Raw genomic sequence first — 72,089 nt, 5'->3', positions numbered from 1 at the left:
ATTCAGGATCTGGCAATCCGGGTCGGGCACAGCGGGGGGAACCGAAGAGGTCGGCACTTTGGTAGAAGACATAGGAGGAACGACATCATCATCATCACCCTCATCATCAGGGACAATCTTGCCATCCCTGACAATATTATCCAGGCTAAAAAGGGTGAGGTCGGCCTCGAGAGCAATGACCCAAACTTGATCCTTCAAGTTCTCGTAAGCAGCAGTCACGCTGCCAACGAGATGACCCTGAAGCTCAGAATAATCTTCCCGGGCATGGTCGAGCTCCTCCCTCAGGCGCAGCACCTCTCGATAAGAGGTAACATAACTATCCTTGTGCATCAGGACTGCGTCCTCAGCCAATCTCAAAGAAGCCGCCAATGACTGGGAACTTGCCTCCTCATTCTTCAAGTCCTTCTCCAGCTTGGCTACCTTCGTCTCAAGCTCCTCCTTCAGCTCCTTCATTCGATCAAACTCCTGTTTTGCCTCCTCCATAAACGCTTTAGTAGCGTGGAGAGGGAGATTCTGAGCAGTATGATATATGGCAGCCGACATGTACGCCATCTTCACATGATTTCGGGCCATGAATTCCAAGTGATGGAGGATGGACACATCGTCCATGGAGAGAGTGCCATAAGGACCGATTTGTTGATCCACGAACTCAATAGCATTAAAATCTGGAGCATCGAGGTCAAAGGGCTCAGCAGTCTTTTGTTTTTTATTGGGAGGAGCAACAGAAGGAGCAGCAGAGGTGACGTGAGGATCTGCCAAACGAACTCGGGGTGTAGGGATCACCTTCTTCACCCCGGCGGAACTCTGCACCGATGGCTTCTCGCGCACTTGGGAGGATCCCTCCCCAGCCGCCTGGGCAGCAGCATTTCTGGCAGCAGTCGCCCTCTGCGCCCTCTTATAAGCTTTCATGGATTCATTATTCTTCATGGCTTCTGCAAACAAAACAGAAAACTCAGCTACAAGTCGGATAAGTTGGAAAAGACAGCTACAAGCAACATAAACAAAATAATAAAAGAAACACAAGATACCCAGTTCAGTTTGAAGAAGAGCAGGATTGGTTAGAAATTTCTTTGTGTCAAGATGGGGAGGTTGACCCCAGCGTTCTTCCAAGATAGTCACAAAGGCTCGCTCAGCCTCATCCAACATTTCCCACGAATACCTGGAGACCCTTACATCTTTTTTCCATTCCAAGGGAAAAGCAGGTTCGTCATTCTCATCTAGAAAAAAGGGTCGAGCTCCTTCAATAGCTCGGACCTTGAAAAAGTAGTCTTTAAAATCATGGAACGACTCGTCAAACATGGAAAAAACCTTCTTCCCTGGGTAGAACGAAAGGAGACCCAGGCCGACTTCTTTTTTACCACACTGGGCTTAGTCAAGACAAACAGATAGAAAAAGAGAGATTGGGAAGCAGGAATACCAAAACCATCGCACAGCAATTGAAAAATTTTAATAAAACCCCAGGAATTGGGGTGAAGTTGAGAAGGGGCAACATTACAAGACCATAACAGGTCGGTTTCAAATTTGGTAAAAGGAATGGTGATACCCAGCTGACCAAAGAAAAAATCATAAGCATAAAAGAAAGGGCGACCATCAACAACTTGAGTCGAAAAGCAGACTCTCTCGTCAGAAGAGGGAGGGACAAGTTCATAGTTCTTCTCATCACCAGAATTACTACAGACACTGTGAAACTGCCTAAGCTGAGTACAAAATTCAGAATCAATCAGCGAGACACACATAAGAACCATGGAGTCCACCCAATCAGCCATACCCGCGGGAACCTGGGAAGGCATTTCGACAACGTTATTTCGGGAAGACATGAGGTCAACTAAATCCTACAAAAAGAAAAGAAGAACGGATTACTCAAAAACATCTCGGACAGAGGGAAAAACATCTCGACGGGCGGATAAACAAAAAGGGAAAACCCCAAGACTCAAGACAAAGGTCTTGGGGCATCCCTTGGAGGCAGTAAACAGGCAAGGTTTTCAAGTTATTTCTACGGCCTACATTCCAGCACTCATCAAAATAAAATCCAGAAAGAAAACAAAAGAAAGCAAAAATGCAAAAGGTCCACTCTCATACAATTTATCAGAAGAAAGCACTATTTCTATAGTTTATCAGAAATGGCCAAGCGGAAAGGCGTAAACTTTTTTGAAATCAAGCAAAAAATCATCAGCAAAGAACAAACACCAACACCGAGCATACCAAACAGAAATCATCAAAGACACAACCTTTTTTCCAGAATCAAACAAATTATCATCAAAAGCACAAACAAGAAATAACATGCAGAAGCCCTAAGCACATTAAAGCAATAGGAAAGGCGAAAAGATTCATACAAAAGGATGAAAAAACTTCAGAGCACGCATTACGACAGTAACCAGGCACAGTAAAAGCAGAAAGATCCAAACTTCCCTCAAAGTAAAATCGCAACTTAATTACAAAAAGCCAAAGCAGCGAAAGAGAAAGAAAGTACGAATGGAACTCACCTGGAGAAGAGAAAAGCTTCAAAGGAAAGAAGGAGATGTAAAAATGAAAGTTGTCCCGAGAATCGACAAGCGATGCCGCAACGCAGGAAAAGAAGAAACGTAGGTGAAAAATAGAGAACGAGAAAAACGGAGGAAAATGGTAAAGAAGTTACGAAAGAGCAAAGAAGAGAAACCGTTTCTGAGTTTTCAAAAATCAAAATAAAGAGCCAAAGGAAAAACGGGGCAATTAATACTAATTAATTAGGGTATTAAACCCTCGCACGTTCCCCAGGACAAAGCGCTAATACAAAAGCGCGCGCTTTTAGAGAAAAAACGTTCTACATTCAAAAGATTCTACAAAAGGAAGAAATCGATGAAATGCTTGAGTTCGGCTTCGTCAGAGAAGGACCGAAGTCAAAGATTCGACCTCAACAAAAAGACCGAGCTCAAGTAGGGGCACTGTTCATACCCTGGGTCGAGTTACCCGACCCGGGATGATTGGCGACAAAGCGACCGACCTCTTCAGGTCAGGCTATTCGACCTCTTCTCAAAGAGGTCGGCCAAATCGACAGGAAAGCCCAATAAAGGGCCCAAATAGAGGAACACGACCCAAATCCACAGGCCGTCCAAGCCTATAGAGATAAGGGCGGTTCCCTTGAAGATAAGCTGACCTCAACTCAAAGATAAAGATAAGATAAGATAACTAACTTATCTTATCTAGAAAGGTCACTCTACAACCACTATAAATACACTGGAGCACCCAGGTATAACTCATACTCTGATTCTACAAAAAACCTGCTTAATACCCATGCTAACTTAAGCATCGGAGTCTCTTGCAGGTACCCCCCACCTTTCGGTGACGAAGGATTAGCAGTACAGCCAATCCAACAAATCAGACGCACCCGCTCTGGACGTCATCCACCGACCGGACACGTCGGCTCCGACCAGTACAGAAGATCTCGTCCGAGATCGACCTCCAGTTTCAGGTAACCCTCGGAACATTGGCGCCGTTGCCGGGGACCTGGAAGTCATCCCAACACCATGGCGGACGGCCATGACAACGACCACAATTCAGATCTGGAAAATAGAACACCGCACAAGAACGCGGACACCACGCTAAAGGATACTCCGGAATCCAACGGAGAAAAAGACTCATCAAATCCAGGGATAATAGACGCACTTCAAGACCGTTTAAAGTAACTCGAGAAAGAAACTCAACAACAACAAGAGGTCGGAAAGGATCTACAAAGAGAGATACAGTGACGTCGAGAATTGGAAGACAAGTTACAGCAATTAGAAGCCGATCTCAAATTAAAAGCCCCTCGGGTCACTCCTGAGGAGAGCTCACGCAAAGAACAGGATCCATTCACCAGGGAAATTATGAAAACCAAAATTCCAAAAGACTTCAAACTCCCGGATATGATTTTGTACGACGGCACCACCGATCCCAACCATCATCTCAGCAATTTCAGAAGCAGAATGTACCTTACCGATGCCTCAGATGCCGTTCGCTGCAAAGCCTTTCCAACAACCCTCACGAAGACGGCGATCAGATGGTTCGACAGCTTACCTCCCAAGTCCATCTCAAACTTCGACGATTTGGCCGGAAAGTTCCTCGCCAGATTCTCCATCCAGAAAGATAAAGCTAAACACGCCCCCCGTCTACTAGGGATCAAGCAAGGAGATCGGGAGAGCCTCCGCAGCTACATGGAAAGATTCAACAAAACATGCATGGACATACAAAGCTTACCCACAGAGGCCGCCAATATGGGACTTATCAATGGCCTACGAGAGGGACCTTTCAGCCAGTCTATATCAAAAAAGTACCCGACCTCCTTAGACGAAGTGCAGGAACGGGCAGAAAAATACATCAACATGGAAAAAAACGCTCGGTTAGGAGAGACCTCAAAATCGGGGGCCTCCTATCGTGACAAAGACAAAGAATCTAAACGAAAAGAAGACCGACAAGGGGAGAAAATTAAAAAAATACCATAATTATACTCCCCTCAGAGCATCCCTAGTCGAAATATACAAAGAAGTCTGCCAGACAGAAAAAATTTCCCCAGCAAGGCCCCTCAAAGGAAAAAGGGGAGGAGGAAATCGGAAGGAATATTGTGAATATCATAGGGTCAAAGGACACGCCACCAACGAATGCTTCGACTTAAAAAATATCCAAAAAAAATTGGTAAGGGAAGGAAAATTAGATCGATTCCTGGCCACCCGAGATGATGATCAAAGAAAAAGATGAAGGAATGAAGATACCGAGCGAACAGAACGATCACCTCGGACACCAGAAAGACATGTCCACATGATACATGGCGGATTCGCAGCAGGAGGGATCTCCAAATCTTCCCGCAAAAGGTATCTCAAAGAAGTATATCATGTCGAAGGAGAGGAGGAAGCACTCAACATCCCAGCGATAACATTCACTAAAGAGGACGCGTCCGGCATCATCACAGGACACGACGATCCCATGGTCATCACCATCATATTGGCAAACGCCAACCTACACCGCACATTAATAGACCAAGGGAGTTCTGCCGACATCTTATTCAAGACAGCCTTTGACAAACTCGGCTTAGAACAAAAAGAGCTTAAGGCATATCCAAACAGTCTGTTTGGGTTAGGAGATACCCCGGTTCGACCACTAGGATATATATCACTACATACAACCTTCGGAAAAGGAGACCAATCCAGGACCCTCAAAATAGACTACATCGTAGTCGATGTAAGTTCAGCTTACAATGCTCTCATAGGTCGGACAACACTCAACCAACTCGGCACAATAGTCTCGACCCCACACCTATGTATGAAGTTCCCAACTCCAAAAGGGATAGCCACGATAAAAGCTGACCAAAAGATGGCACGTCGTTGTTATAACGAAAGCCTAAACCTCAGAGGTAAAGGAAAAGAGTTCCACGCAATCGAGTTGGGCGGAGTCCAACGACGAGAAGATCTTCGCCCCCAACCAGAGGGCGAGATAGAAAAAATTCAGATCGGGGACACCTCGGAAAAAACAACTAATATCGGCACAATCCTCAAAGGAGATTTAAAAGAATTGCTAATACAATTCTTACGAGATAATGTCAACCTCTTTGCATGGAAAGCCGCGGACATGCCATGCATAGACCCTAAGCTAATGTGCCACAAGTTGGCGGTCTACCCAGGATCTCGACCGGTACAGCAGAGACGAAGAAAGCTTGGGCCAGAGCGATCCCAGGCTGTGGAAGAGCAAGTACAAGCACTACTCGAAGCCGGATTTATAAGAGAATTTAAATACCCGCTATGGCTAGCCAACATCGTCTTGGTGAAAAAATCAAATGGGAAGTGGCGAATGTGCACCGATTACACCGATCTCAACAAAGCTTGTCCAAAAGATCCATACCCACTCCCAAGTATTGACGCCCTGGTAGATGCTTCCTCTGGATATAAATATCTCTCGTTTATGGACGCATACTTGGGATACAACCAAATCCCCATGTACCAACCAGATCAGGAAAAGACCTCGTTCTTAACACCAAAGGCAAACTACTGCTACATCGTGATGACTTTCGGTCTCAAGAACGCAGGAGCTACTTATCAAAGGCTAATGAATAAAGTCTTCTCATATCACATCGGAAAAATTATGGAAATTTATGTGGACGACATGTTGATAAAAACACAAACCGAAGATACATTATTATCTGACTTGGCTCAAGTATTTGACACCATAAGGAAACACAACATGCGACTCAATCCCGCAAAATGTACCTTCGCAGTAGAAGCAGGCAAATTCTTAGGTTTCATGCTCACACAAAGGGGAATTGAAGCAAATCCAGACAAATGTCAAGCCATACTCAACATGAAGACCCCAACCTGTGTCAAAGAAGTACAACAACTCAACGGGAGATTGGAAGAAATCGATGAAATGCTTGAGTTTGGCTTCGTCAGAGAAGGACCGAAGTCAAAGATTCGACCTCAACAAAAAGACCGAGCTCAAGTAGGGGCACTGTTCATACCCCGGGTCGAGTTACCCGACCCGGGATGATTGGCGACAAAGCGACCGACCTCTTCAGGTCAGGCTATTCGACCTCTTCTCAAAGAGGTCGGCCAAATCGACAGGAAAGCCCAATAAAGGGCCCAAATAGAGGAACACGACCCAAATCCACAGGCCGTCCAAGCCTATAGAGATAAGGGCGGTTCCCTTGAAGATAAGCTGACCTCAACTCAAAGATAAAGATAAGATAAGATAACTAACTTATCTTATCTAGAAAGGTCACTCTACAACCACTATAAATACACTGGAGCACCCAGGTATAACTCATACTCTGATTCTACAAAAAACCTGCTTAATACCCATGCTAACTTAAGCATCGGAGTCTCTTGCAGGTACCCCCCACCTTCCGGTGACGAAGGATCAGCAGTACAGCCAATCCAACAAATCGGATGCACCTGCTCCGGACGTCATCCACCGACCGGACACGTCGGCTCCGACCAGTACAGAAGATCTCGTCCGAGATCGACCTCCAGTTTCAGGTAACCCTCGGAACAATCATGAACCTAATAAAACATGAAATAACAATAAAAATAAATTAAAATTAGATAAATAAAAATTGGGTTGCCTCCCAACAAGCGCTTCTTTAATGTCAATAGCTTGACAGTGGGCTCTCATGGAGCCTCACAGATGTTCAGAGCATTGTTGAGACTCCCCAACACCAAACTTAGAGTTTGGATATGGGAGTTCAACACCAAACTTAGAGTTTGGTTGTGGCCTCCCAACACCAAACTTAGAGTTTGACTGTGGGGGCTCTGGTTGACTCTGTTTTGAGAGAAGCTTACTGTGCCTCTTTTCCATGTTTACAGAAGGATGTCCTTGAGTTTTAAACTCAAGGGAGTCCTCATTCAATTGAAGGACTAGTTCACCTCTGTCAACATCAATCACAGCTCTTGCTGTGGCTAGGAAGGGTCTTCCAAGGATGATGGATTCATCCTCATCCTTCCCAGTATCTAGGATTATGAAATCAGCAGGGATGTAAAGGCCTTCAACCTTTACTAATATGTCCTCTACTTGTCCATAAGCCTATTTTCTGGAATTGTCTGCCATCTCTAATGAGATTTTAGCAGCTTGTACCTCAAAGATTCCCAGTTTCTCCATTACAGAGAGTGGCATGGGGTTTATTCTTGACCCCAGGTCACACAGAGCCTTCTCAAAGGTCATGGTACCTATGGTACAAGGTATCAGAAACTTTCCAGGATCCTGTTTCTTCTGAGGCAATCTCAGTTGATCCAATGCATTTAGTTCATTGGTGAACAGGGGAGGTTCATCTCCCCAAGTCTCATTACCAAATAAATTGGCATTCAGCTTCATGATTGCACCAAGGAACTTGGCAACTTGTTTGTCAATGACATCCTCATTCTCTTCAGAAGAAGAATACTCATCAGAACTCATGAATGGCATAAGGAGGTTCAATGGAATCTCTATGGTCTCTAGATGAGCCTCAGAGTCCTTTGGTTCCTCATAGGGAAACTCCTTGTTGATCACTGGACGTCCCAGGAGGTCTTCCTCCTTGGGATTCACGTCCTCCCCTTCCTCCTTGGATTCGGCCATGATGGTTATATCAATGGCCTTGCACTCTCCTTTTGGATTTTCTTCTGTATTGCTTGGGAGAGTACTAGGAGGAATTTCAGTGATCCTTTTACTCAACTGGACCACTTGTGCTTCCAAATTTCTAATGGAGGACCTTGTTTCATTCATGAAACTTACAGTGGCCTTAGATAGATCAGAGACTAAGTTTGCTAAATTAGAGGTACTTTGTTCAGAGTTCTCTGTCTGTTGCTGAGTAGATGATGGAAAAGGCTTGCTATTGCTAAACCTGTTTCTTCCACCATTATTAAAGCCTTATTGAGGCTTTTGTTGATCCTTCCATGAGATATTTGGGTGATTTCTCCATGAGGGATTATAGGTGTTTCCATATGGTTCACCCATGTAATTCACCTCTGCTATTGTAGGGTTTTCAGGATCATAAGCTTCTTCTTCAGCAGATGCCTCTTGAGTACTGTTGGATGCAGCTTGCATTCCATTCAGACTTTGAGAAATCATATTGACTTGCTGAGTCAATATTTTACTCTGAGCCAATATGGCATTCAGAGTATCAATTTCAAGAACTCCCTTCTTTTGAGGCATGCCATTACTCACAGGATTCCTCTCAGAAGTGTACATGAACTGGTTATTAGCAACCATGTCAATGAGTTCTTGAGCTTCTGCAGGCATTTTCTTTAGGTGAATGGATCCTCCTGCAGAAGTATCCAATGACATCTTAGCTAATTCAGACAGACCATCATAGAATATATCCAGGATGGTCCATTCTGAAAGCATGTTAGAAGGACACTTTTTGGTCAGTTCCTTGTATCTCTCCCAAGCTTCATAGAGGGATTCACCTTCTTTCTGTCTGAAGGTTTGAACATCCACTCTAAGCTTACTCAGCTTTTGAGGAGGAAAGAACTTGGCTAAGAAAGCCTTGACCAGCTTATCCCAAGAGTTCAGGCTATCCTTAGGTTGAGAGTCCAACCATATTCTAGCTCTGTCTCTCACAGCAAAAGGGAAAAGCATGAGCCTGTAGACTTCAGGATCTACTCCATTAGTCTTAACAGTGTCACAGATCTGCAAGAATTCAGATAAGAACTAAAAAGGATCTTCAGATGGAAGTCCATGAAACTTGCAGTTTTGCTGCATCAGAGAAACTAATTGAGGTTTCAGCTCAAAATTGTTTGCTCCAATGGCAGGAATTGAGATGCTTCTTCCATGTAAATTGGAAATAGGTGCAGTGAAGTCACCAAGCATTCTCCTTGCATTATTATTATTTTCGGCTGCCATCTCCTCTTCTTGTTTGAAAATTTCTGAAAGGTGCTTGCTGGATTGTTGTAATTTAGCTTCTCTTAGTTTCCTCTTCAGGGTCCTTTCAGGTTTTGGATCTGCTTCAACAAGAATATTCTTGTCCTTGCTCCTGCTCATATGAAAAAGAGGGAACAGAAAAATAATAATAATAGGGACCCTTTTTACCCAGGTATAGAGGTTCCCCTGTGTGAGTAGAAGAAGAAAAGAATGTAATGTAAAGAAGGGAAGAAGAGAAAATTCGAACACAGATGGAAGAGGGGGTTCGAATTTGGGTGTGATGAAGTGTTAGTAGATGAATAAATAAATAAAAGGAGATGAGAGAGAGAAAATTTTCAAAAATTATTTTTGAAAAATGGTTAGTGATTTTCGAAAATTAAAAGAAGAAATAAATTAAAATTGATTTTTGAAACAATTAGTTGATTAAAAAGAATTTTTGAAAAAGAGGGAGATATTTTCAAAAATTACAGAGAGAGAGAGTTAGTTAGGTAGTTTTGAAAAAGATAAGAAACAAACAAAAGTTATTTAGTTAGTTGAAACAAATTTGAAAATCAATTTTTGAAAAGATAAGAAGATAAGAAGTTAGAAAAGATATTTTAAAATCAAAAAATTTTTTTTTTTGAAAAAAGATATGTTTTAAAAAGATATGATTTTGAAAAAGATAGGATAAAAAGATATTTTTGAAAAGATATGATTAAAATTAGTTTTGAAAAAGATTTGATTTTGAAAATCACAATTAATGACTTGATTCACAAGAAATCACAAGATATGATTCTAGAACTTAAAGTTTGAATCTTTCTTAACAAGTAAGTAACAAACTTGAAATTTTTGAATCAAAACATTAATTGTTGATGATATTTTCGAAAATTATGAGATAAAATTAAGAAAAAGATTTTTGAAAAATATTTTTAAAATTTTCGAAAATAAATAAGAAAAATGAAAAAGATTTGATTTTTGAAAAAGATAAGATTTTTAAATTGAAAATTTGATTTGACTCATAAGAAACAATTGAATTTTTAAAAATTTTTGAAAAAGTCAATCCAAATTTTCGAAATTTATGAGAGAAAAAGAGAGAGATATTTTTTTATTTTTGAATTTTTAATGATGAGAGAGAAAAACATAAAAAATGACTCACAACATGAAAATTATGAATCAAAACACATGATGCATGCAAGAATACTATGAATGTCAAGATGAACACCAAGAACACTTTGAAGATCATGATGAACATCAAGAACATATTTTTGAAAAATTTTCAATGCAAAGAAAACATGCAAGACACCAAACTTAGAAATCTTTCATGTTCAGATACTATGAATGCAGAGATGCACATGAAAAACAAGAAAAGACACAAAACAAGAAAACATCAAGATCAAACAAGAAGACTTACCAAGAACAACTTGAAGATCATGAAGAACGCTATGAATGCATGAGTTTTCGAAAAAAAATGAATAAATTTTTAGAAAAAATGCAATTGACACCAAACTTGAAATTGACTCACGACTCAAACAAGAAACACAAAATATTTATTTATTTTTTTTTATTTTAGGATTTTTTTGGATTTTTTTCGAAAATTATTTGAAAAAGAAAAATAAGGATTCCAAAATTTTTAATATGAATTCCAAGAATCTTGCACTCTTAGTCTAAAGCTCCAATCTGAGGGTTAGACATGGCTTAATAGCCAGTCAAGCTTTAGCATGTAAATCAGGTGGATCAGCAGCAGGTGGGTTAGCAACAACTGGCTTGCTCTTGATAATGTTGGGGTGGAAGCCCCAGTCCAAATAAATTTAGACATGGCTTTACATCTAGCCAGGCTTCACATGCTTCATGAAACTCTAGAATTCATTCTTAAAAATTTTGAAGAACATAATAAAAATTTTTTGAAAAGAATTTTTTTTTAAATTTTTTTTCTTTTTTTTTTGGGAAAAACGAAAAAGAAGAAAATATTTTTGAAAAATTTTTGAAAATAAAATAAGAAGAAAATTACCCAATCTGAGCAACACGATGAACCGTCAGTTGTCCAAACTCGAACAATCCCCGGCAACGGCGCCAAAAACTTGGTGCACGAAATTGTGATCCCTGGGGTTGTAAAATTTGTTGTTCGTTCTCTCCCTGGCAATGGCATCAAAAACGGATGCACAGAACCATTGTCCAAACATAACTTCACAACTTCGCACAACTAACCAGCAAGTGCACTGGGTCGTCCAAGTAATAAAACCTTACGTGAGTAAGGGTCGATCCCACGGAGATTGTCGGTAAGAAGCAAGCTATGGTCACCTTGTAAATCTCAGTCAGGCGGATATCAAAAGGTTATAGAGTTTTCGAAAATATATAATAATTAAACATAAAATAAAGATAGAAATACTTATGTAAATCATTGGTGAGAATTTCATATAAGCGTATAGAGATGCTTTCGTTCCTCTGAACCTCTGCTTTCCTGCTGTCTTCATCCAATCAGTCTTACTCCTTTCCATGGCCGGCTTTATGTAAGGACATCACCGTTGTCAATGGCTACTTTTCATCCTTTCTGTGAAAATGGTCCGATGCGTTGTCACTGCATGGCTAATCATCTGGAGGCATCACCGTGGTCAATGGTTGCGTCCCATCCTCTTGTGAAAATGGTCCAAATGCTCTGTCACAGCACGGCTAATCATCTGAGATTCTCGATCATACTGGAATAGGATTCACCCTCCTTTTGCGTCTGTCACTACGCCCAACACTCGCGAGTTTGAAGTTCGTCACAGTCATTCAATCCCAGAGTCCTACTCGGAATACCACAGACAAGGTTTAGACTTTCCGGACTCTCATGAATGCCGCCATCAATCTAGCTTATACCACGAAGATTCTGACTAAGAGATCCAAGAGATATTCATTCAATCTAAGGTGGAACGGAAGTGGTTGTCAGGCACGCATTCATAAGGGAATGATGATGATTGTCACGTTCATCACATTCATATTGAAGTGCGAATGAATATCTTAGAAGCGGAATAAGTTGAATTGAATAAAGAAACATTAGTATTTGTATTAATTCATGAGGAACAGCAGAGCTCCACACCTTAATATATGGAGTGCAGAAACTCTACCGTTGAAAAATACATAAGTGAATATAGGGTAAGCATGGCCGAGTGGCCAGCCTCCCATGGAGGTCTAGAGATCTAAAAATGATCAAAAGATAATTCCAAAGATGTCTAATACAATAGTAAAAAGTCCTATTTATACTAAACTAGTTACTAGGGTTTACAGAAGTAAGTAATTGATGCATAAATCCACTTCCGGGGCCCACTTGGTGTGTGCTTGGGCTGAGCTTGAATGTTACACGTGTAGAGGCTTCTTTTGGAGTTGAACGCCAAGTTGTAACATGTTTTTGGCGTTCAACTCTGGTTCGTGACGTGTTTCTGGCATTTAACTCCAGACAGCAGCGTAGAACTGGCGTTCAACGCCCTTTTGCGTCGTCTAAACTTGGCCAAAGTATAGACTATTATATATTGTTGGAAATCCCTGGATGTCTACTTTCCAACGCAATTAGAAGTGCACGATTTTGAGTTCTGTAGCTTCAGAAAATCCACCTTGAGTGCAGGGAGGTCAGAATCCAACAGCATCAGCAGTCCTTCTTCAACCTCTGAATCTGATTTTTGCTCAAGTCCCTCAATTTCAGCCAGAAAATACCTGAAATCACAGTAAAACACACAAACTCATAGTAAAGTCCAGAAATGTAAATTTAACATAAAAACTAATGAAAACATCCCTAAAAGTAACTAGATTCTACTAAAAACATACTAAAAACAATGCCAAAAAGCGTATAAATTATCCACTCATCAGACAACACTAAATCAACTTGGCGCAATAGTCTCAACTCCACATCTATGCATGAAATTCCCAACTACAAAGGGGATAGCCACAATAAAAGCAGATCAAAAGATGGCACGCCGCTGTTATAACGAAAGTCTAAACCTCAGAGGCAGAGGAGAAGAGTTTCGTACAATTGAGCTTGGCGGAGTTCAGAGACGAGAAGAACTCTGTCCGCAGCCAGAAGGTGAGATAGAGAAGGTTCAGATCGGAGACACCTCAGACAAAACGACTAATATCGGCACGATCCTGAGAGGAAACTCAAAAGAATTACTGGTACAATTCTTACGAGATAATGTCGATCTCTTCGCATGGAAAGCCGCAGACATGCCAGGCATAGACCCCAAGCTAATGTGCCACAAGTTGGCGGTCTATCCAGGATCTCGGCTGGTACAGTAAAGACGAAGAAAACTTGGGCCAAAGTGATCCCAAGCTGTGGAAGAACAGGTACAAGCATTACTGGAGGCAGGATTCATAAGAGAAGTCAAGTACCCACTATGGCTAGCCAACGTCGTCTTGGTGAGAAAATCAAATGGGAAGTGGCGAATGTGCACCGATTACACCGATCTCAACAAAGCCTGCCCAAAAGATCCTTACCAACTCCCAAGTATCGACGCTCTGGTAGATGCTTCCTCCGGATATAGATACCTCTCGTTTATGGACGCATACTCGGGATACAACCAAATCCCCATGTATCCACCAGATCAAGAAAAGACCTCGTTTTTAATGCCGAAAGCGAACTACTGCTACATTATGATGCCTTTCGGTCTCAAGAATGCAGGAGCTACTTATCAAAGGCTAATGAATAAAGTCTTCTCATATCACATCGGAAAAATCATGGAAGTCTATGTGGACGACATGTTGATAAAGACACAAAGTGAAGAGACATTATTGTCTGACCTGGCTCAAGTGTTTGACACTATAAGGAAACATGACATGCGACTCAATCCCGCAAAATGCACCTTTGCAGTAGAAGCGGGCAAATTTTTAGGTTTCATGCTCACACAAAGAGGAATTGAAGCAAATCCGGATAAATGTCAAGCCATACTCAACATGAAAAGCCCAACCTGTGTCAAAGAAGTACAGCAACTCAACGGGAGATTGGCCGCCCTATCCAGGTTCTTAGCAGGATCAGCGATAAGATCTCTCCCCTTCTATGCTACTTTAAGGAAGGGAAAGCAGTTCAAATGGACAACAGAATGTGAACAAGCCTTCCAAGACTTCAAGGAATTCTTAGGACGGCCACCTATCCTATCCCGGCCACAAAAAGGAGAACCGCTCATATTATATCTCGCAGTAGGAAGCCAGGCAATAGCCTCAGCACTAGTCAGAGAAGGTGAAAATGGGCAACAACCCGTCTACTTCATTAGTAAAGCGCTACAGGGATCCGAGTTGAACTACTAGAAGATAGAAAAGTTTGCCTATACTCTCGTTTTAACATCTCGACTTCGCCCGTACTTCCAGGCTCACACCATTAAGGTTCGAACTAACCAGCCAATAAAAGGAATATTGCAGAAAACAGATTTAGCAGGTAAATTTTATAATGGGCAGTCGAGTTATCCGAGTTCGACCTCCAATATGAAGCTCGGACGGCCATCAAATCACAGTATCTGGCCGACTTCATCGCAGAATTCACAGATGCCCTGGAAATTCCCACAGAATGGAATCTCTATGTGGACGGTTCTTCAAATAAGACTGGAAGCGGCGCAGGTGTGATAATAGAAAGCAACCAAGGAACCCAAGTTGAGCTCTCCCTCAAGTTCGAGTTCCCGGCCTCAAACAACCAGGTGGAATATGAAGCGTTATTAGCTGGTTTGAAGCTGGCTAAAGAGGTTGGAGCTCAAAAACTCAACATTTACAGCGATTCACAAGTAGTCACCTCACAGATAACAGGGAGCTACCAAGCCAAAGATCCCACCATGAAAAGTATTTGGATAAAACCAAGGAACAGCTCGGACAACTCGGGAAATATAAGATCTGCCACATACCCCGCGAACAAAATGCCCGAGCTGACGCACTCTCGAAACTAGCCAGCACCAAACCAGGGGGCAACAATAAAAGCCTCATCTAGGAAATGCTACAGAACCCGTCAATCTCGGAAGAGGAAAAAATCCTAGCCATAACAAGTCAGGACCAAGGATGGATGACCCCAATAATTAACTACCTCAAAGCAGAAATACTCCCCACAGAAGAAAAAGAGGCAAAGAGGTTAAAAAGGGAGGCACAGTACTACACTATCATAAACAACATCCTATACAAAAGAGGGATCTCAATACCATTACTAAAATACATGCCGACCTCCAACACAAGGGAAGTGCTAGAAGAAGTACACGGCGGCATTTGCGGAAATTATCTCGGAGCACGAGCTCTCGCCAAAAAAGTACTCTGGGCGGGATTTTATTGGACAACTCTACAGAAAGAAGCTACAGAATTTGTAAAGACATGTCCACCATGTCAGAAACATGCCAACTTTCACATCGCCCCGCCAGAAGAGCTTATCAGCGTAACTTCGCCTTGGCTGTTTGCAAAATGGGGACTTGATCTTCTCGGACCCTTCCCCCAGGGATCAGGACAAGTTAAATTCCTCAGAGTAGGGGTAGACTATTTCACAAAGTGGATCGAGGCAGAGCCCCTAGCCAACGCCACTGCTCAAAGAAGCCGAAAATTCCTATATAGAAACATTGTCACAAGGTTCGGGGTTCCACACTCCATCACCACAGACAATGGCACTCAATTCATGGATGCAGGCTTCAGAAAATTAGTAGCCGACTTGAACATAAAGTACCAGTACACCTCCGTGGAACATCCGCAAGCCAATGGACAGGCCGAAGCCGCCAACAAAGTCATATTGGCCGGGTTAAAACGGAGATTACAAGACGCAAAGGGAGCCTGGGCAGAAGAGCTTCCACAAGTTCTATGGGCGTATCGAACGACGCCACAATCCACCACAAAGGAATCCCCCTTCCGGTTAGCATACGGAATAGAAGCAATGATCCCAGTAGAGATTGAGGAAGGATCGCCTAGAGTGGTTCATTACAATGAGGAAGTAAACTCCCAACTTCAGAGGGAAGAGCTCGACCTACTACCTGAAATCCAAGAAAGATCTCGGATCAGGGAAGAAGCACTAAAATGTCGAATGGCTTCCAGATATAATCAAAGGGTAGTGCTGAGAAGTTTCGTAGAGAATGATCTCATCCTAATCCGAAATGATATTGGAACAACTTGACCAGGAGAAGGAAAGTTGGCAGCAAACTGGAAAGAACCCTACCGAGTTGTAGAAGTACTTGGGAAGGGCTACTACAGACTGTCCGAACTCGATGGATGAGAGCTTCTCAGATCATGGCACGCTTGCAACCTAAGAAGGTACTACAGCTAGAAAAAGTAAAAGATCTCACTATTGGATGCACTCTTTTTCCTGAAAAGGTTTTTTAATGAGGCACCAAGTTGAGACTCAGACACTATCCGACTTAAAGAGATGAAAAATTCCCACATGTATATATTTGCACTTTCTTTTGAATAAAATATATTTTAGATATTCTACAAGTTTCCAAGACGCATTAATCTGAAGCATTCATCGTCCGATTATAAAGCAACAGATCGGCATAAAGTGAAAAACAATTTCACTGCACGATCACGATAAAGACAATCGTTCGATAAAGGTGAAAACGTGATTCACCTAAAAGACGATCTAAAGATAGCAACCACCTTCTACAAATCGGCAAAGATGAACACATAATAATGTAAGAAGTTATCGAAAGTGATCCGGAAAAAGAACCTGACGAGGTCTTATGGATTGCTAAATAATAACTTAAAGACTGGCCGACGTTAAGAAGTCGGACCAAGTCAACCCAAGTTATAAGTAAACCTTGGAAAGAGGTCTGGCCAACCCTATTAAAGAGGATTACTTTAACTTAGAAGGGCCCGACATGGCAAAGTTAGCCCAAAATGAAAAAGTTATAAAAGTAGTCCCTGAAAGAGACTTGACAAAGGTCTAAAAAAGAGGACTACAAAAATAACTTAGAAAGAGGACGACACAAAGAAGTCGACCTCCTACAAACAAGTTATAAAAGTAATCCCTGAAAGAGATCTGACAAAGATCCAAGAAAGAGGATTACAAAAATAACTTAGAAGAGATCGACATAACGAAGTCGGTCTCCTACAACAAACAAGTTATAAAAGTAATCCCTGAAAGAGATCTGACAAAGATCCAAGAAAGAGGATTACAAAAATAACTTAGAAGAGATCGACATAGCGAAGTCGGTCTCCTACAACAAACAAGTTATAAAAAGTAATCCCTGAAAGAGATCCGACAAAGATCCAAGAAAGAGGATTACAAAATAACTGAGAAAAGATCGACATGACGACGTCAGTCAACTACGAAACTACTTGTAAAAGGACAAAGAAGTCGGTCATACGACCTCCAAGTACAAAGCAGTTCAAAGAGGCTGAGCAACAAGGCTTCAACATTCTCGAAACACATAAAGAAGCTAAGACAGGCGCAAGCAAGCATGACATAAAATAACAAAGCTTCAAGATCAGACCCAAAAGCTTAGAAGCTACTCGTTGTGTTTTTCAAAATAATGGGTTGCTAAACAAGCAACCAGAAAGAGTGTCAGCAAAATAAACCAACCACGAAATACAGAGTTTTAAAGCCCACAAGCCGGGCCAACTACACAAATATCCAAAATAAATCAGCTAAAGATTAGAAGAATTTTTAGCAGCATCAGTCTGAGGAGAAGGAGGGCGAGCCTAGAGAGGAACAGCATCCACAGTACCATCGTTCCGGTTTAAGATCTGGCAGTCAGGATCAGAAGAAGGAGGGCCGACCTCAGCAGGAGGAACAGCAGGAGCTGACACCTTGGCAGAAGACACAGGGAGGGGATCGACATCATCATCATCCTCGTCATCAGGGACAATCTTACCATCCCTAACAATATTATCCAGGCTGAAGAGAGTAAGGTCGGCCTCGGGAGCAATAATCTGAACTTGCTCTTTCAGGTTCTCATAGGCAGTAGTTACGCTGCCAACAAGATGACCCTGGAGCTCGGAGTAATCAGCTCGGGCATTCTCCAACTCCGCCTTCAGACGCATTCCTTCCCGATAGGATGTAACATAGCTGTTTTTATGCCTCAGTGTCGTGTCCTCGGCCAGCCTCACAGAAGCCGCCAGAGAAAGTGAACTCGCCTTCTCGTTCTCCAGATCCTTCTCCAACTTGGCTACCTTTACTTCAAGCTCCTCCTTCAGGCCCTTCATCCGATCAAACTCCTGTTTAGCCTCCTCCATAAAGGCTTTGGTGGCGTGGAGAGGAAGATTTTGAGTAGTCCGGTATAGGGCAGCCCCCATATACGCCATTCTAACACTACTTCGAGTTATAAAGTCCAGATGGCAAAGGAGCGACACATCGTCCATAGGAGGGGCACCGTAGGGACCGATTTGTTGATCCACAAATTCAATTACATTAAAGTCAGGAGCATCAAGGTTGAAAGGCTCAGCTATTTTTTGTTTCTTGTTGGGAGGAGCACCAGAACTAGAGGCAGAAGTCAGTGGTGGGTCAGCCAGACGAACCCGAGGAGTATGGATCACCTTCCTCGGTCCAGGAGAACTCGGCACAAGTGGCTTTACTTGCACTTGGGAAGATCCCTCCCCGGCTGCCTTGGCCGAGATGTTCTGAGCAGCAGTCGCCTTCTTTGCCCTTTTGAAGGCCTTCATGGAATCATTGTTTTTTGACATCTCTGTAAATACAAAATCAGCCACAATAAAGGGTTACAATCACAAGATGAGGAAGCCAAACTAGGAAACAAGTATAGAAACAAGTCAGGCAAATACCCAAAACAGCCCGGACCAGGGATGGGTCATTCAAAAATCTTTTTGTATCAAGATGGGGTGGTGCTCCCCATAAATCCTGAAGAACAACAACAAAGGCACGCTCAACATCGTCAAACATCTCCCAGGAATAGCGAGACACTCTCACATCCTTCTGCCACTCTAGAGGGAAAGAAGTCTCATCATTTTCATCAAGAAAAAAGGGGCGGGCCCCCTCGACAGCACAAACTTTAAAGAAGTAATTCTTGAAATCCTTAAAGGACTCATCATAAATAGCAAACACTTTATGGCCCTGGGCAGACCTGAAAGAAACCTAGGAAGCTTTCTTTTTCGAAGAGCCACCAGGCTTGGCGGAAACAAACAGATAAAGGAAGAGAGCCTGAGAAGGTGTTACACCTAACTCTTGGCAAAGTAGCTAAAAAATTTTGATAAAACCCCAGGAATTCGGGTGAAGCTGGGATGGGACAATATTACACGATCACAATAGGTCGGTCTCAAAAGCAGTAAAAGGAAAAATAATGTCCAGTTGACTGAAGAAATATTCGTAGGCATAGAAGAAGGGACGCTTCCCCTCGATGAAGGTCGGAAAACAAACCCTCTCATCAGAATCAGGAGCAACAAGCTCATAATCCCTCTCCCAGGCACTGTTACCACAAATCCTATGACGCTTCCTCGGCTCTATGCAAAATTCAGCATCCACAACAGAAACACACATCAAGACAAGGGAGTCCAGCCAATCGGACATCCCCTCGGGAACTCTGGAAGACATCTCTACAATGTTATTGCGAGAAGACATGAGGCCAACTAATCCTACAATAAAAAAAAGAGATAGGATTACTAAAAATATCTCGGACGAGGGATAAAATAACTCGATCAAAATGATACAGGCAAACAAACAGACAAGAAAAACCCCAAGACTCAAACCAAAGTCTCGGGGCATCCTTTGGAGGCAGTAACAAAGCAAGGTTTTCAGGAAAAATCTATAGCTCGCACCCCAGCACCTCTCAAGCAAGAAAAGAAGACTACAAACAGATGGCATTTTTCATCAAAGCAAAACACAAAAAGTCATCAAAATACTTTTGCCTCATGGTCTACCAGCAAAAAAGCATGCATCCCCAAACACCAAGGCACGCAAAGTAGAAACCATCAAAGGTGCAACCGTTTTTAGAATCAGACAAAAAGCAATCTTCAAACAAAGTGAGGAAAAGATGCAGATTTTCTGGGTATTGGTATCAGACAGAAACAACAGAACATGCAAAAGTGCTAAAAAGCATCAAGCAACAGGAAAGGCAAAAAGGATCATGCAGAAGATAAAGAAACTCCTAGAACACACATTTCAACAACAATTAGGCGCGACAAAAACAGAAAGATCCAAATTTTCTCTAAAGTAAAATCAAAACTTCATCACAAAGCCAAAGCAACGAAAGAAAAAGAAAATACGGATGGAACTCACCTGGAGAAGGAAGAAGCTTCAAAGGAAAAAAGGAGACGTAAAAATGAAAGCTGCCCAGAAAATCGCCAAGCGACGCCGCAACGCAAGAAAAGCAGAAATGTGGGCGAAAGACAGAGAGCGAGAGAACAAAGGAAGAAATTGCGAAGAAGTTACAAAAAGAACGAAGAAGAGAAACCGTTTTTGGGCTTTCGAAAATCAAAATAAAGAGCCAACGAAAAATGGGGCAATTAATACTAATTAATGAAAGTATTAAACCCTCACACGTTCCCAAAGCGCTGATATTCAAGCGCGCGCTTTTAGAGGAAAATGTTCTACACTCAAAAGCTGCTACAAAGGAATCGACGAAATGCTTGAGTTCAGCTTCATTAGAGAAGGACCGAAGTCAAGGACTCGCCCCCAAAACGAAGAAGACCGAGCTCAAGTAGGGGCACTGTTCATACCCTAGGTCGAGCTGTCCAAACCGGGATGTTCAGTAGCAAAGTGACCGACCTCTTTAGGTCAAGCGGACCGACTTCTTCACAAAGAACTCGACCAAATCGACAGGAAAGCCCAAAGAAGGATCCAACTCAAGGAATACGACCCAGATCCAAGAGGCAGCCCACGCCTATAGAGATAAGGGCGGTTCCATGGAAGATAAGCTGACCTCACCCAAAGATAAGATAAGATAAGATAACTAACTTATCTTATCTAAAAAGGTCACTCCTCATCACTATAAATATACTGGAGCACTGATGAGCGGATAATTTATACGCTTTTTGGCATTATTTTTAGTACGTTTTTAGTAGAATCTAGTTACTTTTAGGGATGTTTGCATTAGTTTTTATGTTAAATTCACATTTCTGGACTTTACTATGAGTTTGTGTATTTTTCTGTGATTTCAGGTATTTTCTGGCTGAAATTGAGGGACTTGAGCAAAAATCAGATTCAGAGGTTCAAGAAGGACTGCTGATGTTGTTGGATTCTGACCTCCCTGCACTCAAAATGAATTTTCTGGAGCTACAGAACTCAAAATGGCGCGCTTTCAATTGCGTTGGAAAGTAGACATCTAGGGATTTCCAGCAATATATAATATCCATACTTTGTCCAAGTTTAGATGACGCAAACTGGCGTTCAACGCCAGCTCTCTGTCCAATTCTGGAGTCCAGTGCCAGAAACAAGTTGCAAAGTGGAGTTTAACGCCCAAACTGGCACAAAAGCTGGCGTTCAACTCCAAGAATGACCTCTCCACGTGTAGACTTCAAGCTCAGCCCAAGCACACACCAAGTAGGCCCCGGAAGTGGATTTATGCATCAATTACTTACTTCTGTAAACCCTAGTGACTAGTTTAGTATAAATAGGACTTTTTACTATTGTATTAGATATCTTTGGATTATATTTTGATCTATTGATCACGTTTGGGGGCTGGCCATTCGGCCATGCCTGGACCTTTCACTTATGTATTTTCAACGGTAGAGTTTCTACACTCCATAGATTAAGGTGTGGAGCTCTGCTGTTCCTCAAAGATTAATGCAAAGTACTACTGTTTTTCTATTCAATTCAACTTATTTCGCTTCTAAGATATTCATTCGCATTTCAACATGAATGTGATGAACGTGACAATCATCATCATTCCCCATGAACACGTGCCTGACAACCACATCTGTTCTACCTTAGATTGAATGAGTATCTCTTGGATCTCTTAATCAGAATCTTCGTGGTATAAGCTAGATTGATGGCGGCATTCATGAGAGTTCGGAAAGTCTAAACCTTGTCTGTGGTATTCCGAGTAGGACTCTGGGATTGAATGACTATGACGAGCTTCAAACTTGCGAGTGCTGGGCGTAGTGACAGACGCAAAAGGAGGGTGAATCCTATTCCAGTATGATCGAGAATCTCAGATGATTAGCCGTGCTGTGACAGAGCATTTGGACCATTTTCACAAGAGGATGGGATGTAGCCATTGACAACGGTGATGCCCTTACATAAAGCCAGCCATGGAAAGGAGTAAGACTGATTGGATGAAGACAGCAGGAAAGCAGATGTTCAGAGGAACGAAAGCATCTCTATGCGCTTATCTGAAATTCTCACCAATGATTTACATAAGTATTTCTATCCTTCTTTTATTATTTAATTTTGAAAACTCCATAATTATTTTATATCCGCCTGACTGAGATTTACAAGGTGACCATAGCTTGCTTCATACCTACAATCTCTGTGGGATCGACCCTTATTCACGTAAGGTTTATTACTTGGACGACCCAGTGCACTTGCTGGTTAGTTGTATCGAAGTTGTGACAAATTATGAATTGAGATTAGAGCACCAAGTTTTTGGAGCCATTACCAAAGATCACAATTTCGTGCACCAAGTTTTTGGCGCCGTTGCCGGGGATCGTTCGAGTTTGGACAACTGACGGTTCATCTTGTTGCTCAGATTAGGTAATTTTCTTTTTGTTTTCTTTTCAAAAATTTTTCAAAAATATTTCAAAAATTTCTCCTTTATTTTCGAAAAAAATTTTAAAATAAAATTGTTTTCAAAAATATATTTTTCTTTAGAATTTTTAAGAATGAATTCTAGAGTTTCATGAAGCATGTTGAAGCATGCTGGCTATAAAACCATGTCTAAATTCTTTTGGACAGAGGTTTTGGCTTAAAATTGAATGAATTACTCCCATATTTATGCTAAAGCTTGACTGGCTATTAAGCCATGTCTAACCTTCAGATTGGAGCTTTAGACTAAGAATTGAAGATTCCTGGAATTCATATTAAAAATTTTGAAATCCTTATTTTTCTTTTTCAAATAATTTTCTAAAAATACAAAAAAAAAATCATAAAATCATAAAAATCAAAAATATTTTTTGTGTTTCTTGTTTGAGTCTTGAGTCAGTTTTTAAGTTTGGTGTCAATTGCATACTCATCTTGCATTTTTCGAAAATTGCATTCATGCATTGCATTCATCATGATCTTCAAGTTGTTCTTGATAAACCTTCTTGATTGATCTTCATATTTTAGTGTTTTGTGTGTATGGTGTTTTTCATATGCATTCTTGAATTCATAGAGTCTAAACATGAAAGATTTCTAAGTTTGGTGTCTTGCATGTTTTCTTTGCATTAAAAAGTTTCAAAAATAAGTTCTTGATGTTCATCTTGAGATTCAAAGTGTTCTTGGTGTTCATCTTGACATTCATAGCATTTTTGCATACATTCATTATTTTGATCCAAAATTTTCATGCATTGCATCATTTTCATGTTTTTTCTCTCTCATCATTAAAAATTCAAAAATAAAAAAAATATCTTCCCCTTTTTCTCTCTTAAAATTTCGAAAATTAGATTTGACTTTTTCAAAAAATTTTAAAATCTAGTTGTTTTTATGAGTCAAATCAAATTTTCAATTTAAAAATCTTATCTTTTTCAAAATCTTTTTCAAAAAAAAAAAATAAAATCTTTTTCACTTTTCTTATTTATTTTCGAAAATTTTAAAAATATTTTTCAAAAATCTTTTTCTTATCTTTATCACATAATTTTCGAAAATAACATCATCAATTAATGTTTTGATTCAAAAATTTCAAGTTTGTTACTTACTTGTTAAGAAAGATTCAAACTTTGAGTTCTAGAATCATATTTTGTGATTTCTTGTGAATCAAGTCATTATTTGTGATTTTAAAAATCAAATCTTTTTCAAAACTAATTTCAATCATATCTTTTCAAAAATATCTTCTTATCTTATATTTTTCAAAAATTTGATTTCAAAATATCTTTTCTAACTTCCTATCTTCTTATCTTTTCAAAATTGATTTTCAAATTTGTTTCAACTAACTAACTAATTTTTTGTTTGTTTCTTATCTTTTTCAAAACTACCTAACTAACTCTCTCTCTCTCTAATTTTCGAAAATATCTTCCCACTTTTTCAAAATTTCTTTTTTTATTGACTAATTATTTTAATTTTCAAAAAATTACTAACCTTTTTCAAAAACTATTTTCGAAAATCACTAACTCTTTTTCAAAAATAATTTTCGAAAATCCTTCTCCCTCATCCCCTTCTAATTATTTATTCATCTACTAACACTTCTCTTCATCTCACATCACTGCTCCTATCCTTACCCTTGTGTTTGGATTCTTCATTCTTCTTCACCCCTATTCCTTTTCTTCTTCTACTAACAATAAGGAACCTCTTTACTGTGACATAGAGGATTTCTCTTCTTTTCTTGTTCTCTTCTCTTTCTTTTGAGCAGGAACAAGGAAAAAGGCATTCTTGTTGAAGCTGATCTAGAACCTGAAAGGACTCTGAAGAGAAAACTAAGAGAAGCTAAATTACAACAATCCAAAGACAACCTTATTGAAAATTTCGAACAGGAAGAGGAGATGGCAGCCGAAAATAATAATAATGCAAGGAGAATGCTTGGTGACTTTACTGCACCTAATTCTAATTTACATGGAAGAAGCATCTCCATCCCTACCATTGGAGCAAACAATTTTGAGCTGAAACCTCAGCTAGTTTCTCTGATGCAGCAGAATTGCAAGTTTCATGGACTTCCATCTGAAGATCCCTTTCAGTTCTTAACTGAATTCTTGCAGATCTGTGATACTGTTAAGACTAATAGAGTAGATCCTGAAGTCTACAGGCTCATGCTTTTCCCTTTTGCTGTAAGAGACAGAGCTAGAGTGTGGTTAGACTCTCAACCCAAAGACAGCCTGAACTCTTGGGATAAGCTGGTCATGGCTTTCTTAGCCTAGTTCTTTCCTCCTCAAAAGCTGAGCAAGCTTAGAGTGGATGTTCAAACCTTCAGACAGAAAGAAGGTGAATCCCTCTATGAAGCTTGGAAAAGATACAAGCAGCTGACCAAAAAGTGTCCTTCTGACATGCTTTCAGAGTGGACCATCCTGGATATATTCTATGATGGTTTATCTGAGCTATCAAAGATATCATTGGATACTTCTGCAGGTGGATCCATTCACCTAAAGAAAATACCTGCAGAAGCTCAAGAACTCATTGACATGGTTGCTAATAACCAGTTCATGTACACTTCTGAGAGGAATCCTGTGAGTAATGGGATGCCTATGAAAAAGAGAGTTCTTGAAATTGATACTCTGAATGCCATATTGGTTCAGAACAAAATATTGACTCAGCAAGTCAATATGATTTCTCAGAGTCTGAATGGAATGCAAGCTGCATCCAACAGTACTCAAGAGGCATCTTCTGAAGAAGAAGCTTATGATCCTGAGAACCCTGCAATAGCAGAGGTGAATTACTTAGGTGAACCTTATGGAAACACCTATAATCCATCATGGAGAAATCATCCAAATTTCTCATGGAAGGATCAACAAAAGCCTCAACAAGGCTTTAATAATGGTGGAAGATACATGTTTAGCAATAGCAAGCCTTTTCCATCATCCACTCAGCAACAGATAGAGAACTCTGAACAAAATACCTCTAAATTAGCAAACTTAGTCTCTGATCTATCCAAGGCCACTGTAAGTTTCATGAATGAAACAAGGTCTTCCATTAGAAATTTAGAAGCACAAGTGGGCCAGCTGAGTAAAAGGATCACTGAAATCCCTCCTAGTGCTCTCCCAAGTAATACAGAAGAAAATCCAAAAGGAGAGTGCAAGGCCATTGAATTAATCACCATGGCCGAACCTGTAATGGAAGGAGAGGACGTGAATCCCAAGGAGGAAGACCTCCTGGGACGTCCAGTGATCAATAAGGAGCTTCCCTTTGAGGAACCAAAGGGATCTGAGACTCATCTAGAGACCATAGAGATTCCATTGAACCTCCTTATGCCATTCATGAGCTCTGATGATTATTCCTCTTCTGAAGAGAATGAGGATATTACTGAAGAGCAAGCTGCCAAGTTCCTTGGTGCAATCATGAAGCTGAATGCCAAATTATTTGGTATTGAGACTTGGGAAGATGAACCTCCCTTGTTCACCAATGAACTAAGTGATCTGGATCAACTGACATTACCTCAGAAGAAACAGGATCCTGGAAAGTTCTTAATACCTTGTACCATAGGCACCATGATCTTTAAGGCTCTGTGTGACCTTGGTTCAGGGATAAACCTCATGCCCCTCTTTGTAATAGAGAAACTGGGAATCTTTGGGGTGCAAGCTGCTAAAATCTCATTAGAGATGACAGACAATTCAAGAAAACAAGCTTATGGACAAGTAGAGGACGTGTCAGTAAAGGTTGAAGGCCTTTACATTCCTGCGGATTTCATAGTCCTAGATACTGGGAAGGATGAGGATGAATCCATCATCCTAGGAAGACCTTTCCTAGCCACAGCAAGAGCTGTGATTGATGTGGACAGAGGAGAATTGATCCTTCAAATAAATGAAGACAACTTTGTGTTTACAACTCAAGGATCTCTCTCTGCATCCATGGAGAGGAAGCATAAAAAGCTTCTCTCAAAGCAGAGTCAAACAAAGCCCCCACAGTCAAACTCTAAGTTTGGTGTTGGGAGGCCACAACCAAACTCTAAGTTTAGTGTCAAACCCCCATATCCAAACTCTAAGTTTGGTGTTGGGAGGTCTCAACAAAGCTCTGTACATCTGTGAGGCTCCATGAGAGCCCACTGTCAAGCTATTGACATTAAAAAAGCGCTTGTTGGGAGGCAACCCAATGTTTATTTATCTAATTTTCATTGTTTTCATGTTTTATTAGGTTGATGATCATGTGGAGTCACAAAATAAAAAAATAAAAATTGAAAACGGAATCAAAAATAGCAGAAGAAAAGTCACACCCTGGAGGAAGACCTTACTGGCGTTTAAACGCCAGTAAGAAGCATGTTTTGGGCGTTAAACGCCAGAACAGAGCATGGTTCTGGCGCTGAACGCCAGAAATGGGCAGCATCTGGGCGTTTGAACGCCAGAATTGCACCCTGGAGAAGAGCTAGCGCTGAACGCCCAGAACAAGCATGGTTCTGGCGTTCAACGCCAGAAATGGGCCACAAATGGGCGTTCAACGCCCAGAACAAGCACCAATCTGGCGCTGAACGCCCAGAGTTGTCTGTAAGGGCATTTTGCATGCCCAATTTGGTGCAAGGTTGTAAATCCTTGAACACCTCAGGATCTGTGGACCCCACAGGATCACCTCAGGATTTGTGGACCCCACAGGATCCCCACCTACCTCCACTCACTTCTTCTCACCCCTCTTTCACACAATCCCATAAACACTCTTTCCCAAAACTCTTTACCAATCACCTCAATCTCTCTTCCCTATCACCACTTCACCACTCACATCCATCCACTCTTCCCCATAAACCTACCTCATAAACTCGACCTACCTTCAAAATTCAAAATCAATTTCCCACCCAACCCCACCCTAAATGGCCGAAACCTACCCCCCTCCCTTCCCTATATATAGCTGATGAGATATTTTGGAGGAAAAATAAATCTCTTCCAAAACACCACAAATCTAACCGGCAAGTGCACCGGGTCGCATCAAGTAATAAAAACTCACGGGAGTGAGGTCAATCCCACAGGGATTGAAGGATTGAGCAATTTTAGTTTAGTGGTTAATTTAGTCAAGCAAATCACGATTTGGTTGATGGTTTTGTGACTTGCAGAATTAAATTGCATTGAAGTAAAGAGAACAAGAAATAAATTGCTGAAACTTAAAGAACAAGAAATTAAATGACAGAAACTTAAAGTGCAAGAAATGTAAATTGCGGAATCTTAAAGTGCAAGGAATGTAAATTGCTTGAAATGTAAAGGGGATTGGGATGTGGATTTGCAGAAATTAAACAAGGAAAAATTAAATTGCATCAAACAGAAGAGTAAAAGGGAATTGGGATTGAACCGGAAATGAAGCAGAAAAGTAAATGAACATAAGAAGCAGTAAACAGGGAATTGAAATGGAAATTCAGATCTCAGGACCCAGAGACTAGAAAACCAAGTCTAGATCTCAATGCCTTCCTAGATCCAACAAGAACAATTGCAAGGAAATTGTAAATTGCAAAGAAAAGAGATGAAGAAGAATGAACCGGAAACGGAAATTCAATTAAGCAGTAAATAAACAGAGAGATCCAAGATTGAGATTGAAACAGAATTTCTTCAATTCTCCAATCCAAGATCCAAGACAAAAGTAAAATGAAATTGAAAGCAATGGAAACAAAGAAATTAAAGTTCAAAAGCTCTCCGAAAACTATTATGAAAATTCCAAAAGGAAAGCTCCCCGAATAACTTGAATTCTATCCTATTTATACACTTTCAAAAATGATCTTCAAGCCTTGAGTTGGGCCTTTGTTCTTGGTGGAATTGGGTTGAAAGAGGCCTTGGTTGATTGCTCTTGAAGTTTGAAGAAGAACCAAAGTGAACCAATTGAACCGGGTTTGAGGTTAGCAAAAGTTGGACCAAAAGTTTGAGCCAAAGTTAGGGGTCTAACTTTGGCTCCAACTTTTCATATCAGCTTAGCACATTCTGCTGGTATGAACGTTGGTGCCAACGTTAGGGGTCTAACTTTGACCCTAACGTTGGCAATGCCTTGTATGTTAGTGGCGCCAACGTTAGCCTCCAAGTTAGGGGGCTAACGTTGGCGCAAACGTTGGCTCCTTCTCCATTGTAATTCATGTGCCAACGTTAGCCTCCAAGTTAGGGGGCTAACGTTGGCGCAAACGTTGGCCCTTCTCCCTTATGTGTTCATGTGCCAACGTTAGCCTCCAAGTTAGGGGGCTAACGTTGGCGCAAACGTTGGATGGCCAGGGAGGAATTCATGTGCCAACGTTAGCCTCCAAGTTAGGGGGCTAACGTTGGCGCAAACGTGGGATGGCCAGGGAGGAAATTTCAAGTTCCAACGTTAGCCTCCAAGTTAGGGGGCTAACGTTGGGGCTAACTTCTTGCTTCCTGGTTCAATTTCACTTATTCCATTGTCCTCTCTTCACTCCTAGCCATTCCTCTTTGCTTCAACCTTTCTCCAAGCTTTCTTCACCTATCATTAATCAACCAAACTTATCAAAGCTATGCTCAAAATCATGAGATATTCATTCTTTCATAATATGCAACAAATATAGCATAAAACCTCATGAAATGGCATAAATTCATATATGGTTGGTTCAATAAAGGGAAACATGAAAATCTACTCAATTAGCTTGCTTGTAGCTCAAGAAAGTGCATAATTCTAATGAAAACAAAAGAAAAAGACTAGCTAAAATAGGCTAGGATGACTTGTCATCACAACACCAAACTTAAAGCTTGCTTGTCCTCAAGCAAGAAATAGATTTCTGCTCCAAGGTTCTTTCAATTGAGATGGATTGAGGAACATTTGTAAAGTGCAGTGAGTGAAGTGATCAAGTATCAGTGGGGTGAACTCTAAATCATATGCTCATGCAAGGGCTTCAGTGCTCACTAGTCCTTACATATTGGGAGTCATAGGTCTTAGGATTTTCATCCAAATGGTATCATGGAGGTCTCTTTATATGTAATCACCTTGAAGCAGCTTATAGTTTCTGTGCTTTGGCCTCGACTCTAAGTATCATGTCTCAAAGCGGCTCTTTAGATAAGCTTTCAATCAATACTCCTAAACCAGTTGGTTTTAAGGTATTAGGTGTTAAAGCACCCCTAAGGATTTACTTGCTCAAGCCTCTTTCCTTGACACACTTCAACCATAAGCATTTACTAGGATAACAACTCTTTGAGTTTTTGTTTCTTTCTTTCTTTTTCTGCCTAGTAATTGATGCTCAGAGCCTTGGGCCATATTCTTTTTGTTTTTGTATTTTCTTTTCTTTCTTTTGTTTTGTTTGCTGCTTCTTGGATCAATAAATTTTTGAGAATCTCCACAATACTTCTTTGAACTTCATGTCCCGCCTATGAGCTCCCATGCAAGTTTTCACAAGCATGCAACCTCAATACATTATCATACAACTAGAACCACCACTTCTCCTAATCTTTTGCTTGCCTCAAAATTGTTTAATTCCTCAATCCTTCTTTTCAAAGAACTTTCATATGATGCATTTCTTGGAAATTGAGTGCAAACAAGTTTTGAAGATGAGAATGTTGTGAATGATCAAGCCTCTTGCTTATTGAATTATAAAGAAAGACTATGCTATGCAGGCAGGGGTAATTAAAAACTATGCTATGCAGATAGGCAGGGTAGATCAGAATACAATCCAACTTTCAATTACAGCAACATTTGATGCAAAACAATGACTTAACAATACAACCTGTTGAAGTTTACTTGCTTTCCTTCTTCTCATCATCATCATTGCTGTCCTATATGTTCATCTTTCTCCTTTTTGATGATGTTCAAACTTCCAAAAGCTTGTATGTCATTCTGCAATGATATTGAAAGTTGCTTGTTCCCCAAGCACTTGAAAAATGGTTAGCTTGCATGATTTATTTTGCGGGCTTTTTGAACTTACTTTGGTGTGGGAACACCAAACTTAGTACCTTGCCGATGCATTAGATTAACCATGTGTGAAACTCTTTTTCTTCTTTTTCAAAAGCAATAAAAATGAAATTAGGAAACAGCAGAATAGTTAACTAGTTTATCCAACATGCTTGAAGCCAGCATTATGCAGAAGGTGAGAATGTGTTTTATGATGAGATTTTGGTGGAACACAAAACTTAGAATCCTTCATTCTCCCTTAGATTGTTTTGGTGTGCAACACCAAACTTAGTTTCTTGCATTATAGATAACTAATTAACCTTTTTATTAAAATGGTTATGAAAGGGAAACTACCTCAGGTTGGGTTGCTCCCAACAAGCGCTCTTTTATTGTCACTAGCTTGACATCCTTCACTCTGTGCTCATGGAAGTTGAGGCTTCTGTTGCCTCAGGTTTCCTCCTCTTGCTATGGGCTTCCTTCCTTCTATTTCTCTTTCCATAGCCTTCTTATTTTCCTCCATGACTCCCTTCTCTTTCAACACAGAATCCTTTTCATGGCTCTTTGGGTTCAGAGTCCCCTTTTTCTCACCCAATTCAGCAAGGTTTTGCACTAATTGTTCCACCTGCCTTTCAAGTCTTCTAAGTGAAGCCTCCTGGTTCTTGCTTATCATCTCTTGATGCTTCTTTATTTCTTCCCGCTCTATTGCCATCATTTCTTGAATTTTGATGGACCTCTCCATCAGCATTTCTAGAATATAAATCCTTTGAAAGGTTGGAAGTGGTTGTGGCAATTGTGATGGTTGATGAAGGTCATTTTGAGCGAATGGTGAGGTAGGACGGGGTTGGAAGTGTGTGTGATTGTTGTTGTGGGGGTGTGTTTTAAGTTGATTTTTGAAGTTGGGATTGTTGCAGTTGAAGTCCCTTGGTCTTTGGTTTTGGTTCTCAACCCCCTTCCCATTAGAATGAGTTCTCCAAGGTGGATTGTACACATCATTCTGAGGTCTGTTCTGGAGCATGCTGGAGTGATTGCTTGGAGCTTGTAGTTGCTCATAGCTTTGTTGCTCATGGTTAATGGCCCCAAAGCTTTGTTCAGCTTGATTACACCCATATGAGCTTTGAGTCAGGTTGTATGTATGTACTACAGCATGTCTCAACTCAGTGATTTTTTTAGCCATCATATCTAATTGTTGTAGAGTCTGCTGATGCATCTGCTTGTTTTGACTTATTACTGCACGAGCACCTTCAATTTCTTTCTCTAATGGATGCACTTCTGCCTCTTGCTTAACAACTCTTTGTGATGGGTTAAATTTGACTAGGAGTCCATTCATCAGTTCTTCCCATCCGATAATGCTTCCTTGTGGAAAAGCTTCAAACCATTGGGCAACATCATTCATGGCTATGGATAGTTGCTTCGAACCATGGATTACATTATCGTCCATGGTGGGGGTATTACTCTCATGATTGCTCGAATTTGTTGAGTTCCCTTCCATGATCTGCACAGTCACAACCAATTCAAGTGAAGATAGAGCATATTCAGGCCAGGATATGATTGAAGGATCAGTTGACACAAAGTATCAAACAGTTGGCAAACTTGAGAGAGTAATGAACGAAAACCACTCCTCTCGTTTGTTTTTCAAACTATGAAAATCATATTCAGCAGGATGAGCCAAGGAAATTTCACTCTATTACTAGAATGAGGTTTCTATTAGCTCAGGCAAAACTTCAAACAGTTAGTGGGTTAGTCAAAAATTGAAAAAGAATGCTTGATCTAGATCACCACTTCACTTAATCATTGTCAATCTAATCAATCCCCGGCAACGGCGCCAAAAACTTGATGAGATATTTTGGAGGAAAAATAAATCTCTTCCAAAACACCACAAATCTAACCGGCAAGTGCACCGGGTCGCATCAAGTAATAAAAACTCACGGGAGTGAGGTCAATCCCACAGGGATTGAAGGATTGAGCAATTTTAGTTTAGTGGTTAATTTAGTCAAGTGAATCACGATTTGGTTGATGGTTTTGTGACTTGCAGAATTAAATTGCATTGAAGTAAAGAGAACAAGAAATAAATTGCTGAAACTTAAAGAACAAGAAATTAAATGACAGAAACTTAAAGTGCAAGAAATGTAAATTGCGGAATCTTAAAGTGCAAGGAATGTAAATTGCTTGAAATGTAAAGGGGATTGGGATGTGGATTTGCAGAAATTAAACAAGGAAAAATTAAATTGCATCAAACAGAAGAGTAAAAGGGAATTGGGATTGAACCGGAAATGAAGCAGAAAAGTAAATGAACATAAGAAGCAGTAAACAGGGAATTGAAATGGAAATTCAGATCTCAGGACCCAGAGACTAGAAAACCAAGTCTAGATCTCAATGCCTTCCTAGATCCAACAAGAACAATTGCAAGGAAATTGTAAATTGCAAAGAAAAGAGATGAAGAACAATGAACCGGAAATGGAATTCAATTAACAGTAAAGAAACAGAGAGATCCAAGATTGAGATTGAAACAGAATTTCTTCAATTCTCCAATCCAAGATCCAAGACAAGTGTAAATGGAAAATGAAAGCAATGAAAGCAAAGAAATTAAAGTTCAAAAGCTCTCCGAAAACTATTATGAAAATTCCAAAAGGACAGCTCCCCGAATAACTTGAATTCTATCCTATTTATACACTTTCAAAAATGATCTTCAAGCCTTGAGTTGGGCCTTTGTTCTTGGTGGAATTGGGTTGAAAGAGGCCTTGGTTGATTGCTCTTGAAGTTTGAAGAAGAACCAAAGTGAACCAATTGAACCGGGTTTGAGGTTAGCAAAAGTTGGACCAAAAGTTTGAGCCAAAGTTAGAGGCTCCAACTTTTCATATCAGCTTAGCACATTCTGCTGGTATGGACGTTGGTGCCAACGTTAGGGGTCTAACTTTGACCCTAACGTTGGCAATGCCTTGTATGTTAGTGGCGCCAACGTTAGCCTCCAAGTTAGGGGGCTAACGTTGGCGCAAACGTTGGCTCCTTCTCCATTGTAATTCATGTGCCAACGTTAGCCTCCAAGTTAGGGGGCTAACGTTGGCGCAAACGTTGGCCCTTCTCCCTTATGTGTTCATGTGCCAACGTTAGCCTCCAAGTTAGGGGGCTAACGTTGGCGCAAACGTTGGATGGCCAGGGAGGAATTCATGTGCCAATGTTAGCCTCCAAGTTAGGGGGCTAGCGTTGGCGCAAACGTGGGATGGCCAGGGAGGAAATTTCAAGTTCCAACGTTAGCCTCCAAGTTAGGGGGCTAACGTTGGGGCTAACTTCTTGCTTCCTGGTTCAATTTCACTTATTCCATTGTCCTCTCTTCACTCCTAGCCATTCCTCTTTGCTTCAACCTTTCTCCAAGCTTTCTTCACCTATCATTAATCAACCAAACTCATCAAAGCTATGCTCAAAATCATGAGATATTCATTCTTTCATAATATGCAACAAATATAGCATAAAACCTCATGAAATGGCATAAATTCATATATGGTTGGTTCAATCAAGGGAAACATGAAAATCTACTCAATTAGCTTGCTTGTAGCTCAAGAAAGTGCATAATTCTAATGAAAACAAAAGAAAAAGACTAGCTAAAATAGGCTAGGATGACTTGTCATCAATAGCCCTCCATTCTTCCTCATTTTCACACAACACAACCCTCTTTTCTCTTCTTGGCCGAAACACACCTCCCCCATCCTCTCCATATTTTCTTCTTCTTCTTCATCTATTCTTTCTTCTCTTGCTCGAGGACGAGCAAAATTCTAAGTTTGGTGTGGTAAAAGCATAAGCTTTTTGTTTTTCCATTACCATTGATGGCACCTAAGACCAGAGAATCCTCTAGAAAAGGGAAAGGGAAGACAAAAGCTTCCACCTCCGAGTCATGGAGATGGAAAGATTCATCTCCAAAGCTCATCAAGACCACTTCTATGATGTTGTGGCCAAGAAGAAAGTGATCCCCGAGGTCCCTTTCAAGCTCAAAAGAAATGAGTATCCGGAGATCCGACATGAAATCCAAAGAAGAGGTTGGGAAGTCCTAACAAACCCCATCCAACAAGTCAGCATCCTAATGGTTCAAGAGTTCTATGCCAATGCATGGATCACTAGGAACCATGATCAAAGTAAGAACCCGAATCCAAAGAATTATGTTACAATGGTTCGGGGAAAATACTTAGATTTTAGCCTGGAGAATGTGAGGTTGGCGTTTAACTTGCCTATGATGCAAGGAGATGAACGCCCCTACACTAGAAGGGTCAACTTTAATCAAAGGTTGGACCAAGTCCTCATGGACATATGTGTGGAAGGAGCTCAATGGAAGATTGACCCCAAAGGCAAGCCGGTTCAACTAAGAAGACTGGACCTCAAACCTGCGGCTAGAGGATGGTTGGAGTTCATCCAACGCTCCATCATCCCCACTAGCAACCGATCTGAAGTTACTGTGGATCGGGCCATCATGATCCATAGCATCATGATTGGAGAGGAAGTAGAAGTTCATGAAGTCATCTCCCTTGAACTCTACAAAATAGCCGAAAAGCCCTCCCCTGGGGCAAGGCTAGCTTTTCCTCATCTTATTTGCCATCTATGTTACTCAGCTGGAGCTTTCATAGAAGGAAACATTCACATTGAGGAAGAGAAGCCCATCACTAAGAAAAAGATGGAGCAAGCAAGAGAGCCCATTCATGGAGCTCAAGAGGCGTAGGAAGCTCATCACCATGAGATCCCGGAGATGCCTCAAATGCATTTTCCTCCACAAAACTATTGGGAGCAAATGAACACCTCCCTAGGAGAATTAAGTTCCAACATGGGACAACTAAGGGTGGAACATCAAGAGCACTCCATCATCCTTCATGAAATCAGAGAAGATCAAAAAGCAATGAGGGAGGAGCAACAAAGACAAGGAAGAGATATAGAAGAGCTCAAGGACATCATTGGTTCCTCAAGAAGAAAACGCCACCATCACTAAGGTGGACTCATTCCTTGTTCTTACATTCTCTGTTTTCGTTTTCTCTATGTTAAAGTACTTATCTATGTTTGTGTCTTCCTTACATGATCATTAGTAGTTAGTAACTATGCCTTAAAGTTATGAATGTCCTATGAATCCATCACCTCTCTTAAATGAAAAATATTTTAATTCAAAAGAACAAGAAGTACATGAGTTTCGAATTTATCCTTGAACTTAGTTTAATTATATTGATGTGGTGACAATGCTTCTTGTTTTCTGAATGAATGCTTGAACAGTGCATATGTCTTTTGAAGTTGTTGTTTAAGAATGTTAAATATGTTGGCTCTTGAAAGAATGATGACAAGGAGACATGTTATTTGATAATCTAAAAAATCATAAAAATGATTCTTGAAGCAAGAAAAAGCAGCAAAGAACAAAGCTTGCAGAAAAAAAAATAGGCGAAAAAAAAAGAGAGAGCAAAAGCAAGCAGAAAAAGCCAAAAGCTCTTAAAACCAAGAGGCAAGAGCAAAAAGCCAATAACCCTTAAAACCAAAAGGCAAGGGCAAATAAAAAGGATCCCAAGGCTTTGAGCATCAGTGGATAGGAGGGCCTAAAGGGATAAAATCCTGGCCTAAGCGGCTAAACCAAGCTGTCCCTAACCATGTGCCTGTGGCGTGTAGGTGTCAAGTGAAAACTTGAGACTGAGCGGTTAAAGTCAAGGTCCAAAGCAAAAAAAAGAGTGTGCTTAAGAACCCTGAACATCTCTAATTGGGGACTTTAGCAAAGCTGAGTCACAATCTGAAAAGGTTCACCCAATTATGTGTCTGTGGCATTTATGTATCCGGTGGTAATACTGGAAAACAAAGTGCTTAGGGCCACGGCCAAAACTCATAAAATAGCTGTGTTCAAGAATCATCATACTGAACTAGGAGAATCAATAACACTATCTGAACTCTGAGTTCCAATAGATGCCAATCATTCTGAACCTCAATGGATAAAGTGAGATGCCAAAATATTCAAGGGGCAAAAAGCTACAAGTCCCGCTCATCTGATTAGAGCTATGTTTCATTGATCGTTTGGAATTTATAGTATATTCTCTTCTTTTATCCTATTTGATTTTCAGTTGCTTGGGGACAAGCAACAATTTAAGTTTGGTGTTGTGATGAGCGGATAATTTATACGCTTTTAGCATTATTTTTAGTATGTTTTTAGTAGAATCTAGTTACTTTAGGGATGTTTTCATTAGTTTTTATGTTAAATTCACATTTCTGGACTTTACTATGAGTTTGTGTGTTTTTCTGTGATTTCAGGTATTTTCTGGCTGAAATTGAGGGACTTGAGCAAAAATCAGATTCAGAGGTTGAAGAAGGACTGCTGATGTTGTTGGATTCTGACCTCCCTGCACTCAAAATGAAGTTTCTGGAGCTACAGAACTCAAAATGGCGCGCTTCCAATTGCGTTGGAAAGTAGACATCTAGGGCTTTCCAGAAATATATAATAGTCCATACTTTGCCCAATTTTGGACGACGCAAACTGGCGTTCAACACCAGCTCTCTGCCCAATTCTAGCGTCCAGCGCCAGAAACAAGTTGCAAAGTGGAGTTCAACGCCCAAACTGGCACAAAAGCTGGCGTTCAACTCCAAGAATGACCTCTCCACGTGTAGACTTCAAGCTCAGTCCAAGAACACACCAAGTGGGCCTCGGAAGTGGATTTATGCATCAATTACTTACTTCTGTAAACCCTAGTAACTAGTTTAGTATAAATAGGACTTTTTACTATTGTATTAGATATCTTTGGATTATATTTTGATCTATTGATCACGTTTGGGGGCTGGCCACTCGGCCATGCCTGGACCTTTCACTTATGTATTTTCAACGGTAGAGTTTCTACACTCCATAGATTAAGGTGTGGAGCTCTGCTGTTCCTCAAAGATTAATGCAAAGTACTACTGTTTTTCTATTCAATTCAACTTATTTTGCTTCTAAGATATTCATTCGCATTTCAACATGAATGTGATGAACGTGACAATCATCATCATTCCCCATGAACGCGTTCCTGACAACCACTTCCGTTCTACCTTAGATTGAATGAGTATCTCTTGGATCTCTTAATCAGAATCTTCGTGGCATAAGCTAGATTGATGGCGGCATTCATGAGAGTTCGGAAAGTCTAAACCTTGTCTGTGGTATTCCGAGTAGGACTCTGGGATTGAATGACCGTGATGAGCTTCAAACTTGCGAGTGCTGGGCGTAGTGACAGACGCAAAAGGAGGGTGAATCCTATTCCAGTATGATCGAGAACCTCAGATGATTAGCCGTGCTGTGACAGAGCATTTGGACCATTTTCACAAGAGGATGGGATGTAGCCATTGATAACGGTGATGCCCTTACATAAAGCCAGCCATGGAAAGGAGTAAGACTGATTGGATGAAGATAGCAGGAAAGCAGAGGTTCAGAGGAACGAAAGCATCTCTATGTGCTTATCTGAAATTCTCACCAATGATTTACATAAGTATTTCTATCCTTCTTTTATTATTTAATTTCAAAAACTCCATAATTATTTTATATCCGCCTGACTGAGATTTACAAGGTGACCATAGCTTGCTTCATACCAACAATCTCCGTGGGATCGACCCTTACTCACATAAGGTTTATTACTTGGACGACCCAGTGCACTTGCTGGTTAGTTGTATCGAAGTTGTGACAAATTATGAATTGAGATTAGAGCACCAAGTTTTTGGAGCCATTACCAGAGATCACAATTTCGTGCACCAAGCACCCAGGTATAACTCATACTCTGATTCTACAATAAACCTGTTTAATACCCATGCTAACTTAAGCATCGGAGTCTCTTGCAGGTACCCCCCACCCTCCGGTGACAAAGGATCAGCAGTGCAGCCAGTCCAACAAGTCGGACACAACAGCTCCGGCCGCCACCAACCAGCCAGACACGTCATCTCCGACCAGTACAGAAGATCTCATCCGAGATCGACCTACAGTTTCAGGTAACCCTCGGAACAGTGAGTGTCACTAACGTTGGCTCATCATTCCTTTCCTCCACGTTAGCTTCCACGTTAATGCAATTAACATGGCAACTAACGTGGCTAATAGTGGCTTAGTCCAACGTTAGTGACAAAGGTGAGTGTCACTAACGTTGGCACTTCTTTGTTCCTTCCACGTTAGAGCTCACATTAATGTACTTAACGTGACTCTTAATGTGGCTAGGTGTGCCCCTTTTTTCAACGTTAGTAGCATTCACTTTTACCACTAACGTTGGAGCTTTACTTCTCTTCCACGTTAGCTTCCACGTTAACGTAGTTAACGTGGCAACTAACGTGGGCTATGATGGCTCACGAAGGCGTTATTGGCGATCACTTTTCTCATTAACGTTGCAAGATAGCTCCCATTCCACGTTAGTGGTCACATTAGTTAGACTAACGTGACTACTAACGTGGCTCTTCCTTGCTTCCTTTGTCCTGAAATCAAGCGAATAAAGTGCATCAAAGCTAGGTTCTAACCCATGAGATCATGCATCATTCATTTTATCATTCAGTTCATGCATAATTCTCATAAAATCATATAAAATTCACAATGTTTGCTTAAATCAAGATGTAAGTGATTATTTACCCAAAACTTGCTTATTTCCTAAGAAAGTACATGAAACTACCCTAAAACAATAAAGAAAAGGTCAGTGAAACTGGCCAAAATGCCTTGGCATCACAACACCAAACTTAAAGCTTGCTTGTCCCTAAGCAAGTACTGGAACAAGAGAATGATGAATGAAATGACAAGAAAAATGAATCATTATTGTGGAAGTCATGTCCTTGGTTTTATGGGGTTTCATGCATAGCAACTTAGGTTCATTCCTTTATTGGCTTTCAGACCTTTACCATGCCCTGGAATACTCACTTGATTGCACCCTATGAGACTTTTATTTATTGATCCTTTTTTTTTTCTTTTCAGGGTTTGATTGTGTTCTTTAGACTAGGTGCTTTGTAAGGGGCGACTCTTTAAGATAAGCTTTCAGCCAGCACTCCCGAACTAGTTGGTCCAAGGTGCTGGGTGTTAACACTCCTAAGGACTTACTCCCTCAAGTCTCTTTCCCCCATACATTCACACCACAGGCACATGGTTTGTTATTTTTATTCTTGAGACCTTGGTGTCCAGCACCTCTTTGGGTTACTAAGTGCTCTGTAGCAAGGGTTACTCTTGATAGTGGATTTTCAGCTGATAATCCCGGGTTAGTTAACCCAAGTTACCAAGTGATAAGGCACCCCTGAGAGCTTATTCATCCAAGTATATCCCTTGCACAGGAGCACCACAGACACATGCCTTAAGATTCAACCCTTGGTGCCTAGCCTTATTTCTTACTCTTTTTTCTTTATTTCTCAACTTTTATTTTTCTTTCCCCTTTTCTTATTAGGATCTTGTTATGTAGCTAGTCTCATAGGGTGTGTTTCAAGAATATGATTTAGGACAGATAGTTGCCTTCCTACCTTGTTGGTGAACCAACTTAGCTCAGTAATTACTACACCACAAGTTTAAGAACTTACTCCACAATTTGAACCTCACTCTAGTCTTTCATAGCATACATTCTCTTTTTATTTGATTCAAAAGGACAAGCATACAAGTAAGCAAGGTGAAAAATGAAAACAGGTAACTTGGACCAGCACACATGTGACAAACGCAAGGAAAACAGACATTAAATTCTAATGATTTAAACTAAAGAGTAACTATTAGTCAAGGACACATTCGGACTTCCAATTTTTTTGCATTCCAAATATATGGAGTCAAGTAATAATACAACCTTCGGGTGGTGGCTTCTAGCTATCCCTTTGTCATCATCCATAGTTTTTGCATCCTTCTTCACCTCCTTGGATGATGATGCACCATTTCTCCAGAAGATTCCTGCAAAGTTGTTGAAAGTTGCTTGTTCCCAAAGCACTTGAGAAATAGTTAGCATGCATGTATGCTTGTGAATTTCTAAACTTAGTTTGGTGTGTGAACACCAAACTTAGTTCCTTGCCTAGTACAACAGATTGAATACATGCAGAGAACCTCATGTGTTGTTATTAACAAAACAACTATGAACTAGAAACTAAACTACTGTTAAGTCGTTCCCCTGATTAGTTGGAGCTAGCACTTTGCCATTGAAGGAGTGTAGTGTGATTCTAACTGAAATCTTTTGTGAAACACCAAACTTAGAATTACACATTCACTCTTGTATTGTTTTGGTGTGTGACACCAAACTTACCTCCTCACAATACAGGGGAAACTACTTGTGATTTTTATTGAAATGACAATGAAAAGGAAACTACCTTAGGTTGGGTTGCCTCCCAACGAAGCACTCTTTTAGCGTCGATAGCTCAACGATTCCTCCATTAATTGAGATGATACTTTATTCTGGGGTTTTCCCCCATGTTGCCCATGTAGTGTTTGAGCCTTTGTCCGTTTACAATGAAAGTCCTCTTCGAACTTTCCTCTATGATTTCTATGGTCCATATGGTGAGACTTTTGTGACAAGAAAGGGTCCGAACCACCTTGATTTGAGTTTCCCAGGAAAAGTCTCAATTTGGAGTTGTAGAGGAGCACTTGCTGTCCTTTTTCGAAGCTCCTGGGTGTCAGATTGAGGTCATGTCTTCTCTTTTTTCACCAGCAGCAATGCTATCAAAATTTAGTAGCTTGAGAGCCTAGAGGGCTTTATGTTCCAGCTCCAGTGGTAAATGATAGGCTTTTCCATATACCAGTTGATATGGGAACATCCCAAGAGGTGTTTTGAATGCCGTTCTGTATGCCCAAAGAGCATCATCTAGCTTCTTCGCCCAGTCTTTTCTTGATGCTCCTACAGTCTTCTCCAGAATCCTTTTTAGCTCTCTGTTAGATATCTCAGTTTGCCCACTTGTTTGGGGGTGGTAAGGTGTGGTAACCTTGTGTTTCACCCCATATCGTAGGAGGAGAGCTTCTAGTGGTCTGTTACAGAAATGGCTCCCTCCATCACTGATGAGTGCTCATGGAACTCCAAACCGGCTAAAGATATTTTTTCTGAGGAAGTTCATGACCACCTTGTTATCATTTGTTGGGGTTGCAATAGCCTCTACCCACTTGAAAACGTAATCCACTGCTACCAAGATATACTTGTTTGAATATGAGGTTGGAAATGGTCCCATGAAATCGATTCCCCATACGTCAAACAGTTCCAGCTCTAGAATGAAATTCTGTGGCATCTCTTTTTTTTTGGGTAGGTTTCCAGCTCTTTGGCATTCATTGCTGTTCTTTGCTACTTTCTTGGCATCCTTGAAAAGGGTGGGCCAAAAGAATCCACTCTGTAACACCTTGGCTGCAGTTCTTTCCCCTCCAAAGTGGCCTCCATAGCATGAGCCATGGCAGTTCCATAGGACCTCTCTTCCCTCTTCTTCTGAAACACATCTTCTCAGGATTCCATCTGAACACTTCTTGAAGAGATATGGCTCATCCCAGACAAAATATTTTAAAAAAAATCTTAAAGAAAATTAAGATCCAACAATGTTCATAAACATAAAAGAGAGCAAAACAAGAAATTAACAAGTAAAACTAGAAGAGCAAAGACAATAGAACACTAAAATATAATGAGAATTAAAATCAAAATAAGAATTGAAAGAGAAATTTGAGAGTGATTAACCTAACTTTACCCTAATTTCTATCCTAAATCTAGAGAGAGGAGAGAGCCTCTCTCTCTAGAATTCTATCCTAAAACATGATGAAAACTAAACTATGACTACTTCTTTCATTCTCCCTTCAATCCTTGGGTTCAATAGCATCAGAAATGGATTAGATTGGGCCCAAAATGAGCTGCAAAATCACTGGGGGCGATTTCATTAAAGTGGGCCACAGACAGCATCGGCGCGCGCGCGCAAAGTGCGCTTGCGCGCCCCTGAACGCGAAGCAACATATGGCAAAATTTATATCATTTCGAAGCCCCGGATGTTAGCTTTCCAACGCAACTGAAACCGCCTCATTTGGACCTTTGTAGCTCAAGTTATAGTCGTTTGAGTGCGAAGAAGTCGGGCTTGACAGCTTTATGGTTCCTTCATTTCTTCATGAGTTCTCCCACTTTGCATGCTTTTTCTTCATTCCTTCCATCCAATACTTGCCTTATAAACCTGAAATCACTCAGCAAACACATCAAGGCATTGAATAGAATTAAAGTGAATTAAAATCACCAATTTTAGGGCCTAAAAAGCATGTTTTCACTTTTAAGCACAAATCAAGGGAGAATTGCAAAACCATGCTATTTCATTGAATAAATGTGGGAAAAGGTGATAAAATCCCCTAAAATAAGCATAAGATAAACCACAAAATTGGGGTTTATCAAATCTCCCCACACTTAAACTAAGCATGTCCTCATGCTAAGAATAAAGAAGGACAAGAAAGGGGTATGAACATTTATTCAATGCAAATAAACTATATGCAGCTATCTATATAAATGCAACGAAATGCAAGATGATTCTACCTACTTGGTCAAAAGCAAATCAATCTCCAAGAATATATATCAAGTAGGGCTAAGTAGTATGAATATTCTTGAATCCCACCAATTCAAATATCAAAATGAAGTTCAAATAGACTTGCAAGAAGAAAAGCTCATAAAAGCCGGGAACAAGGAATTGAGCATCGAACCCTCGCCGGATGTGTATCCGCTCTAGTCGCTCTAGTGTATAGGGTCGATTCACTCAATTCTCTTCTACTCATGCTTTCTAAGATTTGTTTTTCATCTAACAATCAACAATTATTCAATGCATGCATACATTCATCATGAGGACTTATTCATAGGTTGTAATGGGGCTAGGGTCAAGGTAGGGATGCATATGGTCAAGTGAGCTTGAAATTTGAATCTTTGATTAGCCTAAACTCTCACCTAACCTATATAACAACCTATAAAATTCTAATATAGTACCTAGCTACCCATGATTCTCACTTTTTCACATACTCATGCATTCTTTTTAATTCACATTTCATATGCATTGATTTTTATTGAACTTTACTTTGGGGCATTTTTGTCCCCTTTGTATTTCTTTTTTTTCTTTTTCTATTTTTTATATATATATATATATGTTTTTTTTTTTGCACATTTTTTTTTTGAAAAATATATACAAACATATCAATGCATATGGTTTTATATATAGTGCATAAATATGTACCCAATTTCTAATATTTTCAAAAAAAATAAAAATTACACTTTTACCTCAACCAATGTCCCAAGTTTCCCATACCCAAATGATACACACCCTCACTAGCCTAAGCTAATCAAAGATCCAAATTAAGGGACATTTATTGTTTTTCACTTAGGGGTAGTGATGTGCTAAAATTAAGAACAAAAGGGATTAAATAGGCTCAAAATTGGCTAACAATGGTTGATGAAAAGTAGGCTATTTGGATAAGTGAGCTAAATGAAATGATGGCCTCAATCATATAAATGCATGTATACATGGAATAATGGACATAAAAAATCAAACAAATCAAAGATTACAATCATAGAAAAAGAATAATGCACACAAGAATGGAAAATAAGTGGTTATAAGATGTAACCACACCATAGTGCTCAAAACTCACATGCTTGTGTTCTTAGCTCAAAAACCATGTTCCAAAATAAATTCTTCAAGCAAGTTCAATAATTTTTTTTTCAAATTGGTAGGGTGCCCTAAAAACAGTTTCTTGGAAAAGAAATCATCACCCTAACCAAGTAGTCCTATCATAAAAAAAATGGTGAAATATGTACAAATTCTAACTAACATACAACCTATCATGCAATGCAACAAAAATCCTAAAAGACCTAAAAATGAAATGCAAAAGTGTTGGGATTAGAAACTTGTCACCCAAAAATGCCGAGCGGTCAGACGACCTCCCCACACTTAAAAGTTTGCACCGTCCTCGGTGCACTCAAAGATGAGCAAGGGGTACGGCGACTTTTCGAGTTGCTACCTTCAGCTGGTAGGTCAACCGGTCCTGCGTGTTCTTCTCCCGCTTCCGTTTTTACTTATGGTGCATCAATCATGAAAAACAAAATAAACACCGTAAGATGAGAGAATACAAAATCAAGGAAGCGTGACTTGTTGGAATAAGGTAAATCACTAGAATTGAGTGGGTGAATTGGTGTGACAATAATGAAAAATAAGTGTGTGGGTCCTAACTTGCATGCGGTTTACAACTCACACCCTAGTATTTAAAAATCATGTCACAATTATACAAAGAAAAACATGCACTTCACTCATTCTAGTGTGCTTGAGATACTTTAAAAGGCTTGTAGGTTAAAACAACCCAACAAGTAGTAAAGAGGCACGGAAGCATTCAAGCAATTAATCACGCAATTGTGAAATTGGATAATGCATGGACATTGATTGATGTGTAGGTAGAGTTAGTGAACAAAATGGTATATAAAACTCACACAACAATCAATGACACATATTGAAGTTGTTGCAACACCTAAATGACATAGAGGTGAAACACATGGATGCTATGAAACTTAGGAAAAAGAAGATAGAAGTGAAAATTAATCACATAGCAAGCATGGTCCACAAAGCTCTACAAAGCTCAAAAATATGTCACTAGGTAAGCTTTCGATCCAATTTCACAATTCTACAATCTCAATGCATAAAATAGGTGATGGTCACTCAGAACAAGCATCCTAAAAACAATGCATTGATAATGTACAATTGCCTAACAATAGATGATGAATGCATGATGGCCAAAACATGCAATTCAAAGAGGTAAGATGCATGAAGGCAATGTAACAAGTACTTGGTATTCAAAAGTGTTAAGCATGAAAAATTCCAAACCAAGTAATAAATTGCAACCTCAACAAAGGAATCCAACAATGACAGTAACAACAATGATGTTAAACTAACATCCCATTAGTAATAAGCAGCAGTAAATGGTAAACAAGATTAGTAATCCAACACTTATAATAGAAAACAAAAGTTAAATGAAGATAAAACTAACTAAAAGAAATGGTGTTACATGATATTTGGTAGTGTTGGATGATGTTTGAAGGGTGGAAAGAAAAGAAGAGAAGAGAAAAGAAGGAAGGAAATGGAAAGAGGGGAAGAAAAGAAGGTGAGTGAAACAGGGCAATCCACGCGTATGCGTCATGTGCGCGTACGCGTGCATGGCAAGGCAGAGAGTCGATGCAGATGCGCAAGGTACGCGTGCGCGCGCCTTTGGGCACAAAGTTGGCACACTTCAGGCACAACTCTCGGGTGAATGTATGGAGGGGTGGAAAAACTCAATCCATGCGTACGCGCACATGGCGCGTGCGCGTGGATGGCCGAAAATACTTGGGCACGCGTACGCGTAGAGTGCGCGTGTGCGTGGGTGGTGCTCTATTTTTCAAAATTTTTCCAAGTTCTTGCACCAATCCAAGCATTCCAAACCTCCGAACAACTACCAAAACACCACAAAACCTTATTTAACCTACTAAACTCCTAATTAAACTCAACTAATCAAACAAGACATGAAATTAAACTAATTACCAATATGTACAAAAGGAAAAAATGAAAAGAATTTATCATGGTGGGTTGTCTCTCACCTAGCACTTTTATTTATTGTCCTTAAGTTGGACTTATGGGGAGCTCCTCTTAAGGTCGCTTGTGCTTGTAACCATCTTGGAACATCCACCAATGCTTGAATCTCCAATAAGCTCCATTCTTCAATGTTAATATCTTCAAACTTTGATGGAGTTCTTCACAAACCATGAGCTCCCAAATTTAATTCTCCTTGTGTGATCCGGGATCTCACACTTTATTTTGACACCCATCTTCAAATTGATCATCATGATTCCAATTGGGTGGCATGACCTTAGAATTCTCAAAGAAGCATCCAAACATTCTCCTAGACCCACACAATTTGGCTCCACACCAAACCTTGCAATCAAACTTTGAGCAAGCAACCATAATGAACCTAGAATGATGTTTCCAACCACTACACAACTCTCTTTTACTCTTAACTCCATAATGAGCTCTAAGTTGACCATCATTTTCAATCAAACCATATTCAAGTGAGAAAGTGAAGCTTAGGGATAAGAATTTTACCCACTTGAATGTTGTATTGGATGGTGACATAGGAGGGGTTGGTCCTAATGATCTTGCAAGTTCCACTCCCTTGTGCTCTTCCTTGACTATCTCCACCTCCTTACAACTTTTCTCAACTTCAACCTCTTCCTTTTGGTGGCTTACTTCCACTTCAATTTCTTCTTCATTGCTCACCATAGGCATGAGAGGTTGTGCATCTTCTTCTTTGATCTCCATGGCAAACCCAATTGGAGAGGATTCAATTGTGCATAAGAATTCTTCAATGATTGAATCCATCTCTTGGTCAACCTCTTCGAAGGCTTCAACCACTTCTTCCGGCTCAATTTTCTTAACTTCCTCCTCTTGTTGCACTCCTTGCTTCAACTTCTCTTCTTCACCTTGAAGCTCTAAACTCACTCCCTCACTAGGCTCCTTAATTGCTTCTCCACATTCGTCAATGGGAGTGCCTTGGTTGCTTAGGCTTAGTCGGGAGGAGGCCATATTGCTAACGGCTTCCACTAGGATAACCATCTTGGCTCCTAGCTCTTTAAACTTCTTTTCATCCTCCTCTTGTCGCCTTAAGATATGAGATTCAAGATCTCTCAATTCCAACATGGAGGCTTCATCAGAGGGCGGTGGTGGAAGAGAGGGTTCATTGTTTGAGGGGAAGGCATTATAGTTAGAAGGTGGTTTATTTTGGTTAGAGTATGGAGTTAGTGTATATGGAGGTGGTTCTTGATAGTAGTTGTGTTGGGATTGTGGTAGTTCTATGTATGGTTCATATGGCTCATAAGGTGGTTGGTAGGGTGGATAAGGGTTGGGGTCATATGGGGGTGTTTGGTGGTAGGGGGCTTGTGAGTAAGGTGGTTCAAAATCATGTTGAGGGGATGGTTCATAGGCATATGGTGGTGGTTGTTGACAATCACAATAAGGGTCACCAAATCCATTAGATTGATATGCATTAGGATGAGAATTATACCCATAAGAAACCGGAGGGGGTTGTTGCCAATAAGGTTGATCAATCCCTTGAGGCTCCTCCCATCTTTGATTGCTCCATCCTTGATGCACATCCTCATTGTAGTTCCCATTTCCTACAACATAATTTGAGCCAAACTCATAGCCAAAGTGGTGAGAATTCATAATAGCAAGAGAAAATAAAAATAAAACTAGTAAGAACTAATAAAAATTAACTCCTAAAACAAGCAAAAACTAGCAAAGAAGCATATTAACATATATACAATAGCCAATAACATAACACCATTGCAACTCCCCGGCAACGGCGCCATTTTGATGAACGAGTTTTTGCTGGTTTAGAATTTCCTCAAATGAATGAATTCTCATTGTAAAGTATAGTTCCAAACCAATCAATAATCATTTCATACAAAAATTTGGTTGTCACAAATAACAAACCCCAAATAAGAATTAACCGAAGTATTTAGACTCCGGGTCGTCTCACAAGGAATTGCAATGAAGTGTATGATTATTGGCTATGAAGGGGTCAATGGGGGTTTGGTTGATATTGGCAAGAAATTTAAATGAAAAGAAAAAGTAAATTAAGCAAGTAACTAAAGAAAGCGATTAATAAAGAGAGACATTCATGGCAATGAATTGAGGTCATAGGCTTTCTATCCTAGTCATGCATGATTAATTCATCTTATTTAGTCAACTCCAACAAATAGGGAGAAAGTCAAACAAGATAATCAATCATGTCACAAATATAAACAATAATTTATCTCATTATGTCATCTCATGAGAGAAAGTCTAACAAGACTAGCTAATCTCAATCCAAAAGTCCTAACTAACTTACTAATGAAATTAGCAAAAGATTAGCGTCAATGGAAACAATATTCCATAAGTCCTAATCAACTCACTAATTAAATTAGCAAAAGATTAGCGTCAATGGAAATAATATTAGCTAACAACTCTAGATCACCAACATAAGTTGGGTTTTCATGACTCAAGATTGCCTAATTACTCTTTCCAAGCCAAGAATGCTCAAAATCAACTCTAACATCCTTCCAAGCATTTTATCAAACACTTGGAAGGCATAAAAGGAAAGCATAGTAAAAGTGCAAGGAAAGTAAATCTACACTACTCAATTGCAAGGAAAGTAAGATCTCAACTCAAATCAACAATAAAAAGAACATCAAACATAAAATTGCATTAAAGAAAATTAAGATCCAACAATGTTCATAAACATAAAAGAGAGCAAAACAAGAAATTAACAAGTAAAACTAGAAGAGCAAAGACAATAGAACACTAAAATATAATGAGAATTAAAATCAAAACAAGAATTGAAAGAGAAATTTGAGAGTGATTAACCTAACTTTACCCTAATTTCTATCCTAAATCTAGAGAGAGGAGAGAGCCTCTCTCTCTAGAATTCTATCCTAAAACATGATGAAAACTAAACTATGACTACTTCTTTCATTCTCCCTTCAATCTTTGGGTTCAATAGCATCAGAAATGGGTTGGATTGGGCCCAAAATGAGCTGCAAAATTGCTGGGGGCGATTTCATTAAAGTGGGCCACGGTCAGCATCGGCGTGCGCGCACAAAATGCGCGTACGCGCCCCTGAACGCGAAGCAAAATATGGCATAATTTATATCATTTTGAAGCCCCGGATGTTAGCTTTCCAACGCAACTAGAACTGCCTCATTTGGACCTCTGTAGCTTAAGTTATAGTCGTTTGAGTGCGAAGAGGTCGGGCTTGACAGCTTTACGGTTCCTTCATTTCTTCATGAGTTCTCCCACTTTGCATGCTTTTTCTTCATTCCTTCCATCTAATACTCGCCTTATAAACCTGAAATCACTCAACAAACACATCGAGGCATCGAATGGAATTAAAGTGAATTAAAATCACCAATTTTAGGGCCTAAAAAGCATGTTTTCACTTTTAAGCACAAATCAAGGGAGAATTGCAAAACCATGCTATTTCATTGAATAAATGTGGGAAAAGGTGATAAAATCCCCTAAAATAAGCATAAGATAAACCACAAAATCGGGGTTTATCAAGAGGACAGCCTCTTTTTCAAGTTTTCGAATGCTAGCATGCATTTTTCATCAAAGAAAATGGTGTATCAGATACAAGGAGATTGCTTAAAGGCTTGGCTATCTTTGAAAAATCTTTAATAAACCTTCTGTAAAAGCCGGCATGCCCTAAAAAGCTCCTAATTGCCTTGACATCACTTGGTGGGGGTAATTTTTCAATGAGTTCCACCTTAGCTCTGTCTACCTCAATGCCTTGGTTAGAAACCTTATGGCCAAGAACTATTCCCCCTATCACCATAAAGTGACATTTCTCCCAATTCAAGACCAAGTTGGTTTCTTGACATCTTTTTAATACCAGGGCCAGGTGATTTAGGCAATTAGGGAAGGAACCTCCGAATACCGAAAAGTCATTCATAAAGGCTTTAATGAATTTTTCTATCATATCTGAGAAAATGGAGAGCATGCAGTGTTGGAAAGTTGCAGGTGCATTACATAGCCCAAATGGCATGCGCCTGTAGGCAATATGGGCAAGTGAATGAGGTTTTCTCTTGGTCTCTCGGATCAACCACTATTTGGTTATATCCTGAATAACCATCGAAAAAACAGTAATATGCGTGTCCTGCAAGTCTTTCCAGCATCTGATCCATAAAAGGAAGGGGGAAATGATCTTTTCTTGTAGCTTCATTGAGTTTTCTATAGTCTATGCACATCCGCCATCCTGTGACGGTCCTTGTAGGGATTAGTTCGTTCTTCTCATTGGGGACTACAGTGATTCCTCCCTTTTTTGGGACAACTTGCACGGGGCTGACCCATGGACTGTCGGAGATCGGGTAGATTACCCCTCTCTGCCATAACTTCATAACTTCTTTCTGTACCACTTCCTTCATGACTGGATTCAGTCTCCTTTGGGGTTGAATGGATGGTTTGGCATCATCTTCCAACAGTATCTTATGCATGCATATGGCTGAACTGATTCCTTTCAGGTCAGCGAGGGTCCATCCAATGGCATCCTTATGCTTTCGCAATACTTGGAATAATTCATCCTTTTGATCTCGGCTGAGAGATGAGTTTATGATCACTAGATAACTTTCACTTTCTCCTAAGTATGCATATTTGAGAATAGGTGGCAGTGCTTTGAGTTCAAGTTTGGGTGCTTCTATCTTTTCATTCTCTTCCTTTGGTGCACCTTGTATATGAATCTCTGCTGTTGCAGCCTCTTCGCTAGATGTTGATTCCTCCTCTGTTAACCCTTCAAGTTCTTCTTCTTCAAAAATCTCCTGTACTGAATCTTCCAGTGAATCCAACCTCATACATTCTCCCAATGGTTCTAGTGGGTAACTCATGGCCTTGAACACATTGAATGTCATCTTTTCATTGTGTAATCTCAGAGTGAGTTCACCTTTTTGAACGTCAATGACAGCTCCAGCAGTGGCCAAGAACAGTCTTCCCAGGATGATGGAGGCCTTGGCTTCCTCCTACATGTCCAGCACTACAAAGTCTGCTGGGAAGATGAAATCTCCTACCTTTACCAGCAAATCTTTTACTATGCCATGAAGAAACTTGAACAATCGGTCTGCCAGTTGTAGGGCTATTTTTGTTGGCTTAGCCTCCTCAATCCTCATTTTTCTCATCATAGCTACTGACATCAGATTTATGCTGGCTCCTAAGTCACACAGAGCCATCTCCACTGTGATTTCTCCTATAATACAAGGGATCTGGAAACTCCCAGGATCCTTCAATTTCTGGGGTAGTTTATGCTGAATGATGGCACTACATTCTTCGGTTAGTATCACAGTCTCATTGCTCTTCCAGCTTCTCTTCTTGTCATTAATTCCTTTAAAAACTTGGCATAGAGCGGCATTTGCTCTATTGCTTCAGCAAAGGGTATGTTGATTTGTAGTTTCTTGAGGATTTCTAAAAATCTTAAGAACTGGTTGTCGTCCCCCTTCTTCTTTAATTGCTGAGGGTATGGAGCCTTTGGGACGTCTGGCTTCAGCATTTCTCCTTTTTGCTGTGAACTGGGAATGGGAATTTGGACTTCATCTCGCTCATTTTTCCTTTCATTTGAGTTCTTCTCTTGTGAATTCTTGGGAATTTCCTTTAGTTCCTTCCCACTTCTGAGGGTGATGGCCTGACATTCCTCTCTTGGGTTTGGATCGGTGTTGCTGCACAGGTTATGGCTGGGAATTTGCTTGAATAGGTAGCCAATTTGTGTCTCAAGTTTCTTGATGGCAGCATCTTGATTCTGCATATTGGACCGCACTTCCTCTCGAAACACTTTACTGTCCTGGACTTCCTTACATATGACTTCAAGTAGAGTCTCAATCCTTGAGAGTCTGTCTTCGGATGATGGTGGGTTGGGGTTGGATGGATAAGAATGACCATTTTGGTTTTGATATGGATGTTGAGGTGTGTTGTTAGGTGGGTGCTGATATGATCTCTGTGTGGAATGTTGGTAAGCTGCATTGTTATTGGAGTTATGACGTCTCTGATCTTGGCCTTGATCTTGTTGGTTTCCCCACCAAAAGTTTGGGTGGTTCCTCCAACCAGGATTGTAAGTCTTGGAGTATGAATCATGTGCCTGCCTGGGTGAGTTTCCAATATAGTTTGTTTGTTCCTGATCACCCTCTGCCTCTGCATTTACTCCTTCTTGAGTTGCTGATGAGGTGGTGATTGCTGCTACTTGGTTCTTCTCCATCTTCTTGGTAAGGTCAGCCAGCTGCTTGGTAATCAGCTTGTTCTGGGCCAGCAGTGTATCCACGTTGTTTAGCTCCATTACTCCTCAAGTGTTGCCTCTTTCAGAGGCATAGAAATAGTCATTCTCGGCTACAGTCTCAATGACATCTTTGGCTTCTTCAATGGTTTTCTTCTTGTTCAGAGATCCCCCGGATGAGTGGTCTACTTCCTTCTTTGATTCATAAGAAAGGCCTTCATAAAAAATTTGTAGCTGTACCCATTCATTGAACATATCTGGTGGGCACCTTCTTGTCAGATCCTTAAACCTCTCCCATGCTTCGTAGAGAGTCTCACCATCTTGTTGCCTGAAAGTTTGAACCTCAGCTCTCAACCTGTTAATTCTTTGAGGAGGATAGAATCTCACCAAGAATTTGTTCACCACATCTTCCCAGGTTACTAAGCTCTCCTTCGGGAAGGATTTCATCCATTTAGATGCCTTGTCCTTGAGTGAGAAGGGGAATAGGAGCAGTCTATAGGTGTCAGGATGAACACCATTAGACTTCACAGTATCACAGATCCTCAGGAAGGTGGTTAGATGTTGATTGGGGTCTTCTTGGACACCTCCTCCGAACGAACAGTTGTTCTGAACAAGGGTGATGAGCTGTGACTTAAGTTCAAAGTTATTGGCATGTATGGTTGGCTTTTGGATGCTACTTCCATAGTTTCCTAGGTTTGGGTTGATGTAAAATCCCAGAACTCTTCTTTCTTGCCCAGCATGATGCACTGGGCCTTCTCTGCCATGGTTGTGAGCTTCTTCTTCATGATGATTCTCCATATTTTCATCCATGTCTGGTTCAAAATACTCCTCTTCTTCCTCCGTACCAACTACTCTCTTTCCTCTTGCTTCCCTCCTTAATCTAAGGAAGGTCCTCTCAAGTTCAGAATCAAAGGAAGTTGAAGCCCCGCTTCTTCTACCTGTCATACAACCAACAAGGCAAAAGCAAGAAGGGGGTAGATGCAGAGAGTATTCTTGTTAGAAATGCTGTTAGTGTGAGTGATGCAATATATCAAACAGTTAGTGGGTTAGTGAACTAAATTGTAAACAACTAAGAAAAGGGTAGGGGAAAAGGAAGAAAACAGCTAAACTGAAAGTGAATTACTAAAATGAAATTAAATCAAACAAAATAAAAAATGCTCAATCTAGTTATCCACCAATTTAATCATTGTTGATACAAAATCAATCCCCGGCAACGGCGCCATAAACTTGATGCACGGAAATTTGTCTCTCAACAATTTCCCTCGGCAAGTATACCGAATTGTCGTCAAGTAAAAACTCACAATAGAATGAGGTCGAATCCCACAGGGATTGATTCGTCAATCAACTTTAATTAGAGGAATGTTCTAGTTGAGCTAAGCAGAATTTGATGTGAGAGTTGCAGGAAATTAAATGGCGGGAAAGTAAATAGCAGAAAATGTAAATACTGGAAATAAAGAGCTGAATGTAAATGGCGGAAAGTAAATTGCAGAATGTTAAATGGAGATTTGGGAAGATGAGCATAAAAGTAAATTGCAGAAATTAAAGAGAATAGGCGAGATCAGAAATGGGGAAGTCATTGGGTTTAGGAGATGTTGCATTCCCTGGATCAAGTTCATTTTCATCTCTTCCTCAATCAATGCATTCATTGATCTCCTTGGCAATCTTAAGTGATTGAATTCCAATTCCTTGGTAATTCAATCTCTCAAATCTTGATCAATAGCCAATTCCTTGGTCCAATTGCTCATGAGAAGAGATGAAGTATGGTTACTGATTATACCACATGTATTTCCAAATCAAAGTATTGGTAGGATTATATGTCACTATATCCATCCAAACCCCAATTTGGTCCAACATGAGAAAGCATTTCTAGCATGATCTCTTCATTCCTCTTCCAAGGTTCTGAAGAGATCCAAGTATGAATAGCTTCTTTTCCAAGACAACTACCCAATTGGAAGAAGATTGAAAGCTTTCTAGTAAAATCAAGAGAAAAGAAAGAAGAAGAATAATGAAAACTATTATTGATCCATCAAATTACAACAGAGCTCCCTAACCCAATGAAAGGGGTTTAGTTGTTCATAGCTCTGGGAATGGAAAACAAAGATGGAGAATGCATTCTGAAAGTAAAACTAGAAGTTGCAGAGAAAGTAAAATTATACAGAGAGTGGTTCTCCCAATCCAAAAGCTCCCCTCTAGTTTAAAACTACTCCTATATATACTACTCTTCTGCTCTTCTAGTTGGCTCTTCAAGTCTTGGATATGGGCCTTTGGATCTTGAGTTGAAGCAGTTTGGAGTCTTCAATGGGCTCAGCTTTACTTGCAGAGAAAGTGTGAAGTAGGCATGGATTTTAGCTAGGACGTTAGTGGTGTTAACATTTAAGTGAAAATGTGGGTTTGAGAATGTTAGTGACAATCACCTTTTTCACTAACGTTTCTAGCCCAAGATGGTTCACGTTAACTTCAACGTTAGTGGCACTAACGTGACCACTAACGTTGTCTCTTGATCCTTCGTGAACGTTATTGGGGTTTACCTTTTTCAATAACGTTGCTCTTAGCCCCTTTTCTCACGTTAGAGTCCACGTTAGTATAACTAACGTGGCTCTTAACGTGGGCATGCCTTAGCCTCGAGAGCGTTAGTGACACTTACCTTTGTCACTAACCCTCCAAACACCCCTTCTTTCCACGTTAGAGTTCACGTTACTTAGGTTAACGTGACTTCTAACGTGGTAGTGATAGCCATCTCCAACGTTAGTGACAAAGGTGAGTGTTACTAACTGTTCATACCCTGGGTCGAGCTATCCGACCTGGGATGATTGGCGATAAAGCGACCGACCTCTTCAGGTCAGGCTACCCGACCTCTTCTTAAAGAGGTCAGCCAAATCGACAGGAGAGCCCAATAAAGGGCCCAAATAGAGGAACACAATCCAAATCCAAAGGCAACCCAAGCCCATAGAGATAAAGGCGGTTCCCTTAAAGATAAGCTGACTTCACTCAAAATAAGATAAGATAAGATAAGATAACTAGCTTATCTTATCAGAAAGGTCAGCCCACACTACTATAAATACACTAGAGCACCCAGGTATAACTCATACTCTGATTCTACTAAAAACCTGCTTAATACCCGTGCTAACTTAAGCATCGGAGACTCTTGCAGGTACCACCTACCCTCCGGTGACCAAGGATCAGTAGTACAGCCAGTCAATAGGTTGGACACGACAGCTCCGGCCGCCACTCACCAGCCGGACACGTCGGCACCGACCAGTACAGAAGATCTCGACCGAGATCGACCTCCAGTTTCAGGTAACCCTCGGAACATTGGCGCCGTTGCCGGGGACCTGGAAGTCATCCCTTCACCATGGCGGACGAACAGGATAACGACCACAACTCAGATTTAGAGGATAGAATGCCGCACAAAAACACCGGTGCCACACTAAAGGACGCTCCAGAATCTAACGGAGACAAAAACTCATCACATCCGGGAGTAATAGAAGCACTTCAAGATCGCCTAAAGCAACTTGAAAAAGAAAGCCAGTACCAGCAAGAAGTCGGCAAGGATCTACAAAGAGAGGTAAGGCGATGTCGAGAATTAGAAGATAAACTTCTACAACTTGAAGCTGATCTCAAAGTAAAAACTACCCGAACCACCCCTGAAGACAACTCTCGCAAAGATCAAGATCCATTCACTAGGGAAATCATGAAGACTAAAATCCCTAAAGGCTTCAAACTTCCGGATATGACTTTGTATGATGGCACTACAGATCCCAACCATCACCTCAGCAACTTCAGAAGCAGAATGTACCTCACTGACGCCTCAGACGTCGTTCGCTGCAAAGATTTTCCAACGACTCTCACGAAGACAGCAATTAGATGGTTCGACAACCTACTTCCAAAGTCCATCTCCAACTTTGATGACCTGGCCAAAAATTTCTGGCCAGATTCTCCATCCAAAAAGACAAGGCTAAGCACACCCCCAGTCTACTAGGTATCAAGCAAGGAGATTGGGAAAGTCTTCGCAACTACATGGAAAGATTCAACAAAATGTGCTTAGACATACAAAGCTTACCAACAGAGGCTGCCGTCATGGGCCTCATCAATGGCCTACGAGAAGGACCTTTCAGCCAATCTATATCAAAGAAATATCCCACGTCCTTAGATGAGGTACAAGAGCGGGCAGAGAAGTACATCAACATGGAAGAAAATTCCCGACTTGGAGAAGCCTCGAAATCCGGTTTCACCTACCGAGATAAAGATAAAGAATCCAAGAAGAAGGAAGATCGAACGGGCGAAAAAATCAAAAAGTATCATAATTACACCCCTCTTCGGGTGTCCCTTGTAGATATTTACAAAGAAGTCTGTAACACAGAAAAGATACCCCGGCTCGACCACTCAAAGGCAAAAGAGGAGGAGGAAATCGGAACGAATACTGTGAATATCATCGGGTCCGAGGACATTCCACCAACGAGTGCTTTGACTTAAAAAACATCATAGAGAAGTTAGTAAGGGAAGGAAAACTAAATCGGTATCTAGCCACCCGAGATGATGAACAAAGAAAAAGACGAAGAGATGAAGATGTCGGACGAGCTGAGCGATCACCTCGTACGCCAGAAAGACATGTCCATATGATACACGGAGGATTTGCAGGAGGTGGAATCTCCAAATCATCCCGCAAAAGATACCTCAAACAAGTATATCATGCCGAAGGGAAGGAGGAAGCACTCGACATCCCTGCAATCACGTTCACCAAAGAAGACACATCCGGTATCATCTTAGGACACGACGATCCCATGGTCATCACCATCATACTGGCAAACGCCAATCTCCACTGCACATTAATAGACCAAGGGAGTTCTGCTGACATCTTATTCAAAACTGCCTTCGACAAACTCGACTTAGAAGAAAAGGAGCTTAGAGCATACCCGAACAGCCTGTTCGGACTGGGAGATACCCCAGTACAACCACTGGGATATGTGTCGCTACATACAACCTTCGGAAAAGGGAACCAATCCAAAACACTCAAGATAGACTACATTGTGGTCGACGTGAGTTTAGCCTACAATGCCCTAATAGGTCGGACAACACTAAATCAACTCGATGCAATAGTCTCGACTCCACATCTATGTATAAAATTCCCAACTACAGAAGGGATAGCCACGATAAAAGCATATCAAAAGACGGCACGTCGCTGTTATAACGAAAGTCTAAACCTCAGAGGTAGAGGAGAAGAGTTCCATACAATTGAGCTTGGTGGAGTTCAGAGACGTGAAGAACTCCGTCCACAACCCGAAGGAGAAATAGAGAAAGTTCAGATCGGGGATACCTCGGACAAAACAACTAATATTGGCACGATCCTGAAGGGAGATGCAAAAGAATTACTAGTACAGTTCTTACGAGATAATGTCAATCTCTTCGCATGGAAAGCCGCAGACATGCCAGGCATAGACCCCAAGTTAATGAGTCACAAGTTGGTGGTCTATCCAGGATCTCGGAAGGTACAGCAGAGATGAAGAAAACTTGGACCAGAACGATCCCAAGCTGTGGAAGAACAAGTACAAGCACTACTGGAGGCAGGATTCATAAGAGAAGTCAAGTACCCACTATGGCTAGCTAACGTCGTCTTGGTGAAAAAATCAAATGGGAAGTGGCGAATGTGCACCGACTACACCGACCTCAACAAAGCCTGCCCAAAAGATCCTTACCCACTCCCAAGTATCGATGCCCTGGTAGATGCTTCCTCCGGATATAAATACCTCTCATTTATGGATGCATATTCCGGATACAACTAAATTCCCATGTATCCACCAGATCAAGAAAAGACCTCGTTTTTGACGCCAAAAGCAAATTACTGTTACATTGTGATGCCTTTCGGTCTCAAAAATGCAGGAGCTACTTATCAAAGGCTAATGAATAAAGTCTTTTCAGATCATATCGAAAAAATCATGGAAGTCTACGTGGACAACATGTTAATAAAGACACAAAGAGAAGAAACATTATTGTCCGACCTGGCCCAAGTGTTCGACACTATAAGGAAGCATGACATGCGACTCAATCCCACAAAGTGCACCTTTGCAGTAGAAGCGGTCAAATTCTTAGGTTTCATGCTCACACAAAGAGGAATTGAAGCAAATCCAGACAAATACCAGGCTATACTCAACATGAAGAGCCCAACTTGTGTCAGAGAGGTACAACAACTCAACGGGAGATTGGCAGCCTTATCCAGATTCTTAGCAGGATCAGCGATAAGATCTCTCCCCTTCTATGCCACTTTAAGGAAAGGAAAGAAGTTTGAATGGACAACAGAATGCGAGCAAGCCTTCCAGGATTTCAAAAACTTCCTGGGACGACCACCTATTCTAGCTCAACCACGAGAGGAAGAACCACTCGTATTATACCTTGCAGTAAGAAGTCAGGCAGTAGCCTCAGCACTGGTTCGAGAAGACGACAAAGGGCAATAGCCTGTATATTTCATCAGTAAAGCGCTGCAGGGATCCGAGCTGAACTACCAAAAAATAGAAAAGTTTGCCTACACTCTCATACTAACATCTCGACGACTTCGCCCGTACTTCCAGGCCCACACCATTAAGGTTTGGACCGACTAGCCCATAAAGGGGATACTGTAGAAAACAGATCTAGCAGGCAGAATTTTACAATGGACAGTCGAGTTATCCGAATTCGACCTCCAATATGAAGCTCGGACAGCCATCAAATCACAATACTTGGCTGACTTCATTGCAGAATTCACAGATACCCGAGAAACCCCCACAAAATGGAATCTCTACGTGGACGGGTCTTCAAATAGGACTGGAAGCGGCGCATGTGTGATAATAGAAAGCAACCAAGGAACCCAAGTTGAGCTTTCCCTCAAATTTGGGTTCCCGGCCTCAAACAACCAGGCAGAATATGAAGCGTTACTAGCTGGTTTGAAGCTGGCTAAGGAGGTTGGAGCTCAAAAACTCAACATCTTTAGCGACTCACAAGTAGTCACCTCACAGATAACAGGGAGTTACCAAGCCAAAGATCCCACCATGAACAAAACGCCCGAGCTGATGCACTCTCAAAGCTAGACAGCACCAAACCAAGGGGCAACAATAGAAGCCTCATCCAGGAAATGCTACAGAACCCGTCAATCTCGGAAGCAGAAAAAGTCCTAGCTATAACAAGTCAGGATCAAGGATGGATGACTCCCATAATTAATTACCTCAAAAAAGAAACACTCCCCGCAAATGAGAAGGAAGCAAGGAGGTTAAAACGGGAGGCTCAATACTACACCATCATAAACAACACCCTATACAAAAGAGGGATTTCAATACCATTGTTAAAATGTGTGCCGACCTCTAACACAAGGGAAGTTTTAGAGGAAGTACACAGCGGTACTTGTGGCAATCATCTCTGAGCACAAGCTCTCGCCAAAAAGGTACTTCGGGCGGGATTTTACTGGCCAACTCTACAAAAGGAAGCTACGGAATTTGTAAAGACATGTCCCCCATGCCAGAAACATGCCAACTTTCACATCGCCCCGCCAGAAGAGCTCATCAGCGTAACTTTGCCTTGGCCATTTGCAAAATGGGGACTCGATCTTCTCGGACCCTTTTCCCAGGGATCAGGACAAGTCAAATTCCTCATAGTCGGAGTAGACTATTTCACAAAGTGGATTGAGGCAGAGCCCCTAGCCAACGCCACTACTCAAAGAAGCCGGAAATTCCTATATAGGAACATTGTCATGAGGTTCGGGGTTCCATACTCCATCACCACAGACAATGGCACTCAATTCACAGATGCAGGCTTCAGGAGATTAGTAGCCGACTTGAACATAAAGCACCAGTTCACCTCCATCGAACATCCTCAAGCCAATGGGCAAGCCGAAGCTGCCAACAAAGTCATATTGGCTGGGTTGAAACGGAGACTACAAGATGCGAAGGGAGCTTGGGCTAAAGAACTTCCACAGGTCCTATGGGCATATCGAACTACGCCACATTCCACCACAAACGAATCACCATTCCGATTAGCATACGGCGTGGAGGCAATAATCCCAGTAGAAGTCGAGGAAGGGTTGCCTAGAGTAGTCCACCACAATGAAGAAGTCAACTCTCAACTTCAAAGAGAAGAACTCGACCTAATTTCAGAAATCCAAGAAAGAGCTCGGATCAGGGAAGAAGTGCTAAAGCGCCGAATGGCTTCAAGATATAATCAAAAGGTAGTGCCAAGAGTTTTTGCGGAGAATGATCTCATCCTAATCCGAAATGATATTGGAACAACTCGACCCGGAGAAGGAAAGCTGGCAGCAAACTGGAAAGGACCCTACCGAGTCATAGAAGTACTTGGAAAGGGCTACTACAGACTGTCCGAACTCGATGGACGAGAGCTTCCCAGATCATGGCACGCCTGCAACCTAAGAAGGTACTATAGCTAGAAAAGGTAAAAGATCTCACCATAGGATGCACTCTTTTTCCTGAAAAGGTTTTTTAATGAGGCACCAAGTTGAGATCTAGATATTATCCGACTTAAAAGGATGAAAAACTCCAAACATGTATATATTTTCACTTTCTTTTGAATAAAAAATATTTTAGATATTCTACAAACTCTCAAGACGCATTAATCTGAAGCATTCATCATCCGATTATAAAGTAACAGATCGGCAGAAAGTGAAAAACAGATTCACTGCACGATCACGATAAAAGACCAATAAAGATGAAAATGCGATTCATCTAAAGGTCGACCAAAGAAAGACAGAAACCACCTTCTACAAATCGGCAAAGATGAACACAGAATAATGCAAGAAGTTATCGAAAGTGATCCGAAAAAAGAACTTGACGAGGTCTTATGGATTGCTAAATAATAACTTAAAGACTGGCCGACATAGAGAAGTCAGACCAAGTCAACCCAAGTTATCAGCAAATCCCTGGAAAGAGGTCTGACCAACCCTATAAAAGAGGAATTACTATAACTTAGAAGAGATCGACCTAACGAAGTCGGTCTCCTACAAAAACAAGTTATATAAGTAATCCCTGAAAGAGACCTGACAAAGATCCAAGAAAGAGGATTACAAAAATAACTTAGAAGAGGATGACATGAAGAAGTCGACCTCCTACAAACAAGTTATAAAAGTAATCCCTGAAAGAGACCTAACAAAGGTCCAAGAAAGAGGATTACAAAAATAACTTAGAAGAGGACGACATGAAGAAGTCGACCTCCTACAAACAAGTTATAAAAGTAATCCCTGAAAGAGACCTGACAAAGGTCCAAGAAAGAGGATTACAAAAATAACTTAGAAGAGGACGACATGAAGAAGCCGACCTCCTACAAACAAGTTATAAAAGTAATCCCTGAAAGAGACCTGACAAAGGTCCAAGAAAGAGGATTACAAAAATAACTTGAAAAAGGACGACGCAAAGAAGACGGTCTCCTACAACCAACAAGTTATAGAGTAGTCCCTGAAAGAGACCTGACAAAGGTCCAAGAAAGAGGACTACAAAAATAACTGGAAAAAGGACCAACGAAAAGAAATCGGTTATGGATTGCTAGTAAGAGCCAGAAAACTGAAATACAAGTGGGATACACACATCCACAACATCAAAGGATCCAAGCTACGAGAAATAAGCACAAAAGCAATTAAAAGAGGCCGAGCAGCAAGGTTTCAGCATCCTCAAAACTCAGAAAAGTGCTATGACAAGTGCAAACAAGCATGATATAAAATACAATATTATAAACAAGCTTCAGGGTCGAGCCCAAAAGCTTGAAAGCTACTTGTTGTTTTTTCAAAAAATCAAAAGTTGCTGAACAAGCAACCGGAAGGAGTATCAACAGTCAGCAAAATATTCAAATTACAGAAATAAAGAGTTTAAAAAGCCCACAAGTCGGGCTATCTACACAAACATCCAAGAAAGATTAGTTAAGATTGGGAGCCTTCTTGGTGGCATCAGCCTGGGGTGAAGGAGGGCAAGTTTGGAGAGGCACTGCATCCACCGTACCATCGTCCCTATTCAGAATTTGACAATCAGGATCTAATTCTGGACGAGCAATCCCAGCAGGAGGAACTATAGAGGTCGACACTTTAACAGCAGGCGCAGAGGGAGGTTCGACATCATCGTCATCTTGGTCGTCGGGAACAATTTTTCCATCCCTCATAATATTGTCCAAGCTAAAAAGAGTCAGGTCGGCCTCGGGAGCAATAATTCAGACCTGGTCCTTCAGATTCTCGTAAGCAGCATTCACACTACCAACGAGATGCCCCTGGAGCTCGGAGTAATCAACTCGGGTAGACTCCAGCTCCTCCCTCAGACGCACCACCTCCCGATAAGATGTAACATAACTGTCCTTATGCCTCAATGCCGTGTCATCAGCCAACTGCACAGAAGCCGCCAGAGCAAGAGAACTCGCCTTCTCATTCTCCAGATCCTTCTCCAGTTTGGCCACCTTTCAAGCCCTTCATCCGATCGAATTCCTGTTTTGCCTCCTCCATGAAGGCTTTGGTGGCATGGAGAGGAAGATTTTGAGCTTTTCAGTACAAGGCAGCTCCCATATGTGCCATTTTTACACTACTCCGAGTTATAAAGTCCAAATGACGAAGGAGTGATACGTCATCTATAGGAAGGACACCGTAAGGACCGATCTGCTGATCTACAAACTCGACTGCGTCAAAGTCAGGGGCATCAAGGTTGAAAGGCTCAATTGTTTTTTGTTTTTTGTTTTTTGTTTCTTTGATCTCAGAGAATTCACTTGCTGATGCAAGTTCACTACTGGGAGAACTTGACTTGAGATTATCATTATCAAGGAAACTTGCTTCTAGGATTATTCCGTCTAGTTCTTCATAAAAGACTTACTTTGGGAGTTGTGCACCATCCTCCTTAGCATCAATTGTAACGTTTTTGATAGAATTCTCCATAACTCTGGATTCCCATGGAAGTTCAGCATCTCCTAAATCTTCAACCAACTCTTCTTCGTTTACAATGACAGCTTCCTCTACTTGTTCCAGTACGAAGTCATGCCCTATTCTGTCCACTGGAGTTTCTAGTATCTCCTTCATACTACGCTCTTCGTTAGATTGTCCACATGGGACTGTGGGAGGTCCTTGAATGTTCGAACGTCTAGAAGATAATAAACTTACTGCCTGCTCTAGTTGATGAAGGGTTGTTTGAAGTTGATCTACTGTTTCCTTGAGGCAAACCTCTGATTCTTGGGGTGATAGATTTGGACGTGGTATATGGGGAAGTGGTGGTATTTGGGAGTAATTGGATTAGAATTTTGGTAGATGAGGATCATATGGTAGTGAATGGTGAAAAGGAGCTTGTGAGTGTGGTAGTGCGAAGTTATGTTGAGAGGATGGCCTATAAGCACAGGGTGGGGCTTGTTGGTAACTACAAGGTTGTCCACCATGTCTATTGTCTTGGTATGCATTGTAGAATGGTCTTTGTCCATGATATCTTGGACGGTGTTGTTGCCTAAAGGGTTGATCAGATCCTCTTGGCTCCATCCATCTTTGATTGCTCTGACCTTGATACATGTTTCTATTATAACTCTTACTCCTTTCAACAATATCAGAACCAAACTCAAAGCGAGAGGGGTGAGAATTCATAGTAGCTAATGGAAGTAAAAGGAGAAAATAAAGACAAATAAACAAGTAAAAGAAAAATATTTACAATAACCAATAATAAGGCACACGATTGCAGTTCCCCGGCAATGGTGCCATTTTGACGTAAAGATTTTTGCCAGTAAAGAATTTTATAAAAACAGTCGCGTTGTTGATATAGTCTCTAAACCAACAGAAATCCCTTCGTACAAACGTTTTGGTTGTCACAAGTAACAAACCCCTTAAAAATTGATAACCAAAGTATTCAAACCTCGGGTCGTCTTCTCAAGGAACTGCAGGGAGGTATGTTCTTATTATTGCTTATGAAGATTGTAAATCGGGGTTTTGAAGATGAGGAACAAGTGATTTGAATTGCAATTAAAATAAGTAAAAGACTGTAAAATAAATAAATAACTGTAAAATAAACTTTTGGCAAGGTATGAGAAATTAGAAGTCCTATCCTAGTTATCCTTATCAATGATGATGAAGATTGAATCTTAATTCCACTTAGTTAGTCTTTACTTAAAGCAAAGAAAGGTCAAGTGACTAATTAGTTTGATCTTCAAATCCTAGTTAATCCCTAAGGAAAGATTGGGATTATTGAAGTTCAATTCAATTAGAAAAGATAACAATTATCAATCATGTTGAGTTTGATAACTCCTGAGTTACTGATTTCTCAACCAAGACCAAAAAGGGAAAAGTAAATCTACTGGAATGAAAATGTCTTCAGATTGGAAGCAACAGTAACATAAATAAAAGAAAGCAATAATAAACTGAAATACCTCAAATAACATTAATCCAAAGAATAATCTATAACATAGAAGAATTCATAAATTAAATTGAGAAAATAAATAAAAAAGAATGTTGAACCTGATAAAAAGATAATCCTGAATGCGAAAGAAATCCTAATCCTAATTCTAAATCCTAAAAGAGAGAAGAGAGAACCTCTCCCTCAAAAACTACATCTAATTCATGAAAAGTAGCTAATTGGAGACTCTCCTTTTTGAATGGATGCATTCCCTCACTTCATAACCTCTGATCTGTGCCTTCTGGACTTGGATTTGGGCCAAAAAGGGCTTCAGAAATCGCTGGGAGCGTTTTCTGTAATTTCTGGTGCGTGGCCTCTGTCACGCGTCCGTGTGGGTCACGAGGTCACGTCATTTGGAGTTTTCCTTGTCACGCGGTCACTTCAGTCATGCGTCCGCGTCATATGCATTTCGCTCAAGGCATGCGATCGCGTCAATCACGCGGTCGCGTCACTGCCATTTTGCGCTGGCATGCGGCCGTGTCGTCCATGCGATCGCGTCACTGCCAGTTTCTTAAAAAACTCCGTTTCATGCTTTTCTTCCAATTTTGTATGTTTCCTTTCCATCCTTTAAGTCATTTCTGCCTTAGAAGATCTAGAACTACTCAACACACGAATCACGGCATCGAATGGAAATAAAGGGTAATTAAAATAATTACTTTTAAAGCATAGGAAACATGTTTTTCACATACATCACATAATAAGGAAGGGAAAGTAAAACCATGCAATTTATATGAATAAGTGAGTGAAGAATTGAATAAATCACGTAAATTAGGCACAAAATATATCATAAAATTTGGGTTTATCAACCTCCCCACACTTAAACAATAGCATGTCCTCATGCTAAATCCAAGATAAAGAGTGGTATGCAAAATTGTTACTCAGGTTGTGAATTGTTGTTCGAAATTGACTCCCTGGCAATGGCACCAAAAACGGATGCACAGAACCAAGGTCTAAACATATCTTCACAACTTCGCATAACTAACCAGCAAGTGCACTGGGTCGTCCAAGTAATACCTTACGTGAGTAAGGGTCGAATCCCACGGAGATTGTTGGTATGAAGCAAGCTATGGTCACCTTGTAAATCTCAGTCAGGCGGATATAAAATAGTAATGGGGTTTTCGAAATTTAATAATAAAAGAAGGATAGAAATACTTATGTAAATCATTGGTGAGAATTTCAGATAAGCGTATGGAGATGCATTCATTCCTCTGAACCTCCGCTTTCCTGCTGTCTTCATCCAATCAGTCTTACTCCTTTCTATGGCTGGCTTTATGCAAGGGCATCACCGTTGTCAGTGGCTACATCCCCTCCTCTTGTGAAAATGGTCCAAGATGCCCTGTCACGGCACAGCTAATCATCTGAGGTTCCCGATCATGCTGGAATAGGATTCACCCTGCTTTTGCGTCTGTCACTACGCCCAGAACTCGCGAGTTTAAAGCTCGTCACAGTCATTCAATCATTGAATCCTACTCGGAATACCACAGACAAGGTTTAGACTTTCCGGATTCTCTTGAATGCCGCCATCATTCTAGCTTACACCACGAAGATTCTAATTAAGAGATCTAAGAGATACTCATTCAATCTAAGGTAGAACGGAAGTGGTTGTCAGGCACGCGTTCATAGGGAATGATGATGATTGTCACGTTCATCATATTCAGGTTGAAGTGCGAATGAATATCTTAAAAGCGAAATAAGATGAATTGAATAGAAAACAGTAGTACTTTGCATTAATCTTTGAGGAACAGCAGAGCTCCACACCTTAATCTATGGAGTGTAGAAACTCTACCGTTGAAAATACATAAGTGATAGGTCCAGGCATGGCCGAATGGCCAGCTCCCAAACGTGATCACAGGATCAAAAATACAATCCAGGATGTCTAATACAATAGTAAAAGGTCCTATTTATAATAAACTAGCTACTAGGGTTTACAAAAGTAAGTGATTGATGCATAAATCCACTTCCAGGGCCCACTTAGTGTGTGCTTCGGCTGAGCTTGAATGTTACACATACAGAGGCTCTTTTTGGAGTTGAACGCCAGGTTGTAACGTATTTCTGGCGTTCAACTCTGGTTTGTGACTTGTTTCTGGCGTTTAACTCGAGACAGCAGCGTAGAACTGGCGTTCAACGCCCTTTTACGTCGTCTAAAGTCGGCCAAAGTATGGACTATTATCCATTGCTGGAAAGCCCTGGATGTCTACTTTCCAACGCAATTGGAAGCGCGCCATTTCGAGGTTTGTAGCTCCAGAAAATCCTCTTTGAGTGCAGGGAGGTCAGAATCCAACAGCATCAGCAGTCCTTCTTCAATCTCTGAATCTGATTTTTGCTCAAGTCCCTCAATTTCAGCCAGAAAATACCTGAAATCACAGAAAAACACACAAACTCATAGTAAAGTCTATAAATGTGAATTTAACATAAAAACTAATGAAAACATCCCTAAAAGTAACTAGATCCTACTAAAAATATACTAAAAACAATGCCAAAAAGTGTACAAATTATCCGCTCATCACAACACCAAACTTAAATTGTTGCTTGTCCCCAAGCAACTGAAAATCAAATAGGATAAAAAGAAGAGAATATACTATAAATTCCAAACTATCAATGAAACATAGCTTCAATCATATGAGCGGGACTTATAGCTTTTTGCCTCTTGAATAGTTTTGGCATCTCACTTTATCCATTGAAGTTCAGAATGATTGGCTTCTATAGGAACTCAGAGTTCAGATAGTGTTATTGATTCTCCTAGTTCAGTATGATGATTCTTGAACACAGCTATTTTATGAGTCTTGGCCGTGGCCCTAAGCACTTTGCTTTCCAGTATTACCACCGGATACATAAATGCCACAAACACATAATTGGGTGAACCTTTTCAGATTGTGACTCAGCTTTGCTAAAGTCCCCAATTAGAGGTGTCCAGGGTTCTTATGCACACTCTTTTTTTTGCTTTGGACCTTGACTTTAACCGCTCAGTCTCAAGTTTTCACTTGACACCTTCACGCCACAAGCACATGGTTAGGGACAGCTTGGTTTAGCCGCTTAGGCCAGGATTTTATTCCTTTAGGCCCTCCTATCCACTGATGCTCAAAGCCTTGGGTTCCTTTTTATTTGCCTTTGCCTTTTGGTTTTAAGGGTTATTGGCTTTTTGCTCTTGCCTCTTGGTTTTAAGAGCTTTTGGCTTTTTCTGCTTGCTTTTTCTTTCTATTTTTTTTTTCGCCTATTTTTTTTTCTGCAAGCTTTGTTCTTTGCTGCTTTTTCTTGCTTCAAGAATCATTTTTATGATTTTTCAGATTATCAAATAACATGTTTCCTAGTCATCATTCTTTCAAGAGCCAACATATTTAACATTCTTAAACAACAACTTCAAAAGACATATGCACTGTTCAAGCATACATTCAGAAAACAAGAAGCATTGTCACCACATCAATATAATTAAACTAAGTTCAAGGATAAATGCGAAACTCATGTACTTCTTGTTCTTTTGAATTAAAACATTTTTCATTTAAGAGAGGTGATGGATTCATAGGACATTCATAACTTTAAGACAAAGTTACTAACTACTAATGATCATGTAATGAAGACACAAACATAGATAGGCACTTAACATAGAAAACGAAAAACAGAAGAATCAAGAACAAGGAATGAATCCACCTTAGTGATGGTGGCATTTCCTTCTTGAGGAACCAATGATGTCCTTGAGCTCTTCTATGTCTCTTCCTTGTCTTTGTTGCTCCTCCCTCATTGCTTTTTGATCTTCTCTTATTTCATGAAGGATGATGGAGTGCTCTTGATGTTCCACCCTTAATTGTCCCATGTTGGAACTTAATTCTCCTAGGGAGGTATTGATTTGCTCCCAATAGTTTTGTGGAGGAAAATACATTTGAGGCATCTCCGGGATCTCATGGTGATGAGATTCATACGCCTCTTGAGCTCCATGAATGGGCTCTCTTGCTTGCTCCATCTTTTTCTTAGTGATGGGCTTGTCCTCTTTAGTGAGGATATCTCCTTTTATGTCAATCCCAGCCGAATTGCATAGGTGGCAAATGAGGTGAGGAAAGGCTAACCTTGCCATAGTGGAGGACTTGTCAGCCACCTTGTAGAGTTCTTGAGGTATAATCTCATGAACTTCCACCTCTTCTCCAATCATGATGCTATGGATCATGATGGCCCGGTCTATAGTAACTTCAGACCGGTTGCTAGTGGGAATGATTGAGCATTGAATGAACTCCAACCATCCTCTAGCTGCAGGCTTAAGGTCCAGTCTTCTTAGTTGAACCGGTTTGCCTTTTGAGTCAATCTTCCATTGAGCTCCTTCTACACATATGTCCATGAGGACTTGGTCCAACCTTTGATCAAAGTTGACTCTCCTTGTGTAGGGGCATGCGTTCTCTTCCATGTTTGGCAAGTTGAACGCCAACCTCACATTTTCCGGACTAAAATCTAAGTATTTTCCCCGAACCATGGTGAGATAATTCTTTGGGTTCGGGTTCTTACTTTGATCATGGTTCCTAGTGATCCATGCATTAGCATAGAACTCTTGAACCATTAGGATGCCGACTTGTTGGATGGGGTTTGTTAGAACTTCCCAACCTCTTCTTTGAATTTCATGTCGGATCTTCGGATACTCATTTCTTTTGAGTTTGAAAGGGACCTCGGGGATCACCTTCTTCTTGGCCACAACATCATAGAAGTGGTCTTGATGGGCTTTGGAGATGAACCTTTCCATCTCCCATGACTCGGAGGTGGAAGCTTTTGTCTTCCCTTTCCCTTTTCTAGAGGATTCTCCAGTCTTAGGTGCCATCAATGGTAATGGAAAAACAAAAAGCTTATGCTTTTACCACACCAAACTTAGAATTTTGCTCGCCCTCGAGCAAGAGAAGAAAGAATAGATGAAGAAGAAGAAGAAATGGAGGAGAGGGAGAAGAGGTTGTGTTTCGGTCAAGAAGAGAAGAGAGGGTTGTGTTGTGTGAAAATGAGGAAGAATGGAGGGTTATATATAGGGATGGGAGGGGGGTGAAGGTTCGGCCATTTAGGGTGGGTTTGGGTGGGAAATTGATTTTGAATTTTGAAGGTAGGTGGAGTTTATGAGGTAGGTTTATGGGGAAGAGTGGATGGATGTGAGTGGTGAAGAGGTGATGGGGAAGAGAGATTGAGGTGATTGGTGAAGGGTTTTAGGGAAGAGTGTTTATGGGATTGTGTGAAAGAGGGGTGAGAAGAAGTGAGTGGAGGTAGGTGGGGATCCTGTGGGGTCCACAGATCCTGAGGTGATCCTGTGGGGTCCACAGATCCTGAGGTGTTCAAGAATTTACAACCTTGCACCAAATTAGCCATGTAAAATGCCCTTGCACACAACTCTGGGCGTTCAGTGCCAGGTTGGTGCTTGTTCTGGGCGTTGAACGCCCATTTGTAGCATATTTCTGGCGTTGAACGCCAGAACCATGCTTGTTCTGGGCGTTCAGCGCCAGCTCTCCTCCAGGGTGCATTTCTGGCATTCAAACACCCAGATGCTGCCCATTTCTGGCGTTCAGCGCCAGAACCATGCTCTGTTCTGGTGTTGAACGCCCAAAACATGCTTCTTACTGGCGTTTAAACGCCAGTAAGGTCTTCCCCCAGGGTGTGATTTTTTTTTCTGCTGTTTTTGATTCCGTTTTCAATTTTTATATTTATTTTGTGACTCCACATGATCATGAACCTATAAAGACATATAACTAAGAAAAATATAGTTAGATAAACATTGGGTTGCCTCCCAACAAGCGCTTCTTTAATGTCAATAGCTTGACAGTGGGCTCTCATGGAGCCTCACAGATGTGCAGAGCTTTGTTGAGACCTCCCAACACCAAACTTAGGGTTTGGATATGGGGGTTTGACACCAAACTTAGAGTTTGACTGTGGGGGCTTTGGTTGACTCTGCTATGAGAGAAGCTTTTTCTGCTTCCTCTCCATGGATGGAGAGAGAGATCCTTGAGTTGTGAACACAAGGTTGTCCTCATTTAATTGAAGGATCAATTCTCCTCTGTCCACATCAATCACAGCTCTTGCTGTGGCTAGGAAAGGTCTTCCTAGGATGATGGATTCATCCTCTTCCTTTCCAGTATCCAGGACTATGAAATCAGCAGGGATGTAAAGGCATTTAACCTTTACTAACATGTCCTCTACTTGTCCATAAGCCTGTTTTCTTGAATTATCTGCCATCTCTAATGAGATTTTAGTGGCTTGCACCCCATAGATTCCCATTTTCTCTATTACAGAGAGAGGCATGAGGTTTATCCCTGAACCAAGGTCACACAGAGCCTTAAAGATCATGGTGCCTATGGTACAAGGTATTATAAACTTTCCAGGATCCTGTTTCTTCTGAGGCAATGTCAGTTGATCCAGATCACTTAGTTCATTGGTGAACAAGGGAGGTTCATCTTCCCAAGTTTCAATCCAAATAATTTGGCATTCAGCTTCATGATTGCACCAAGGAACTTGGCAGCTTGCTCTTCAGTAACATCCTCATTCTCTTCAGAAGAGGAATACTCATCAGAGCTCATGAATGGCATAAGGAGGTTCAATGGAATCTCTATGGTCTCTAGATGAGTCTCTGATTCCTTAGGTTCCTCAGAGGGAAGCTCCTTATTGATCACTGGACGTCCCAGGAGGACTTCCTCCTTGGGATTCATGTCCTTCTCCTCTCTTGTGGGTTCGGCCATGGTAATTAATTCAATGGCCTTGCACCCTCCTTTTGGATTCTCTTCTGTATTGCTTGGGAGAGTACTAGGAGGGATTTCAGTGATCCTTTTACTCAGCTGGCCCACTTGTGCTTCCAAATTTCTAATGGAAGACCTTGTTTCATTCATGAAACTCACAGTGGCCTTAGATAGATCAAAGACTAAATTTGCTAAGCTAGATGGATTCTGCTCAGAATTCTCTATCTGTTGCTGAGTGGATGATGGAAAAGGCTTGCTATTGCTAAACCTGTATCTTCCACCATTATTAAAGCCTTGTTGAGGCTTTTGTTGATCCTTCCATGAGAGATTTGGATGATTTCTCCATGATGGATTATAGGTGTTTCCATAAGGTTCACCTAAGTAATTCACCTCTGCTATTGCAGGGTTCTCAGGATCATAAGCTTCTTCTTCAGAAGATGCCTCTTGAGTACTGTTGGATGCAGCTTGCATTCCATTCAGACTCTGAGAAATCATATTGACTTGCTGAGTCAATATTTTGTTCTAAGCCAATATGGCATTCAGAGTATCAACTTCAAGAACTCCCTTCTTCTGAGGCATCCCATTACTCACAGGATTCC

At 40.8% G+C, this 72,089-nt stretch overlaps 2 non-coding genes across 2 annotated transcripts; both read left to right on the top strand.

The window, feature by feature from the left end:
- The first annotated feature begins 8,811 nt into the window (after positions 1 to 8,811).
- LOC148544292 (small nucleolar RNA R71) lies at positions 8,812 to 8,919 on the top strand. The gene has a single exon (XR_015901292.1). It is a non-coding gene; the product is annotated as a small nucleolar RNA R71 (small nucleolar RNA).
- A 43,770-nt stretch (positions 8,920 to 52,689) lies between these two features.
- Positions 52,690 to 52,796, top strand: LOC148544291 (small nucleolar RNA R71). Its single transcript, XR_015901666.1, has one exon. It is a non-coding gene; the product is annotated as a small nucleolar RNA R71 (small nucleolar RNA).
- Positions 52,797 to 72,089: the final 19,293 nt, after the last annotated feature.

This window comes from Arachis ipaensis, chromosome B9, assembly GCF_059453495.1.
Source record: "Arachis ipaensis isolate K30076 ecotype BB chromosome B9, ASM5945349v1, whole genome shotgun sequence".
Taxonomy (NCBI): Eukaryota; Viridiplantae; Streptophyta; class Magnoliopsida; order Fabales; family Fabaceae; genus Arachis; species Arachis ipaensis.
The sequence above is the reverse complement of the archived record's forward strand: the minus strand, read 5'-3'. Positions and strand labels throughout refer to the sequence as shown.